Genomic DNA, 72,089 nt, shown 5'->3' with positions numbered 1-72,089 from the left:
AGATTAACCCCTAGTAGTTTATACTAGCAGTCAGCACCGTCTCAAGCACAAACCACATGAAGAGCCAATGAATATAAGTGTTTGATGCCTACGAATTAAGAAAATCCTTCATACTTTTGCTATCAGGAAATTAATAAATGAACCATACAAACGATTGCAAGACATACAAAAGGAAGGAACAGAAAAACCCGGCTGGTTGGTTCAGAGGTACCTAGTACTAGACTCGGTAGGGAGAACTACGGTTCGATCCCCCACAACCTTCAAAAAGGGGATATATAAAGGGGTACCACACTAGTGTACCAGACCCCGTGCTAAGAAAAGGATCAAAGTTACTAACCGGCTACTTCACTAAGTGCATGCGAAGGCAAAAGGCTTAATGTGATTGCGCTAGAATGAAATCGGGTGAAATAGAAACGAGGGACACTAGGTTGAGCTATAATAGCATGATTCGAACTGGCTTGTACAAAGGAGAGATCTACGTCAATGCTTATTTCTTGTGTCGTCACTATATCTTTAGTGTTTTACTTGAGTATCTGCCATCTTAACAAAGTACCTAACAACCACGTACGAATTGGGAATGTATTCGCGTTTAACCAGTGTTTTCAAATTTTATTTGCTTGAGGACAAGCAAAGATTCAAGTTTAGGGGAGTTTGATAACGCGAAAATGAATCGTATATTTGCCTTGATTTACACTCAAAGATCGTACCACTTTCATTTATATTCCGATTATTCCGCAAGTATTCGAGTTATTTTTGCAGGTATTTCAATCTCCATGCATAAATGAGCAAAGTGTAGAAAAGGAAGAAAAAGAAGAAGAAAAGGAAGAGAAAACAAAAACTGTTGATGTGACGACCGTCACAAGGCGTATGACGACCGACACGCCCAGCCTGTGACGACCGTCATAGGCCCATGACGAACGTCACACGGCCAGAATCAACGCCTTGAAGCAGTCAACAGAAGCTTCCAAAACGTGCCTAAATTCCAGGAACATAACCACTTTCCCGTGGATTCCTCACTCAACCGAGTCATCCTTGTTTTTCTCAACTGCTATGACTTACCAGGAGATATAAAAAGGACAGAGGTTGGAAAAGAGGGCACGCGAAATTTCTCTCTCTGCAATTTATTTTTCTACAGCATTCTTAGCTTTCTAGTATTATTTTCCTTCAGCAACATTGTTTCCTTTACCGCAATTCAGTTACCATTCCGTTTACAGTTTCCGTTTTTCCCTTTCCCTTTCCGTTTTTCAGTTAGCCAAAGTAGTAGTTTCCTACACAGCGGAACTACTACAATCTATTTAATTTAGTTTAAGCAATTGTTTCGAAGAAGCAGAATCCTACCGACCTGTGGAGGACTACTCAAGTACTTCAAGATTCGACGTACTCTGTTAATCCAATTGCCAGGTTTTTATTCAATTATTATTATTATTGCTCTGTTATTATTATAATTATGTCTGTTGCACTGTTAATCTGTTTATGCTTGTCTTTGTTTGGTTATTTAACATGTCCGGCTAAACTACCGGTGTCGGTGTGTAACAATTTAATTAGACAGGATTTAATAATAATCGGTGAAAAACTTCTTATCTCAAACAATCTTTTCGGTTGTGTTTTTAATTCAAATTTAATTAACTTTTGTCATAAAAGTGAGAAGCTATTTAATACGATTTTGCCACGAGAGTGGGAAATTAACTAAGGTGAGAACCGACAATCGCGAGAGCGTGAGGGTCGAACTGGATAGTAAAAACTAGGCATTGATTTTAAAAACAGCGAGAGCACTTTAAAAGAAATTAGAACTTATCTATTTTCAAAAAGTATTTTTAACTTCAAGTGGGACAGCGAGAGCGTACATTTTGACTTAAAGGTATAGACCGAATCAACAATCACGAGAGTGTCAGATAAAGCCTTTTAAATAAGTATTTTCTACTGAAAGATATTTGGTATTTAAATTATACACCAATGACTTATCGAATCCCTGACGATTAATGCGTTGCATACTGATATCCTCCTATTAATACTCTCTTAAAACTTAACTTCCCTTAGATTTAATTTTCTTCAACCAATCTTCTAAAAAATCATTCCCTTAGCTAAACATAGTAACGTCAGTAACATTAGTTTGACCATCGGTCCCTGTGGGTTCGATATCTTTTAAAACTAAAATGAATGGATTGTGCACTTGCAGTCAAGTACCCGATTGACTATATTCTATATATAGTCACGAGACGTATCAGAGTACCCTGAAAAGTATTAAAATATTCCCACAAAATGACAAAAATGGTGGCAGATTAGGAAATTCATTTCAGATAGTGGCATTTTGAGAAATATTTTTCACCATAGTGGCATGCAGGTCAAACTCTCCCGATTGGTTACCGCCACCACTTCTTTTGAATCGGTGGACATTACTTTTCCTTTCTAAAACAATCTTCTAGATGTTGATTGATGCGATTGAAAGCAAGACCTTAAAAAAGTAACACTCCCCACATTTAACAATTGCAACCTGCCAACATGTGCCGTAATTTTCTTTAAATGATCAGATACTTAGAATTCACGGCAACTCATTTGAAATAAAAGAGTGTCCTAAAATGAATGGTATAATTCAACTTTCAATGCATCTTTTCTAATTTTATCCTTTAATTATTATTACTTTCATCATTTTCAATATATGATAATGTAAAATGATCAACTGAATCATTCATTATGGGACGGAGGAAGTATAATCCAGTTATGGGTGGCAAAACGGGTCCGGCCCGTTGGGCATATCCGTTTTACTCGTGCTTTGCTGCGGGGCGGATCAAGGATTTAGACTTTCACCTTCTAATGTGTCTGCTCTATCCCGTTCCATTTTCTTCGCGGGGTTTGCTGGCACAGACATTTATGTATTTTTTTTGCATTTTTAGGCTTAAAAGGTGCAGTGTCCGCGGACTTTCCCCGCCCCACTCTCACTTTTTTGCGGGCTTTTGCAGGGCGAGTATAAACGGGGCGGGCATGCCCGTTTACCACTCGTAATTCTAGGTGCAATATCTGGATATGACTTCGTCCAACAAAAGTCAAGCAGTATCGAATCATGGAGATTATTATGTCATTCATTGACATATAACCTTCCATGGTTACAAATACTACGGACTCCGTTAACTAGTCACCCGTGTGGATTGTGGCAGGAGAATAACATGTCAGTAGGGGTGTTTGCAGTGCGGTTTGGACGGTTTTAACGTTAAAAGTCATCCGAACCGCAAGAGAAAAAATGTGTGGTTCAATTTGGTTCTATTGACTTTTAGAAATAAAACAAAATCAAACCAATGTGGTTTGGGTTGGTTCGGTTGATTCAGCTTTTTATAATATTTTTATTGAGCCATATATACACATATAGAGAACAACATAACTTTTTGTTTAATCATTCATACATTACCAAATAACATTAAAATTCATCATATTTGGACAACAACATCACATTCAATATACAAAAATCAGATTAGACAAAAGTGTAATAAAAAACATAAAATAGTAACATAAAATAATATCAAAAACATTATAATGAAATAGAAAAAACAAAAGAAATAAGAGATTGGAGAATATGAAAAAGAAAGAACATAAGAGATGTGATGTTCGAGAAGAAGTGTGGGATAAAAATATAATTGGAAGAGACAACAATCGTATAAAAATGAGAAGATAAAAAAGAAAGAAGAAAAGAGTTGGGATGTTATAGTATAATATGTGAGATATACATGCCAAAGAAGATGAGAAGAAAGCGCAATACTACTACGAGAAACTTGAGAAGGCTAAAACTAAAACCTTAAGTGTGAGTAACTAAAAATTGTTCGTAACCGTAAGGCTGAGACATAATAGATTTGAGTTTTGGGTTGGATGTGAGACAAGTGATGTTTTAGTTATAACATAATACGGTTTGATTCAATTTGGTTCAATTTGAAAAATACAAACAGCAAACCAAACTGAATTGCGCAGTTTTGTTAAAAAATGACCTAAACACATCCAAATCAGATCAGTTTTTTTGAGGTTTCAGTTTGATTTGGTTTGGTTTGCAGTTTTCTATTGGGTCAGTTTGATTTTGAACACCCCTACATGTCAGTGTGATCCAACAACCAAAATGTAATTTTCTTTGTAAGTCATTAACAATTTCTCTCAAATGCCCTAAAGCCAAAGATATTGCATGGTTTTACAAACTATAATGCATCGGCTTTAATATGGCGTCGACCACCGACACAGTGGTCCTGACAACGCCGAGTTCAAAATCATATTGTAGCTCTAATATGACATCAACCACTGGTATAATGGTCCCGATGATGTCGAGCTCAAAATTATATTCATGCCTCAAACTCCAAACTAGTGTCGACCACAGGCACTATGATCCCAATGACACTGAGTCCCAATTGACGTATAAATAAACAATGACAAATAATTATAATAATATTCGTTGCATTATCAATTGCTCAAAATAGAAAATACTTGAAAATCCAACACTTAAAGTGTCTAAATAAATCATAACGTGATAAGAAAATGACATAAAGAATAAACTCCCACTAACCAATTAGATCGAAAGAACTCACAATGTTCATGCTATCAACATGGTTATGAACACAGTGGGCCTAAGTCCCTTGGTTAAGGGATCACCAAGCATAAAATCAGTACCAATGTACTCAATAATAATGTCATTTTTCTTTACAATATCTTTAACTGTTAAATACTTCGATCCCAAATATTTAGAATCGCTAGAAGTTTTATTGTTCTTAAAGTAAAACACACTTGCATTGTTATCATAGTAAAGTTTTACGGGCCTAGCAATGAAATTAACAATACGAAGTTCAGTTACTAAATTTCTCAATCAAACAACATGAGTGGCAGCATCATAACAAACAATAAACTTTGCCATCATAGTAGAGAAGGCGAGCAAAGTTTTCTTTTTACTCTTCCAGAATATTGCACCTCCAGCCAACATAAAAATGTAATTAACTAGTTGCCTTAATAATTCAGCAAAACATAAGCATAAAGGAAAACTGATGAAGTGGTCTTCTACATCATCTTCCATAAAGCACTGCAAACGACTACTCCTCAATCTCGGCCTGAGGATAATCTGCATGTAGATTCACATTGCAAAACGTAGGTACATAGGGGTGAGAATACATTATATAATTTAAATGATATAATAATAGTAGAGAACATAATCATAATATATCACATTTACACAATTCATACCCTATCACATAAAATCATAGAACATTATACAACACAAAAAAATACTTATGAAATGCACTCATCCTCTTCTCCAATACTTGTGGCACAAGTTGAGAGAAATTGTAAATATAAAAATTTGCACTTCTGATTTAATATGTTACAAATGTGTGACAACATATATATATAATAATATATATATATATATATATAATATATATATATATATATATTATATATATATAATATATATATATATATATATATATATATATATATATATATATATAATATTATATATATATATATATATATATATATATATATATATATATATATATATATAAAAGTAGTTTTTAAGTTTACATATTTTTAAATTTGTTAGAATTTGAATTTGTGACCTCAAATAAAAACTTAATATGGGATTTTGTCATTTGAAAAGTGGAGATGAATTTTAGAAAAATATTTATTTGGAGATATTGTGTTTTTAAAACTTTAAGTTCAAAATGATTGTTAAATTTTTATTTTTTATAATATTACTTAGAATAAGGATAAATTATTGTAATATGTGTTAGATATTTTGGAAAGATTGAATGGATCCAGGTCTGAATCGTGAATGAAAACACTTTTCTTAAAAGTATTTCAAGCACTCTCTTTGTTGTATTAGAGTTGGAAAGCAAGAATACACAGGATAATTCAGCCTCTTAATCGAGTTTGCACAAGACTGGTGGACAACTCGAATGCAAGGAAGTATGTTTGGAATATTGAAGAGGATGTAAAATTTTGAGTGAGTGATTTTCAAATTCAGAATCATGTATTTATAGGTCATGCATGTGTTATTTCATAAGTTTGCAACTCTTGATGAAACAACACATTTTCGACATATGTTTGTAATGACTCGCTTATAATAATACAATGCACCACTTCATGAAGTGTTGCATATTTTGAATTCGAAATAAGCAACGACCAAAATCCTGGAGCAATAATTAAAATTAATTTGCAACATGTCGGTCGAAGGTCGGCCGCCTGAGCGCCACCTCATTAACGTCGTGAATAGCATAAGTGCTCAAGTGCCACCTACAAGTCGCTACTAGCGCCTCTACGTCCACACCCTCAGACCCGGTGCCGGAGCTAGTATCGATGGTGGCTACATCGACGAGGGATTGTTTGGATGTGACATGTGGTATAATGCTTGGGACCATCACACATGTCCATGTGGCACCTTATCCTCTTTGCCTCCTATGGTGAGTTTAATGTTTCAAATTTTTTATAAATGCTTTTAAAGTTAGCTTCACTTTCCATGTGGGGCTATTTGAAATGCATTTATTATCATTAACTCAATTGTCAATTTTGTCATATTGGAACATAATCATGGCAATTATTGTTCATAATTTCCAACAATCCCCCACTTGTTCTAATAATGACAAAACTAATTCCATAAAGTGAGATATAAAGAGTGTTAATACAGTTAGGTATCTTTCAATTTAAAACTTAACCTTAGTGAGGATAACGCAAAGTTTAATCGGAATATTAGGTAGCAATACTTTTAAACCATTAATCCATATAATTAGACCGGGATTACCTTACACACACTCTTTAAAGATTTTTCCTCTACATATCTCGTTTCGCACTTATTTATGGCCATATGTTATCCTATTTCATGAATTTTTTATGAGAGAAACTCCAACTCTTACTTTGAGACGTCACCATCTTGAAATTCACATAGGTGAAGTTCATGTTGTATCATTTTCCATGAGATACTTTTCCTCGGTTATGAACTTTATTAAGAGGTTTTGAAAACCTCATCCTTCTATTTATAATAGTCAACATTATTACCCAATGCCTGACTTACATCCAAATCAACGACTTGTTGTTACTCGCTGAATCTTGAAGTTAATGTTCTATTAACATAAGATTGGGTTGCAACCGCTGTTGGAACTCTTATTCAAGGAGTTTCAACCTCATGCCTCTCGAGGTTGTTTTTACTAAGTCTCTAACCAGTGACTTAGTAAATGGATCGGCCAAACTATAGCTTGTTCATATACATGTGAGTGAAATGATTCCATCCTTAATCAATTTTATCACGAACAAATGTCTAAGTTCTATATGCCTAGACTTTCCATTATACACTTCGCTGAATGCTCTTGATAAAGTGGCTTGACTATCACAGTGTATCATCGCCTTTGAAACATTTCCTTTAGCCAATAGAACTTCCAACAGAAGATCCCTCAACCACTCTGCTTCTTGACTAGCGGAAGCGAGAGCTACGAACTCTGATTCGATGGTCAAAAGAGTAATGCATGTTTGTTTTTTGCTCTTCCAAGAAATGGTTCCTCCAGCTAGTGTAAATATCCACCCAGTTTTATATTTATGATCTCCAACATTAGATATCCAACTCACATCGGTATATCCTTCTAGTATGGCAGGAAACATACCATAATGAAGGCCAAGATCTTTGGTTTTCAATAAATAACCAAAAATCCTCGTGATTACCTTCAAATGTTCTTTAATTGGATTACTAGTAAATCTACTCATTTTACTAACTGCAAATGATATATCGGGTCTGGTACATTGCATTAAGTATATAAGACACCCTATTGCACTTGCATATTCCAATTGAGTCACTGCTCTTTCATTGTTCTTTAGAAGTTTGACAACATGATCAAATTGAGCGGTTACTTCCTTAAATTTTAGGTCTTTGAAATTATCAAGCATTTTCTCAATATAATGTGTTTGACTAAGTTCATAACCCCCACTATTTCGCTTAACTTTGATCCCTAAAATTATGTCAACAAGTCAAATATCTTTCATCTTGAAAGTGGAAGTTATAAACCTCTTTGTCTCTAAAGTTCCATTCAACTCATTGCTAATTATTAGCATGTCATCAACATAGAGACAAAGAAATATTACAGTGTTTTTGCATACCTTTGTGTATAAACATTTCTCACAAGAATTAGGAATAAATCCATTTGAGAGTATCACATAATAAAATTTTTGATGCCATTGTTTTGGTGCTTGTTTGCACACCTTTAGTTCATTTCCAGGAAGCATGTAGCCTTCTGGTTGTTCCATATAGATATCCTCATCGAGATCTCCATTTAGGAATATTGTTTTAACATCCATCTGATGAACTATAAGATCATTCAAAGAGGCTAAGACAAACAACAATCTAATTGTGGTTGTCCTTGCTACTGGTACATATGTGTCAAAGTAATTTATACCTTCTTTTTGTCTAAATCCTTTTACCACTAATTTGGCCTTATAAGTGTTTAAGGTATCATCATTATGATATTTCCTTTTAAACACCCACTTGCATCCAATGAGCCTCGATCCCTTTTGTGAGTCAACAAATTCCCAAGTGTGGTTTGACACGATTGAATCCATTTCATCTTGGATATCGTCCTTGCAAAAAGAGGAGTCTCTTGAAGTTATTGCCTCCTTGTAAGTTTTAGGATCATACTCTAATTGAAGAATGACCGAAATACTTTGAACAATTATTACAATTTCCTTCAACTAGATAAAAGGAACTATATTAAGGATCAAATTTGTCTGGTCCTAGATTCTTTATTTTCCGGACTCTCTTGCTCATCCTAGGCTCGGGTTGTGATTCAATGATTCGAGAAGTGCCTTCAGGTTGTATTTCTATAATCCTAGGAGAATCTTCTTCACAAGATTCTTTATTTGCGGCAGACTTTGATTCTTTATCCTTGGTGATAAGATTTTCAAAGAATTCTACTTCCCAGGATTCTACAATTACATTAGACTCTAAATTTAAGAGTCTATATGCTTTACTATTTTATACATATCCTACAAATGCACATCTTATCCCTCGAGGACCCAACTTGGTTCTTTTAGGATCCATATTTTTGTAGTAAGCCACACACGCCCACACTTTAAAGTAACTGATATTTGGTGTTCTGCCTTTCCATGCCTCATATGGAGAAATAACGGTTTTCTTTAAAGGAATTCTATTAATTATGTGGCAAGCGGATAGTAAGACCCCACCCCACAAATTGAGGGATAATTCAAAATGCATCAACATGGCATTCATCCTCTCTTGATATGTTGGATTCTTTCTTTCGGCCATGCCATTTTGTTACGGTGTGCGAGGTGCCGAACATTCATGTATTATGCCGTGTTCTTCACAAAATGGATCAAACTCAGTAGAAAATTATTCACCGCCCATATCACTCCTAAGGACTTTTAGACTTCTACTTAATTGATTTTCCACTTTTTCTTTATAAATCTTAAAGGCATTAAAAACATAATATTTATGATTTAAGAGATATACATGTGTGTATCTAAAAGAATCATCGATGAATGTAATAAAATATTTGGTTCCCCCACGGGTTAACATGCCATTAAATTTGCACAAATCTGAATGTACAAGATCAAGTATATTTGTATTTCTTTCAACACTTTTTCTTAATCATCTTTGATTTAACACATAATTCATATTTTGTGAAATCATTTATATTACATAAAATCAACCCAAATTTAATTAGTCTCTTCATAGAACTAATACCAGAATGACTAATCTATTGTGCCATAAAGAAACAGATTCAGGCATGTAAGCTAAATTAAAATTTTCATTAATAATATTGTCGAAAGTACATAGTTTGATCATTCCCTCAACGGAATATCCTTTTCCAACAAATACACTATTACGGGTCAATATAAGTTTGCTTGATTCATAAACAGATTTAATACCCGATTTCCCAATAAATTCCCACTAACAAGATTCCTATTCATGCCAGGGACATGAAGCACATTGACAAGAGTGACTTTTTTTCCGAAAGTGAAATTGAGTTCGACCGATCCGGTTCCAAAAACTTTAGATCGTACTTCATTTCCCATATGTACTTCTTGTCCATCATTTATTTTAGAATACACTTTGAAAGCAGCCTTGTCATAAGAGACATGCACCGTGGCACATGTATCGTACCACCAACCTTGAACTTTGCCTTCGATTGCCATAATTTCGCTCACTATAGCAATTATGTCATCATTTACATGAACTGCATTGATCTCATTTTTTGACTTGGTGTGCCTACAATCTCTAGCATAATATCCAGGTTTTCCATAAATAAAACATCTGTTTTTCGGACCCTTATGACTGCCGGAATACTTGAACTTGTTATGTTCCTTTTTTGGTCCAAGATGACTCTTCATGCCATCATATTTCTTCTTTCCTTTGGTGGTCACGACAATGGCTTTAGAAAGACCCGCAAATTATGATTTCTCCCTCTCATTCGATTCCTCCTTGATTCGAAGATGTTTCCTAAATTTCTCCAAAGAGAAATCCTCAGAACTATGGAACAATTTCTTTCTATAGTTTTCCACGAGGGTGGCAATTTTGTAATGATTGCACTGACTTGAAAAGTCTCAAGGATGCCTATTTTCACGACTTTTATTTTATTCACGAGGACCTGCAACTTGTGCACTTGGGGAAGAATGGGCTTGCAGTCTATAAATTTAAAATCAAAATATTTAGAAATTAAAAACTTCTTCGTACCTTCCTCTTCGGCCTTGAATTTGAACTCAAGTGCTTTCCAAATTTATGTTGCAGACGGATAATCCGTATAGAGGTCGTAGAGACGATCCGACAATGTATTTAGAATATGTCCACGACATAGCAATTCGCCCTCCTTACGTTTCTTGCGCTCCTTCCTGACTTCTTCAGAGTCATTTTCTATTGGTTCAGGAATGAGCGTTAAGTCAGGATCTAAGACATAGTGAACCTTCAAGGCAGTTAGTAGGAATGTCATCTTATCTTGCCCTCTGGTGCAGTTGGTCCCATCAATAGATTGAATCCCAAACATGTGACTGAAATAGATTGAATCCCAAACATGTGATTGAATCCCGAACATGTGATTGATATAGTACCATAAAAAGTACTATATAAGTATGAGATTAAACGTAGTGCACTGTCAGTATAAATTATTTTTACACCGTCATTCAATAAAATTATAACGTTTCACTATGTCATACAAATATTTTAAAATTAAATATGTGATTTAGTGGAATACACGTCTCTGATTGATTGACCGTCTAAAAGTATTTTACACTATTAATGCATTTTTTTTTCTCTATAAATATCATTGTATCACTTTAATAAATCAATCTCTTAGTTTAATTAATACAAAATTTATTACATTTTCTTATATTTTCTCTATTATAGTTTTATAGATTCTTTCTAGAATTTTGAAAGGAAAAATAAACAAACCAACAAACAACACTCACATCGTAATAAAGAAGTTGGAGGATAGGTGTCATACCCCAAAATTTGCCCATTAATATTTCAAGACATTTCAGGGCACTCCGACTCACTTTATGACACTTAAAGGAACAAAGACCCAGCTCGCGAATGACCCAAATTGGCCTACTCGCTACACGCTCACCTAGTGATAATATGAAAGTGGTTTATTTGGAAGCGGAGGAAAAGGGGTGCAAAAAGAAAGAAAACGAACCAAACAGCAAAGCCCAGCCCAAAGCGCAAGACACAAATGTGTGCCTGTGACGGACGTCACAGAGGGCGTGACGAGCGTCACGCAACACAGCCTTGTGACGGGCGTCACAGAAGGCGTGACGAGCGTCACGCAATACACCCCTGTGACGGGCGTCACACATGGTGTGACGAACGTCACACCATTCCCCTACTTTGTAGGCGCAGGTAACGCTTCGGAGACTTGAAGATCCGTTGAGGAATGTTGGGCCCTGCATCCACTATATCCATGCGCACGTTGAAGACTTTTTTTGGGCAGCATGCATGACCTAATGACACTAATATAAATAGCCACCTTGAAAACCTAGAAAGGGGGGCTTTTTTGACACTCCTTTTTCCGTGGCCGTTTTCGCTTTTGCACATTTACTTTTCCAACAGCTTAGGCATTGTGTTTTACAAGACTACTGTTTAACTTACCCCGGGTAACCCTAAAGGAAACCCTGAAGGAAAAGCCGGCGGCCGCAAAGCTACCACCGTCCAATTCAATCCGGCTCGCCAACTCAAGGGTGCAATTCGATTGCAAACAGGTTTGCATTATTATTACAGCTTCATTTTCTCAATTTGCATGCGATATCGCTTTATGTTCTTAACTTGCGTGTGATATCATAATTTAACTCATAAAATATATTTGGGGTTTGCATGTGGACTTAAGTATGCCTGGATACTTTGAATTGTTATAATGGATGCCGCTATTTCTTCGCTCTGTTTGATCCTTGCCCACCTGACCTGTTTTACTATAACTATGCTTTGCTTACCTGATACTATTACTGTTTTGGTGTAATCTTCGATTACACCCCGATTTGGTATTCTAACCCGTTTGCTGAATTTTGCAAAGGTTCATATGTCCCAGGAAAAGATTGCTGTTTAGGTCTTCCACTTTATTTGTGGGATACCCTTGTGGAGACTCACCCTAAGTGGTCTAATTAATTTTAATGTGTTCATTTTAATGTCTTAATTTCAATGTATTAATTTTAATGTATTGATTTTAGTATGGACTTAATTACTTAATTGACTTTAAAATATGACCTTTAAATAAGTGATCTTGGACCTCTTTTTGCGGCCTTACGGTACTACGGTATAAATCGGTCATGTCCCGCGAATATGGGGATACCCTTAGCAAAGACCCTTCGGTTAAATCATCATAAAATAAATCATGGTCCCTCGGATGTTGCCTTCGAAAATACGATTTTGTCCCTCGATGTCCCTTCGGCGTAGCCTACGGTTAAATGATGATAGTCCCTTCGAATGCTAAGGTATCCTCACAACTGTTGCCTTCAATGACCGATCGATGACCCTACGATGACCCTTCAACATCCCAAGGATAAAATTACTTACTTCTCAATAGTAAGGACAGTTTTACCCTCATAAGGATGGGAAATGCCCGGAAAGACCTCGGATAGGTGCAACCTTAATTGCTCATTCATAATAAAAAATACTTTTCCCACCTTACACCTTTCAAACATTCCTTTTTTTTAGAAAATCACCACTTAGCATACATCCGTACTAGGATCATTGCCAAGTTATATTTTTCTAAACCATTTTCAAAAATTAAGAGGGATCACCACTTTGTATACATTCATGCAAGAATCATTACAAAGTTAAATTCTCATTTTCAAAACATCTTTCATACATTTCTCAACCACTTTTTCAAACCTAGAAAACATAAATGATTGAGCAATTAAGAGCCCATGGATAACCATGGATACGAAGGGTGCCTAACACCTTCCCTTCGTATAAAGTACCTCCCGAACCTAAGAATTTAAAATTAAGGTCTTTCCTGTTCTTTTCCACCTTTCCTTATGGGATAAAAGAAAAGTCGGTGGCGACTCTTGCTAACCGCGACATTGCGATTAAAACCACAAAAAGTCCAGTTCACCGTATGACAGAACTGGCGACTCTGCTGGGGACTACAAAGAGAGGTCCATCTTAAAAAAAAAAAAAAATCATTTATGTTTTATTATTCCTTCTTTTAAGGGGGCTTTGAGTGAAAGATCCTACACCCGGATCTAGTGTACCTTAGGTAAGTAGCAATAGATCATCGCGACTATCCGGCGTATACTGGAATGGTTAAAATGATAGCTACGGTTAATGTGACACTTTGGTTGTCCTGATGTTCCTCATGTTACTTGAGGAAAAATTTGGCTTCCGCGTGGTGTCGTCAAAGCATTAACCAGACCTTTAGAACCCTAATTGACTCATCCTAGCCATTAGAAAGTAGTGAGATAACTGACTTCGGTTCCGACTGGGGTTGGTTGAGACTCGATACTACACTCTTTGAGATTGGACTTTAGGGAAGCTTCGGTCAACCACTTGGTGTTGCATTGAAGTGGACTTAAAGGAAGGTCGATGATCTGAGATCCTTCTAGAACCCGGTTACTATTCTAGGACAGGTTGAACCAACCAAACTTCAGTGGGGAGGGTACTTACCTATGGAACTCATGCAAGCCTTAAAACCTAGGAATGATGGTTGTGTGACTTGCTTGTGCTTGTTGTTTACTTAACATCATAACATCATAACATCATAACATCATGGCATTGAACTAACCATTTCGAGGACTTAGGGATTTAACTTTGCTCTATTTTGTAAAAAAAAAAAAAAAAAAAAAAAAAAAAAAAAAAAAAGTTTCGTTTTTTTGGTAGTTTATGCAAAGTTAAATTCCAAAAGTCCTTGAAAACATTTCATACATTGCATAGCATAACATAGCATAACAGGTACTCTAAAGGGATCAGTGTTCTCACGGTTTTCCTCCAAACAGAAAAATGGATCTCGAACAAACTGTCAAAGATCTCCAGACTCAGAATGCTCAGTTCAAGGAGATGATGCTAAGCTTATCCAAAGGGCAGGAGGAACTGAAGGCTCTTTTGGCCGAAAAGAAGAAAGACAAGAAAGCTGTGAGTTTCATCAACCTGGGAAGAAGGCGTAAAGGACAGGCTACGGGAATCAAATTTGGAATCCCGAATGGTCCAGAAGAGGGGGCGGAAATTGATTCAGAGGAGGAGAATCCTGATTTCTCTAACCCTGAGGATGAAGATGAAGAGTATGAAAATGAACAGTACTCTCCAAGAGATGATAAGTACAAACTGCTGGAAGAACGCATGCTAGCCATGGAGGGTCAGAAGACACCTGGTCTGGATTTCGAAAGTCTGGGTCTGGTCTCCGATGTGACCATTCCCCGCAAATTCAAAATCCCCACTTTCACTAAGTATGATGGTGCGTCTTGTCCTCAGATGCATCTAAGGGCCTATGTGAGAAAGATTCAGCCGCATACCACTGATAAGAAACTGTGGATCCACTTCTTCCAAGAGAGCCTGTCTGGCACACAGTTGGAATGGTATTATCAGCTCGAGAGCTCTGACATCCGCACCTGGACTGATTTAGCGACAGCCTTCTACAAGCAGTATCAGTACAATTCTGAATTAGCACCTACTCGGCTACAGTTGCAGAATATGGCCATGGGATCTAAAGAAAGCTTCAAAGAGTATGCTCAGAAATGGAGAGATTTGGCTGGCAGAGTCAAACCCCCTATGACTGATCGAGAGTTAGTGGACATGTTCATGGGTACACTGACTGGCCCATTCTACAGCCATCTACTGGGAAGTTCTTCATCAGGTTTCACTGAACTTATACTGACAGGTGAACGGGTAGAGAGCGGCATTCGAAGTGGAAAGATACAGGCAACTACTTCTGCAAGCACCAAAAAGTCCTATCAGGGAAAGAATGAATCAAATGCTGTGTACTGTGAAAGGAAGCATAACAAGGAGAATCGTGACCATATTGTTGGGGCAGTTACAATTGCCGCCCCGCCAGCTCAAAACTTCCAGCAAAGACCAGACAGACCAAGAAGGCAGTTTACCAAACTCAATATGACTTTAGCACAAGCACTGCAAAGTATGATAAAGGTAAACTTAATCACTCTCAGAGGTCCTCCTGCAAATGTCAACACTACTTCGCCTCGTTATAATCCCAATGCCAGGTGTGCATATCACTCCGATAGCCTCGGACACGATACAAACGATTGTTGGTTGTTGAAGAACAAAATTCAGGATATGATCGACGCTGGGGAAATTGAGTTCGAGCCTCCGGAGACTCCTAATGTCATCACTGCCCCTCTGCCTAATCATGACAAGACTGTCAATGCGGTGGAGGATACTGATAACGGTTGTGACTTGGATAGCTGGATTCTCCCAATAATTGATGATGGACTCAATAATTGGAAGGCTGAAGACACTATCCCGATTTTCTCTAGTCAGGAGTAATTGTTATTGCTATTTTTGTGTTTCAAAGCATTGTGTCTATACCCGGGGCATAATAGCTAATTTTAAGGGTTTGTCATTTTTCATAAGCATATTCATATTCAATAAATCAATGGACTTTTTTGCATTCAAATATTGCGCTCTTTATCTTTCCTGTCATTTTTCAAACAAGCTATGTTTTCTTGCACACATTCACGTAACAATTTGCCGATCCATATCCACTCTGGATCCTGTTGGTAATGACTCTGCTACTGTTCATTATGACTTTGAAAATCCGATCTACCAAGCCGAGGATGGAAGTGAGGAAGATTGTGAAGTCCCTGGAGAACTTGCCAGACTGGTACTACAAGAAGAAAAGACCATACAGCCGCATGAGGAATCAATTGAAATTGTAAATCTGGGTACTGAAATAAACAAGAGAGAAGTCAGAAGTTTCTTGGGGCACTCGAATTACATTGCCCGATTCATTCCACACTTGACTGCTACTTGCAAACCCCTCTTCAAATTGCTAAATAAAAAAATCAAGAGATGGTATGGAGTGATGAATGGCAAAATCAAGAAATATCTCCAAGAACCTCCAATTCTAATGCTACCAGTTGAAGGAAGACCTCTAATCATGTATTTGGCCGTGTTAGAAAATTCAATAAGGTGGGCTGGGGCAACATGACGAGTCTGGTCGAAAAGAGCATGCCATATACTACCTGAGCAAAAAGTTTACCGACTGTGAAACAAGATACTCACTGCTCGAGAGAACTTGCTGTGCTTTGGCCTGGGCTGCTCGCCGACTAAGACAGTATATGTTGAATCATACCACTTTGTTGATTTCTAGGATGGATCCCATCAAATACATGTTCGAGAAGCCTGCCCTCTCCGGAAGAATAGCGAGATGGCAGATGATCTTAACAGAGTATGATATCCAGTACACTACCCAGAAAGCAATCAAAGGAAGCGTGCTGGCTGATCATTTGGCTCATCAAGCGGTGGATGATTACCAATCTATGAATTTTGAGTTCCCAGATGAGGATGTCATGGTTGTTGCTGATAATGAAAAACCTAAACCAGATGAAGGACCCGAATGGGGATCCCGATGGACTATGGTTTTTGATGGATCTGCTAATGCATTGGGCCATGGTGTTGGGGTTGTACTCATTTCTCCTGGAGGTTACCATACGCCTCTCACTGCTAGACTATGTTTTCATTGTACCAACAATATGGCTGAGTATGAAGCGTGTATTTTTGGACTCAAAGCTGCTATAGATTGGCGAATCAAGTTTTTGAGAGTGTACGGAGATTCGGCCTTGGTAATCAGTCAGATCAACGGGGAATGGGATACTAAACATCCACATCTCATCCCTTACCGAGAACGGGTGATGACATTAATCCCATGCTTCGAAGAGATTACATTCGAACACATTCCACGAGAAGAGAATCAGTTGGCGGACGCACTGGCTACCATGGCATCTATGTTCAGAGTCAGATGGGGCAGCGAAGCTCCCATGATTACCATCGGACGGTCAGATGAACCAGCTTACTGTTATGGACTTAACACTGAGAAGGTACAGGAGAAACCTTGGTTCCACGACGTAAGAAGATATTTAGAAGCTCAGGAATACCCTGAAGGGGCATCCATCAAGGACAGAAAATTCCTGAGGAAGTTCTCCGCTAAATTCTTTCTGAGTAACGGAGTGTTATACAAACGTAATCATGATTCGACTCTGCTTCGCTGTGTGGATAAAAAGGAAGCAGAAAGGATTATGGAAGACATGCATGACGGTATTTTTGGGACTCATTCTAATGGACATACAATGGCCAAGAAGATTCTGAGATCAGGGTATTATTGGTCTACCATGGAAGCGGATTGCCACCGTCACTCCAGAACCTGTCACGAGTGTCAGATCTATGCGGACAAAGTACATGTGCCTCCTGCTCCATTGAACGTGTTGACAGCTCCTTGGCCATTTGCAATGTGGGGCATCGATATGATCGGAGAGATTAAACCTACGGCTTCCAATGGACATCGCTTCATTCTTGTCGCTATTGATTACTTCACAAAGTGGGTGGAGGAGGCCTCATTCGCTTCTGTCACCAAGAATGTGGTGGCACGGTTCATCAAGAATAGTCTTATTTGTCGATATGGCATCCCTGAAAGAATTATCACTGATAATGGTACTAATTTGAACAACAAGATGATTACTGAACTCTGCACGCAGTTCAAAATTAAGCATCACAACTCTTCTCCGTACCGGCCAAAGATGAATGGCGCCGTAGGAGGCTGCTAACAATATCAAGAATATAACAGTAACATACAAAGACCGGCATGAGATGTTACCGTTTGCCCTTCACGGTTATCGCACTTCAGTACGCACTTCGACAGGGGCAACTCCTTTCTCTTTAGTCTATGGAATGGAAGCCGTTTTACCAGTGGAAGTTCAGATTCCCTCCCTAAGGATCATGAAAGAGGCGGGCTTAGATGAAGATGAATGGATTCAGACTCGACTCGATCAGATAAATCTGATTGATGAGAAGAGACTTGCGGCTGTTTGTCATGGGCAGATATATCAGAAATGCATGACCCAGGCATTTAACAAAAGAGTTAAGAGACAGGTGTATCAAATTGGCGAATTGGTGATCAAGCGTATCATTCTACCCCAAGGTGATCCCAGAGGCAAATGGACTCCCACATACGAAGGACCATTTGTAGTTAAGAAGGTATTCTCTGGTGGAGCCATGATACTTGCTACGATGGATGGCGAAGACTTCCCGCATCCCGTGAACGCGGACATAGTTAAAAAATACTACGCATAGCAGAGACCCGCTAGGTCGATGTACCTAGGCAAAAGTAAGGGCATCCCGGCGAACCAAAAAGGGTTCGGGCAAAAATTAGGGATATATATATAAAAAAAAATGTACACCCGGCAAGTCGAAAACCTGAAAAGGCGGCTTGGGCAAAAAAGGGTATCCCGGTGGACTGAAAACCTGAAAAGGCGGTCCAGGCAAAAATTAAGGATTAAAGCGTATGACTATGTCCCGTTCTCAGTCAACTTTCATCCAAGTTCAAGGGACTGACCAAGCCAATCAATTCTATCCGACAGCAGGGGATGAGATGCTTGAAGACATAATGACAGTAGTAGGCTTGAAATCAATAGGACTTCTTCCACATAGCTTTCTCTTTGTTTTCGACAATTTCCTCTTACCAGGATTTCTGTCTCCTTGTACACAAATTGCCTGTTTATAGGCCTTCTTTCAAAAATCAATACAACCCTCTTTCAAAAAAGACGCTTTTGTTTTTTACTTTTCTGTTTTGGTTGCGTAAATGTCCATTGATTTAATTTGAATTAATATATGCATTTGAATATGATCAATGTTTACCAAAATACATGCATAGAATAGCAATAGCAATTACTACAAGACTTCGGGATCGAGGATAAGGTCTAATCATGCTCCCGATGAGTCCACTACCAATTCTCTTCCCCCAGCAAGCCTGTTCTTCCCCAGAAGAAGTGGGCAGTATTCCCCGGCACAGCCAGCTATCCCCCAACGGAGGTTGACACCATCAGACAGATTGATCCTCTCTTCCATCCCCAGCCAGGCTCTGTTGAATATTTCCGCCATCAGACCAAATCAACAACCCCCTGCCGCGAAAGGGTCATCATTACAAGTATCTCCAATCAGTAGATGGGGATTTATTTTCCCCAGTAGAGTCTCCAAGCAGAACTTCTCATACGCATAACTCATTCCTTACATCATTTCACATCATACGCATGCATACAACATTCGCATTTATTTTCGAAAGCATAAAACATCTCATGCATCATGACATGGCATAAAGCTAACCTTTCGTTGCAGGTTAATTATCCTCCTGATATAGTCAAAGTAAAAGGCTCATCCAGGCAGACGCCTTTATCAATCACAGACAAGATTCAGATACATATTCCAGATGCAATTCACGGGAACATTCATTCAGACAGACACCTCTATCAATTATGTACAAGATCCAGATATGTATCTCAGATACAATTCCCGGGACATTCATTCTGACTACAGTTCAGTATCTTCCTAACGATGGCATCTTTAAGCCCATCCCAGACATTTATTGCAAGTACAACATGTACAGATATTATCAGATACAGCCTAACATACGGTTCATTCTGATTCAGCCCAACATATGATTCCTTCAACTATTTCAAGACGGTCTAATGTACGACCCAATTAAGACCTTTGTCTCCTCAGATGCTACCTAGTGTACGGTACATTTCTGAAGTGTAGTCTAGTGTACGACTACCCCCTTTTTATCATCAGATTCGGCCTAATGGACGGCTCATTCTGCTCTGATACGGTCTAATGTACGACCCAATTAAGACCTTTGTCTCCTCAGATGCTACCTAGTGTACGGTACATTTCTGAAGTGTAGTCTAGTGTACGACTACCCCCTTTTTATCATCAGATTCGGCCTAATGGACGGCTCATTCTGCTCTGATACGGTCTAATGTACGACCCAATTAAGACCTTTGTCTCCTCAGATGCTACCTAGTGTACGGTACATTTCTGAAGTGTAGTCTAGTGTACGACTACCCCCTTTTTATCATCAGATTCGGCCTAATGGACGGCTCATTCTGCTCTGATACGGTCTAATGTACGACCCAATTAAGACCTTTGTCTCCTCAGATGCTACCTAGTGTACGGTACATTTCTGAAGTGTAGTCTAGTGTACGACTACCCCCTTTTTATCATCAGATTCGGCCTAATGGACGGCTCATTCTGCTCTGATACGGTCTAATGTACGACCCAATTAAGACCTTTGTCTCCTCAGATGCTACCTAGTGTACGGTACATTTCTGAAGTGTAGTCTAGTGTACGACTACCCCCTTTTTATCATCAGATTCGGCCTAATGGACGGCTCATTCTGCTCTGATACGGTCTAATGTACGACCCAATTAAGACCTTTGTCTCCTCAGATGCTACCTAGTGTACGGTACATTTCTGAAGTGTAGTCTAGTGTACGACTACCCCCTTTTTATCATCAGATTCAGCCTAATGGACGGCTCATCCTGCAACTCCAATACAGTCTATCATAAGACCCATTTGGATCTTCAACTACTCCCAACACGGTCTAATGTACGACCCAGTTGGACCTTCACTTCTCAGGTACTGCCTAGCATACGGTCCATCCTGATTCATCTCAACACATGACTCCTTCAACTCAGATACGATCTAGCGAACAATCCATTCTGACCTTCAACAACTCAGATACGATCTAGCGTACGATCCATTCTGACCTTCAACCACTCAAATACAGTCTAATGTACGACCAAGTTAGACTGTTAAGTCCTCATTCTCCTCAGATACAGTCTAATGTACGACCAAGTTAGACCTTCATTTCCTCAGATGCTACCTTCGGACAGGTACATTTCTGAATGGTAGTCTAGTATACGACTACTCCCTTGCTCAGGTGCTACCTTCGGACAGGTACATTCCTGAATGGTAGTCTGGTATACGGCTACTCCCTTGCTCAGGTGCTACCTTCGGACAGGTACGTTCCTGAATGGTAGTCTGGTATACGACTACTCCCTTGCTCAGGTGCTACCTTCGGACAGGTACATTCCTGAATGGTAGTCTGGTATACGACTACTCCCTTGCTCAGGTGCTACCTCCGGACAGGTACATTCCTGAATGGTAGTCTGGTATACGGCTACTCCCTTGCTCAGGTGCTACCTTCGGACAGGTACATTCCTGAATGGTAGTCTGGTATACGGCTACTCCCTTGCTCAGATGCTACCTTCGGACAGGTACATTTCTGAATGGTAGTCTAGTATACGGCTACTCCCTCTTCAAGCAGATTCAGCCTAACGGACGGCTCATTCTGCAACTCAGAACCGATCTAGCGTACGATCCGTTCTGATCTTTCATCCCCATCAAAGTCATCTGCCTAACGAACAGCTCACTCTGGTATTCAGATACGGTCCAGTGTATGATTCATTCTGATCCCTTATCCCCAGCAGTATAGCATACTCTGACTCCCCGACGAAGTCAACAGCATAATGGAGGGTTCACTATACGGTCTGATGTATGACCCGGTGTGACACCCATGTCTCTAGATATCGTCTAATGTACGACACAATCTGGAAATCTCCTCAGCAAGTTTCTTGGATGGTATCTTTAAGCCCATCTCCACCAAGACTAATTGGCAAGTGCAAAATTTTGGGGCATTCTAGTGTTCAATAATCTTTCACCTCTAGACCACGAGCGGCACATACCATTCTACTCTCTCGGCTCAAGAATATTGAACAGGGGCAGCTGTCATACCCCAAAATTTGCCCATTAATATTTCAAGACATTTCAGGGCACTCCGACTCACTTTATGACACTTAAAGGAACAAAGACCCAGCTCGCGAATGACCCAAATTGGCCTACTCGCTACACGCTCACCTAGTGATAATATGAAAGTGGTTTATTTGGAAGCGGAGGAAAAGGGGTGCAAAAAGAAAGAAAACGAACCAAACAGCAAAGCCCAGCCCAAAGCGCAAGACACAAATGTGTGCCTGTGACGGACGTCACAGAGGGCGTGACGAGCGTCACGCAACACAGCCTTGTGACGGGCGTCACAGAAGGCGTGACGAGCGTCACGCAATACACCCCTGTGACGGGCGTCACACATGGTGTGACGAACGTCACACCATTCCCCTACTTTGTAGGCGCAGGTAACGCTTCGGAGACTTGAAGATCCGTTGAGGAATGTTGGGCCCTGCATCCACTATATCCATGCGCACGTTGAAGACTTTTTTTGGGCAGCATGCATGACCTAATGACACTAATATAAATAGCCACCTTGAAAACCTAGAAAGGGGGGCTTTTTTGACATTCCTTTTTCCGTGGCCGTTTTCGCTTTTGCACATTTACTTTTCCAACAGCTTAGGCATTGTGTTTTACAAGACTACTGTTTAACTTACCCCGGGTAACCCTAAAGGAAACCCTGAAGGAAAAGCCGGCAAAGCCCGCCTCAATCCGGCCGCAAAGCTACCACCGTCCAATTCAATCCGGCTCGCCAACTCAAGGGTGCAATTCGATTGCAAACAGGTTTGCATTATTATTACAGCTTCATTTTCTCAATTTGCATGCGATATCGCTTTATGTTCTTAACTTGCGTGTGATATCATAATTTAACTCATAAATATATTTGGGGTTTGCATGTGGACTTAAGTATGCCTGGATACTTTGAATTGTTATAATGGATGCCGCTATTTCTTCGCTCTGTTTGATCCTTGCCCACCTGACCTGTTTTACTATAACTATGCTTTGCTTACCTGATACTATTACTGTTTTGGTGTAATCTTCGATTACACCCCGATTTGGTATTCTAACCCGTTTGCTGAATTTTGCAAAGGTTCATATGTCCCAGGAAAAGATTGCTGTTTAGGTCTTCCACTTTATTTGTGGGATACCCTTGTGGAGACTCACCCTAAGTGGTCTAATTAATTTTAATGTGTTCATTTTAATGTCTTAATTTCAATGTATTAATTTTAATGTATTGATTTTAGTATGGACTTAATTACTTAATTGACTTTAAAATATGACCTTTAAATAAGTGATCTTGGACCTCTTTTTGCGGCCTTACGGTACTACGGTATAAATCGGTCATGTCCCGCGAATATGGGGATACCCTTAGCAAAGACCCTTCGGTTAAATCATCATAAAATAAATCATGGTCCCTCGGATGTTGCCTTCGAAAATACGATTTTGTCCCTCGATGTCCCTTCGGCGTAGCCTACGGTTAAATGATGATAGTCCCTTCGAATGCTAAGGTATCCTCACAACTGTTGCCTTCAATGACCGATCGATGACCCTACGATGACCCTTCAACATCCCAAGGATAAAATTACTTACTTCTCAATAGTAAGGACAGTTTTACCCTCATAAGGATGGGAAATGCCCGGAAAGACCTCGGATAGGTGCAACCTTAATTGCTCATTCATAATAAAAAATACTTTTCCCACCTTACACCTTTCAAACATTCCTTTTTTTAGAAAATCACCACTTAGCATACATCCGTACTAGGATCATTGCCAAGTTATATTTTTCTAAACCATTTTCAAAATTAAGAGGGATCACCACTTTGTATACATTCATGCAAGAATCATTACAAAGTTAAATTCTCATTTTCAAAACATCTTTCATACATTTCTCAACCACTTTTTCAAACCTAGAAAACATAAATGATTGAGCAATTAAGAGCCCATGGATAACCATGGATACGAAGGGTGCCTAACACCTTCCCTTCGTATAAAGTACCTCCCGAACCTAAGAATTTAAAATTAAGGTCTTTCCTGTTCTTTTCCACCTTTCCTTATGGGATAAAAGAAAAGTCGGTGGCGACTCTTGCTAACCGCGACATTGCGATTAAAACCACAAAAAGTCCAGTTCACCGTATGACAATAGGCTACACCTAAATCAGAAAACCACTCAAATTGTGGAAAGAGAAAAAGTGATGAACCTCAAGCTGAGAGGTAAAGAGAGAACCAGATAAAGAATTTAGAGAAAAATCCAAAAAAAAGAGAAGTGTCTTGAAAGATAGTTGATTAATATAAAAAATATTTAGATATTTATAGATATATAAAATATGAAATTCAATTTCAGTTTTTTCAAAAAAATATATTAAAATATATGTATGCGTACATATGTGTGCACGGATGCGCATAATAATTGCTTCATTCTTCTCTCTTTATTTAAATAAATTGTTATTTTTTTAAAAATTATTATTTGCTAATTTTTAATTATATTCTTTTTTGTATTTAAAGATGAAGCATTATAACATGATTTTTTAATTCATAAAAAAAAAAGCTCTTCATTTTAAAATGTCAATTGTTTTTTCATAAAAGATGACTTAATATAAAAATCAATACCTAAATAGCCAAATTTGATTTCACCCTGAGCCACATTTTTGAATAAACAAAATAACAATAACTATTAAAAATTAAAATTTAAATATTGGTGCCCAACTTAATCAAATCCAAGTGTACTGTTGTTTCCTGTTAAAAGAAAAAAACATTATTCAAATTCTTTGTCTGCATTGATTCTTTCACTAATTGTTCCCTTTTTTTTTAAGAAGAATTTTACACTCGCCTAAAATCAAATACACAGTAAATTAAATAATTCTACTGAAATTTATAATTATACGTAAAACATTGAATTACTTAATTTCCAATTTCATCCTAATACATAAACAGAATAAACCAAAATGCTATATTTATAAATTAATTTTTTAAATTGTTTCACAAATTCTATATGTGGTGAAAATAAGATCCAATTTAAAAAGTAAAATAGAAACTGACATGTTGCTAAAAAAACAAAAAGAAGATGGAAACATCTATAACTATGAAGTAGATACGTGAGCCGTGACGAAATCGTGTGTGTCATTTTGCTCATTCGTCTTCTTCTCGAAGAAAAAAACAAAACAACGAATTCAATAACATTCTTCTTCTTTTCTTTATTTAAACCAACACTTTCATTTAAAATTCGCTAGCGTCTTCATCTATTATTTATTACAGGTTTTTCTTATTCACCCATAATTCTCCATTATTATTATTTATACATAATGTTCTGAACTTCATGTTTTTCATACAGGTTTCGAAATGACTGGACTTTGGAGTGTGTTATGCAGTGAACCTGTTTGTTCAAAGTCTTGCAGTATTTATGATGTTAAGTTTCTCATTGATCCTTCCACATGCATCAACCATTTCTTAATATCTTGCTTTCATGTCTTGCTACTCATCATGCTCCTATTTCTAATGATCATCCACAAGTCGTTATTAAAACCATATCAAGGTCTTATACATAGGGAAAGATATTCTAATTTGCAACTAGTTTCTGCAATAACCAGTGGTGTTCTTGGGTTGGTGCATTTGTTTTTTGGTATTTGGATTTTAGAAGAGAAGTTGAGAAAAAGCCAAACTGCATGGCCTGTTGATTTGTGGTTGCTGGAATTCTTTCAGGGATTAACATGGTTGTTAGTTGGTTTAACATTAAGTCTTAAGTTAAAGCAATTTCCACGAGCATGGTTAAGGGTTTTTTCTATTCTCATGTTCTTGGTTTCTGGTATAAACTGTGCTATGTCTTTGTTTTATGTAATCGGTAGTATACAATTGTCCGTCAAGGTAGCATTAGATATTCTATCTTTTCCAGTGGCAATTTTATTGCTGTTATGCACATATAAGGAATCTAAGTATAGTGACACTGACACAGAAATCGATGAAGGCCTTTACGCACCTTTAAATAGAGAGTCGGATAAAAATGATTCTGTTAGCCATGCGACACTATTTGCAAAAGCTGGATTCTTCAGTAGGATGTCATTTTGGTGGTTGAATTCATTGATGAAGAGAGGTAAAGAGAAAACACTTCAGGACGAAGATGTACCGAAGTTGAGGGAGGAAGATAGAGCAGAAAGTTGTTATTCGCTGTTTCTAGACATATTGAACAAGCAGAAACAGAAGGATCCATCCTCACAACCATCTGTTTTGAAGACAATTGTTTTATGTCATTGGAGAGAAATTTTGATTTCTGGATTCTTTGCACTCCTTAAGGTACTTGCAGTGTCTACTGGACCTATGCTTTTGAATTCCTTTATATTAGTCGCTGAGGGTTATGAGAGTTTCAAATATCAAGGTTTTGTGTTAGCCATAGCACTTTTCTTTATAAAAATTATAGAATCTCTATCACAAAGGCAGTGGTATTTTCGGTCAAGACTCATCGGTCTCAAAGTTAAGTCGCTGCTAACAGCAGCAATCTATAAAAAACAATTCAGGTTGTCCAATTCTGCGAGATCGGCGCACTCTAGTGGTGAGATAATGAATTATGTAACCGTGGATGCTTATAGAATCGGAGAATTTCCTTACTGGTTTCACCAAACATGGACAACAAGCTTCCAACTATGTATCTCGTTGGTTATACTCTTCCGTGCAGTTGGGCTAGCTACAATTGCATCCTTGGTTGTGATAGTTATCACAGTACTTTGCAATACACCACTTGCAAAGTTACAACACAAGTTTCAAAGCAAACTAATGGTTGCACAAGATGAGAGATTGAAGGCTACTTCTGAGGCTCTTGTGAATATGAAGGTACTGAAATTGTATGCATGGGAAACCAGTTTTAAAAACTCTATAGAAGGATTAAGGAATGAGGAACTCAAATGGTTGTCTGCAGTGCAATTGAGAAAGGCATACAACACATTTCTCTTTTGGTCATCACCGGTTTTGGTCTCTGCTGCTACGTTCGGAGCATGTTATTTTCTTAAAGTTCCTTTGCATGCGAATAATGTTTTCACTTTTGTGGCAACTTTACGCCTTGTTCAAGATCCAATCAGAACTATCCCTGATGTTATTGGGGTGGTTATTCAGGCAAAAGTTGCTTTCGCTCGTATTTTAAAATTCCTGGAGGCACCCGAACTGCATAGTGAAAATATTGGGAAGAGGTGTTCAGAAGACAATACAAGAGGTTCAATTTCAATCAAGTCTGCTGAATTTTCATGGGAGAATAATAAAGTATCAAATCCAACATTGAGAAATGTTAATTTGGAAGTAAGACCTGGACAGAAGGTCGCGATTTGTGGTGAGGTTGGCTCAGGCAAATCAACTCTCTTAGCAGCAATTCTCAGAGAAGTTCCTATCACTCAAGGAAAAGTAAGATTTTTACTTTTTCATTTTTTATTGTATAAACTTTGCCATACTTTCATTATTTGAAGCTTTGATGGCATTTCCATTTTCTGCTGGCAGTTTTATAATAGCACTTGGCATATAAATTCAACTTTGACTTGAGTACTAATAATAAAAGGTATTTGATTATCTTTTCTGGAATACAGATTGATGTTTATGGGAAGTTTGCATATGTTTCTCAAACAGCATGGATACAAACAGGTTCAATAAGGGATAATATATTGTTTGGATCACCTATGGATGTTCAAAAATATCAGAAAACTCTTCATAGGTCTTCACTAGTGAAAGATCTTGAGCTGTTTCCTCATGGTGATCTCACTGAAATAGGAGAGAGAGGGGTTAACTTAAGTGGTGGTCAGAAGCAACGAATTCAACTTGCTCGTGCTCTTTATCAGAATGCTGATATATATCTCTTGGACGATCCATTCAGTGCTGTTGACGCACAAACTGCCACAAATTTGTTTAATGTAATGATAACATCACTTCTTCACATACTGTGTTCATAATGCAGCGCGCTTGCGCACACACACACACACACTTTAAATACTGTAGTTGGTTTTGCTTATGACACTATTAACTGGACAGGAATACATCATGGAAGGACTTGCTGGGAAGACAGTTTTGCTTGTGACTCATCAAGTTGACTTCCTTCCAGCATTTGATTTTGTTTTGGTAATTTTATACATCATTGAAGAAATTGTTATGTTTATGTCATTGTTCTAACTGAAAATTAGAACATTATTTCATAATCTTTGACTAACTGAGAATTATGCATGGACGCAACGATTTTGCGGTACAGTTGATGTCAGATGGAAAAATCCTACAAGCTGCTTCGTATCACCATTTGTTGACCTCAAGCAAAGATTTTCAGGAACTTGTGAATGCTCACAAAGAGACTGCTGGTTCTGACCGGCTTGTGGATGTTACTTCTGAAAGAAATTCAAGTTCTGCCAAAGAGATAAGAAAAACATATGTGGAGAAGGAAAAGCAATTCGAAGCACCAGAAGGAGATCAATTGATTAAACAAGAAGAGAGAGAAACTGGAGACCAGGGGCTTAAACCTTACTTAACATACCTGAGTCAGAACAATGGATACATATACTTCTCCGTGGCTTCTATTTCTCATCTTATATTTTTGATTGGTCAAATATTGCAAAACTCGTGGATGGCTGCTAATGTTGACAATCCTAAAGTCAGCACTTTGAGACTGATTCTAGTTTACTTGTTGATTGGAGTTAGTTCAACAGTGTTCTTATTGATGAGAAGTCTTTTTACAGTTGCTTTGGGCCTTCACTCTTCAAAGTCTTTATTTTTACAGCTACTGAACTCCCTTTTTCGTGCACCTATGACGTTTTATGATTCCACACCTTTGGGACGGATACTTAGTAGAGTAAGAATATTAAACAGTCCTTTCTCTTTCCATTTTTCCATCTAAGTTAACGCAATGAATGGGAAATACTTATGCTTTGACTATTACTTCTTTGTTTAGGTCTCTTCTGATCTCAGCATTGTTGATCTCGATGTTCCATTTGGTCTTCTTTTCGCCGTGGGAGCTACTAGCAATTGTTATGCTAGTCTAACTGTTTTAGCAGTAGTTACTTGGCAAGTCTTGTTTGTCTCCATACCGATGCTCTATTTTGCACTGCGGTTGCAGGTAATGAACAAATTCTTTGAATTAAATTGCAGTGATGATTTGGAGTTCTGTTTTTACATTAATATGTTATAATTATCTTTCCTAAATTTAAAATGGGCTCGTTGAAATTTTTTTGTTCTCTCCATACAGAGATACTACTTTGCTTCAGCAAAAGAACTGATGCGGATGAATGGCACAACAAAATCCTTTGTAGCTAACCATCTTGCTGAATCAGTTGCTGGAGCTGTGACAATAAGGGCTTTTGAAGAGGAAGATCGTTTTTTCGCAAAGAACCTTGATCTAATCGATATCAATGCTACTCCCTTCTTTCATAGTTTTGCTGCAAATGAGTGGTTGATTCAACGGTTAGAAACAGGCAGTGCTGTTGTTCTTGCATCTGCCGCACTGTGTATAGCCGTACTTCCACCTGGAACATTTTCCTCTGGTGAGACTTCTTCTATTTGTGCCTTTACGATTTCCCTTTTATTGTTTCCTTAACCATAGTTGTGTCTTATGCAAGTAGTATAATTTAAACATATGATGTTATTTCAGGATTTATTGGCATGGCTCTCTCTTATGGCCTTTCACTTAATGCTTCCTTAGTATTTTCAATTCAAAATCAATGCAATATAGCAAATTACATAATATCAGTGGAGAGGCTAAATCAGTATATGCATGTACCAAGTGAGGCTCCTGAAGTAATAGAAGGAAATCGCCCTCCGGTGAATTGGCCAGTTGTTGGTAGAGTAGAAATAAAGGAACTCAAGGTATTTGTTATTATTTTGAAACTCATTTGCATAATGTTCTCTTCAAAATGTGAGCTTAAACTGAAACACATGATTTGTTTCATGATATCGGAACAGATACGGTACAGGCATGATGCACCACTAGTACTCCGCGGAATCACATGCACATTTGAAGGAGGACACAAAATTGGTATAGTTGGTCGCACAGGAAGCGGCAAGACCACTCTTATTGGTGCTTTATTTCGTCTAGTCGAGCCAGCAGGTGGGAAAATCATTGTTGATGGCATTGACATTTGTTCTATTGGACTTCATGATTTGAGGTCGCGCTTTGGTATTATACCTCAGGATCCTACTCTTTTTAATGGAACAGTCAGATACAATTTGGATCCATTATTTCAACACTCTGATCAAGAGATATGGGAGGTAGTATTATTACCTGCTAAGTTACTTTTTCAGCATTTAATTAATAACAACATGGAGTTTTTTCTTCCTGTTTATTTAATCATCTCTATTTTCAAGTTCCAATAATTAATGTGGACTAATTGTGATTTCTTTACAAAGGTTCTTGGCAAGTGTCAGTTGCAAGAGGCTGTCCAAGAGAAAGAAGGTGGTTTAGACTCATCAGGTGCATTTTCATGTTTTATTAACACAACTTTGCAGTGATCAATTCCTGTCTAGTGTTCAGATTGGATAGGTTTATTTGAACTTAACTGCTATCATAAAAACTTGTGATAATGTCTGGAAGAGCTCATGAAAATAGCTTATTGGAATGTCTACGAAAACAATTAATAGCTTATATGAAAACAGTTTGACTTTATTTTTTCTTTTGTTATAGAAATAGCTCATGCATAAGCACTTTATGATAAGCACTGATGTCATAAATGTTTAATTAAGTTGTTTATCCAAACAGTAGCCGACCCCACTCAGTGGGATAAGGCTCGGTTGTTATTGTTGTTGTTGATGTTGTATCCAAACAGTAGTTCTAGATATCAATGTTTAGTAACAAATTGTTATACAGTTGTTGAAGATGGGGCCAATTGGAGCATGGGACAACGACAATTGTTCTGTTTGGGCCGTGCTTTGCTGAGGAGAAGTCGGATATTGGTGCTCGATGAAGCAACCGCGTCAATTGATAATGCAACTGACTTGATTCTGCAGAAAACTATTAGGACCGAATTTGCAGATTGTACGGTAATCACGGTAGCTCACAGGATACCGACCGTGATGGATTGCACAAAGGTTCTTTCCATCAGTGATGGTAAGTAGCATATTAATTACTCTTGTTGATTGCAATTTTAAAAATTTAGCACATGTTGTGGAGAAAGCATTTGATCCTTTCATTATTTTGTTCTAACAAAATAAAATGTGCAATTAAATTTTCAGGAAAATTAGTAGAGTATGATGAGCCAATGAACTTGATGAAGAGAGAAGGATCTCTGTTTGGGAAGCTTGTCAAAGAATACTGGTCCCATTTTCAATCTGCAGAGTCTCATTAAAGCTGAAAATGTTTCTAGTTTTTTAAGGATTGGCGAAAAGTCAAAAAAGGTAAATAGAAATATGTAACATGTATTGTCAAATACGGACAAATACTGAATCCTGTTGAATTGTAATTCCTTGTGTCGAAGCAGATTGCTCGACAGAAATAAGGAAGTGTCGAATCACCTAAGTGTGTTGAGTTATATTAGTGTCTCGAAGTGTCAAAGCATGTTGCTTCACACAGGATTTCGACTTAGGCCTATTTTTAATAGTGTTAACTATTTTGGTCTTTTATAGTTTTGGGTTTTTCCTTGGGGTGCAAGCTAACCTAAATCTATAAATAGAGGGAGTAACCCTTATTCTTGTAATGAAGTGAATAGAGGATTCATAACATTGTATTCATAGAATTTTGCAATTGCAAAGTGAATAAGAAGTTTTCCACAGGTTGTGGACAGAGAGAAACTCTACAGAATATTCTTCTTCTCCTTCATCATTCTTTATTTTCTTTCTCCATTATTCTTCTCTTTTCATTGTTATTGTGTGGGTGATAACAATTTTATTCATCAGCACTGATTGAAATTCTTCATCAGAGCTCCGGTTTAAGCGATTTGTGGGAAGAAAATCATCATGGCAATGAATCATTCAAACGGTCATTTTCCAGCAAATCTTCCGATTCTCAAGAACAATAATTATGAGAATTGGTGCAAGCAAATAAAAGTTGTGTTCTGTTATCAAGATCTTTGGGATCTTGTGAAGAAAGGAGTAACAACGCTTGCAGAAAACGCGACAGATCAAGAAAAGGTTGTACATAAAGAATTGAAGAAGATTATAAAGCTCTCTTTATAATCCATCAATGTGTTGATGTAGATAACTTTGAAAAGGTTAGTGATGTAGAGTCAGCGAAAGAAGTATGGAAAATTCTGGAGAAGTCGTTTAGAGGTGCGGAGAAGGTGAAAGAGGTGAGGTTACAAACTCACAAAAGGACGTATGAATTGCTTTGGATGGAAGACAATGAAAGCATAACTGATTTCTTCACTAAGGTTACGAAACTGGTGAATCAAATTAAGGTATATGGAGAAGTGTTGACATCAAGATCTGTTGTTGGAAAGATCTTGAGGTCGTTGGCTCCAAAATTCTACCACGTGGTAGTATCCATAAAAGAGTCGAAGGATTTGTCAAAACTGACAAAGGAAGAGCTTCAAGAGACGCTTGAATCTCATGAACAAAGAATGACTGAAAGAGCTGTAGGAAAGTCGAAGAGTGATATGGCTTTGCAGGCGCAATCAGCAAAAGAAAGAAAAGGCAAAGGAAACCGGAATGGCAACAAAGGCAGAGGAGGCTACAACAATTCGACTGGTCGAAATCAGCAAGAAGGAAATTGGTCGAATCAGAGAAAATCCTGGAACTAAGGTAACCAAAGAGGTGGTGCTACAGGTAGAGGAATAGGTGGTGGTCAAAAGTCAGACAAGAGTCACATTCAGTGTTACAATTGTCAGAAGTATGGTCATTATTCTAGTGATTGTACAGAAAAGCAGAAGAATCAAGAAACTTATGCAAAGCTGGCGAAATATGAAGAAGAAGAGACGTTGTTGATGGTTACAACAAGAGATGAAGAGAGATTCAAGGACCAGTGGTACTTGGACTCAGGATGCTCATCACACATGTCTGGAAGGAAATATTGGTTTGTCAACATAAAGTCCTCAATGAAGAACGTGGTGAAATTTACAAATGACAACACTCTAGCAGTTGAAGGTGTTGGTGATGTTCTGATTATGAGGGAAGATGGCAAGAGGTTAGTAATTTCAAATGTGTTATACATACCAGACATGAAAAGCAATTTGCTCAGCATATGGCAGTTAGTCGAAAAAGAACTATAAGGTATCGATCGAAGACAAGATGATGAGAGTTCTCGACTCAAATGAAAGGTTGATCTTGAAGGCTTCAACGTCTCAGAATAGAACCTTCAAGATTGAACTAAATATGATGGAGCATAAGTGCCTTACAACAACAGCCAGTAGAGATGAATGAATATGGAATTATAGACTTGGTCATCTCAATTCAAAGACATAAGAGATTTAAAGAGAAGAAATATGGTTTCAGGATTACCAGAAATCGACATTCTAAACGAAGTGTGTGAAAAATGTGTGCAGGCAAAGCAGCACAAGAACAACTTCAGTGAGGATGCATGAAGCAGGTCGAAGGCAATTCTTGAAGTCATATACTCTGATATATGTGGTCATATCTAGGTGGATTCGATTGGAGGTAACAGGTACTTTGTTACATTCATAAATGATTTCAGTCAAAAACTGTGGACTTACCTGATCAAGAAGAAAAGTGAAGTGATCGATGTATTTGCCAAGTTTAAATCTATGGTCGAAATACAGAACGGTCGAAAGATCAAGATTTTTAGGACTGATGGTGGTGGAGAATATGTGTCGAAAGACATCGACGCATTATGTGTGAAAGAGATGATTGTGCATGAGGTGGTGCCACACTACACTCCACAGCAGAATGGAGTCGCAGAAAAGAAGAATAAAATCATTATGAATATGGTTAGAAGTATGTTGAAAGACAAACATCTACCCAAAGAATTATGGGGAGAAGCTATGTCGACTGCAACATATATCCTGAACAGATGTCCGACGAAGAAGCTAGGAGGAATCACGTCAGAAGAATGTTGGTCTGGTGTCAAGCCTAGCTTGAATCATCTGAAGATGTTTGGATCTATAGCACATAGACATGTGTCAGATCAGCTGAGAAGAAAACTTGATGACAAGTCGAATCAGATGATCCTGATAGGATATCATTTGACTAGAGGATACAAGTTGTTCGACCCAGTAAACAAGCAAGTGGTGATCAGCAGAGACGTGATCATAGATGAGCTTAAGGAATTGGATTGGACTGAGAATGTTAAGAAGGATTCAGTGAGAATCTTATGTGATGAACTAGCTAGTGAAGTCGAAAGAGAAGTTTGACAGGCAGTCAGAGGGGAAGCAGGCCCAAGCAGACCTCAAAGAACAAGACACATGCCTGCATGATTGCAAGAATGTGTGATTATCTCAGATGATGTGGTCAATGAAGAAGGTGAGCTGGTACACTATGCTTTCTACGTAGATGTCAAATCAGTCAATGCAGCTGAGGCATTGAAAGATTCTAAGTGGGTGAAAGCAATGAACGAAGAACTAAAGTCAATCGAAGTCAACAACACTTGGTCACTTGTCGAATTGCCCCAAGACAAGAAGGAAATCGATGTGAAGTGGATATACAAGGTGAAGTTGAATCCCAGATGAGAAGTGACTCGACACAAGGCGAGACTTGTGGCGAAAAGATTTCTTCAGAAAGAAGGAATCGACTTTGACAAAGCTTTTGCACCTGTTGCTAGGATCGAAACAATCAGGTTGGTTGTTGGTCTAGTAAACATGAACAACTGGCAGAAGTGTCAGATGAATGTGAAATATGCATTTCTGAATGGCCCCTTAGAAGAATAAGTTTATGTTGCACAACCAGCTGGATTTGTGAAACAAGGCAAAGAAAGAAATATGTACAGGCTGCATAAAGCCCTGTACGGATTTAAACAAGCTCCAAGAGCTTGGAACAAGAAGATAGATGACTTTCTAAGGGAGAAGGAATTTGTGAAGTGCACAACTGAACATGGAGTATATATAAGAAGAAGTAAGAGTGAATTGCTTATACTATGTCTCTATGTCGATGACTTGCTGATAACAGGTAGCTACAAGAAGGAGATTGAAGACTTCAAAGGTGATCTCAACAAGGAATTCGAAATGTCAGATTTTGGTGACATTTCATATTTCCTTGGCATCGAATTCTACAAGAATGGTAGAGGTTTGATGATGCATCAAAGAAGGTATGCAGGTGAAATACTCAAGAGATTTGAGATGCAAGATTGCAACCCAACTTCGACTCCAACTGAGCCCAGATTACAACTGTAGAAAGATTTAGATGAAGATGATGTGGGCCCAACCCAATATAGAAGACTTATTGGGTCATTTCGATACCTCTGTCACATAAGGCCTGACTTAGCATACAGTGTAGGTATGGTGAGTAGATTCATGCAGAAGCCAAAGGTATCACATCTAGTAGTGGCAAAGAGGATACTAAGGTATCTGAAAGGAACTCTCGACTATGGCATTTTGTTTCCTACAGCTGATGAAGGAAAAGAATGCAAACTAGTGGGATACACCGACTCAAGTTGGTGTAGTGATGTTGAGGATCGAAAATCCACAACTGACTATGTGTTTATGTTAGGTGGTGCACCAGTTGCTTGGAGTTCGAGAAAGGAGCCAATAGTGACATTATCGTCGTGCAAAGCAGAATACATAGTTGCTTCTCTTTGTGCATGTCAAGCAACGTGGATGGTGAATCTGGTTAAAGAGATAACAAGGAAGAATCATGAAGCAATTACCATGAAGATCGATAACATGTCAGCTATCAATCTGGCGAAAAATTCGATAGCACATGATCGAAGCAAGCACATCGAGACGAAATTCCATTATCTTCGAGAGCAGGTATCACATGGGAAGATGAATGTGAAGCAATGCAGAACTGAGAATCAGATTACAGACATCATGACGAAGGGAGTGCAGGTCGAAATTTTCAGAAGACTAAGAGCTATGATGAATGTAGATAACTTAGACACAATGAATTAGGTGGTGTGTTGAATTGTAATTCCTTGTGTCGAAGCAGGTTGCTCGACAAAAGCAAGGAAGTGTCGAATCACCTAAGTGTGTTGAGTTGTATTAGAGTGTCGAAGTGTCGAAGCATGTTGCTTCACACAGGATTTCGACTTAGGCCTATTTTTAGTAGTGTTAACTAATTTAGATTTTTATAGTTTTGGGTTTTGTAATGGGGTGCAAGCTAACCTAAATCTATAAATAGAGGGAGTAACTCTTATTCTTGTAATGAAGTGAATAGAGTATTCATAACATTGTATTCACAGAATTTTGCAATTGCAAAGTGAATAAGAAGTTTTTCACAGGTTGTGGACAGAGAGAAACTTTGCAGAATATTCTTCTTCTCCTTCATCGTTCTTTACTTTCTTTCTCCATTATTCTTCTCTTTTCATTGTTATTGTGTGGGTGATAACAATCTTGTTCATTATGATTGATTGAAATTCTCCATAGATTGTGGTGGATTTCCAACAGATTCTAGGTAGAAAAAAATTATGCAAAAGAATTCAATTATAGGTGAGGTATGGGTAGTTTCACACTGGAAACCTACAGATTTCAGTAGTTAGTTAAAGACCGCCCTTACTAGCATTATTGTGTCCACTTTGTGCATCATTGAATCTCTTCCAAATCATGACTCCGTCATATTTAACAGAACTCTTAATAGCAGGAAGAACTTGAGAGATCAAAACATCAGAAGGAATAAAATCACCATTTTTAGTAGCATCAGCAGGAACACCTAAAAACACTTGATTAGCTTGACTTGAAGTCAATTGATTACAAGCCTTGACGAAATTATTATAAAACTGAACCCAAACATAATCAAATAAACCAGTAGTAATAGCTGAATCCAAATGAGCATCAGGGAAAGCACACTGTGGTGCTGCAGACAAGTAAACTCTCTTTTGTGCCCTAAAACCATTAAGTACTCTTGCAAGTTCATCATAATGTTGATCACCAGCTTCCATATCAAAATCTATTCCATCTAAAACAACATCACCTAATGGTCTTGAAGATGACGTGCCACCCAAGAAATTGTTCCATAGGTAATTTGCAAGTTGTGTGGCTTCTTGGGTTGTATCAAGAAAGTAAGTAACCGCGACACTTCCATAGGAACACTTTGAACTTCACTACTAAACTTTGTGCAGCCATTGATACGTGGATCACGATGACCAACAAGATTTAGTTGTGGATTTTGGCCCTTGCCAAAAGTGGATAGAAATTGGTTTTGTGATTTGTATTGAAAATGTAGATAGATGTATAGCACTTTATAGCTGGTGGAAAGTATGTAAATACAAAGATGGAAGAAGAAATTATGAGAATCGTGTTGTGTACGTTGGGCGAGAAATTGGTTTCATCCATTCATAGGGAAGAAAAGTAAGAAGCATGAAATTCTCAGTCTTAATTACACGTTGCCCTCCTATTTTATCATAAAAATAGTTTTTATATATATATATATATATATATATATAACATTTTGGGACCATCAAGTTTTATGTGCGCCTATTTTTGATTTTCGATTGTATCGTATGGTTTAAAGTTGCATCTAAATACACGCAAACACAACATAACATTTAAAGCTCTGTTCTAATATGTTACAAAGATGTATATCTGGAATATGCACGGAGATCCATCTCCAGACCAATTCGCATGTATAATGACTTCTGAGTGTGAGTGTATAATATGTTTTAAATTATTACAATCTCCTGAATATTTTAAAATTCATTTAGAATTTGATGCGTCTAGAGATGCATATTTGAAATCTATGAACATTTAAATAATTTCCCATGGTGGCTAAAAAACATAAAGGATGTATTAAGAAATCCTCTAATTTTTTTATAATACTAAATGAGTATTAAAAAAACTTGGGTCTCTAAAATCATGGTTTGTAGACCGTTGCACTTCATGACTTAGTCCAGGGTTGGCCCTGCATGTAACCCTTCTATGCTGTATATAAATTTCGTTACATATATTTTAAAAAGTATTGCACGCATAAAATCTAGTGAATTAGGAAAATATTCATGTTTATTTAAAAAGAATCATGAATTATTTCTCATGAAATAAATCATGATCCAGCGATTGAATCACTTAAGTCATCTTACAAAGAAAAACTACTTGTTTATATTAATTAATTTAGAAAGCCTTTCAATTGAATAAAAAGATAACCGAATCAATTCACATTGTTAAAAATTACATGAACATATCTCTATCTTGATCATAATTGATTAAATTTTTATTTAAAATAATTCTTATTCGAAAAATCCATAATTCAATTAAGTGAGAAAGATTCAAATCTAAATTTTATTGATTCAAATCTTTTCCTTATTTTACCTTGTTTTTCAATAATCTTTGAAGTGTAAATCTCATTAGTATAAATATATAAATTAAACATCACTCATCTCATTCATCATGAAACTTGCGTATTCTCTTTTAAATTATTTATCTCAAAATTTCTACTATGCACTTTTTGAAATTCTTATTTTCTGAGATTGATTAGCTTAGAGGATACAATATGACATTGTAAAATGATGTTTCTTCAAAAAATTTAACAAGTTTGCTGAATTTCTAAAGGTAAAATAATACATATCTTTTATCCATTTGAGAGAATACGAAGAAACGAGTTGAAATTGAAGGAATCTCAAATAACATATTGTTAAAGGAGTTTGAGATTGCAAAAGGATTGAAGATCTCGTGCTCAACAAATTTCTAGGTCACAAAGTTAAGGATTTATTGGATGTTGTTCAAGTAGGATAAAACCTAAAAATTTGGTAGCTAATTATGTAGATAAAAGAATCATCTTGTAAAATATTATTGTAATAGAACGTTGAGTGCAACATCAAATAGAAGAGAAAATAGGATGGATATTCAATTGGGACTAGAATAAGATGCATGCAAATACGAAGCAGTTGAACTAATAAAAAATGGTATTGCTTTCTCTCTCTCTCCCTAATCTATTTACATTTATAGTGTGATTTAAACAAAGTGTTGAATATGTTAGAATTAAATTTTAACTTAATTTTTTAAATAGTTTCGAACAAACTTTTTATAACAATATATTGATTAAATACTCAGATTTGTTAATACAAAATCAAAGCAAATATATTATTTGCTTATTCAGTTTTATATATAAGATTTGTTAGTAGTTTAGGTATTGATTGTTTTATATATCATAGATTTCATGAAACATATAAAATTTATTATATCTTAATTATTCTAAGTCTTGTTTCACTTTTTTTCAAAACCCTAATTATCTCTAATCAATTTAAGACCTCAATTCCATTTATATACCGTCTTCATAATAACATCCACTAACTCTACAACTAATATCTATTACTTTACTAATGTAATATTAACTCATAATATAAGTATTCTAATTCTCATTACCTTTATTTATAGTTTATAAAATGTTGTTAATTGTTAAAAGTGTATTTAATAAAATATTTAGGAAATTTCATCTGGCGCCTCAGTGTGTGTTGTTTGTGAAAAGAAAATTTAATTTTACAGCTAACAAGAAACGAACACACAACCTTTTGATCAAAAGTCAAACATGTTACCACTGCACCACAAACCATTTATGTTAATTTGTTTCATCATATATTTAATATATCGTGTATAATTACAATAGATTAATAAATTACTAAAACTTAGTTGAATTTTTTTTCACTTAGTTTTAAAATAATGTATAATTACATTAGATTAATTTGTTTCATCTCTATATATTTGTCTTAATTATTTTCACTTAGAACTTTTATACCTATTTTAAAATTTTAAATTAACTAAAAATATATTTAATTTTATTTTATCATTGTTTTAAAATATATAAGTTAAGAATATTATTTAATATTTGCATTTTAATTTATCACAATTTTTATATTATAACATTAAATATAAAATATAGATAATATCCATTCGACATATCAAATATGAACGTAAATAGTTAAAATATTTATGTTTATTTAAAATTCATTATAATAAAATTAAATAAAATATGTATTTTTTATTTTATAAAAAGAATTATTTAATAAAAAAAGTATTGTATAAAAGAATATTTTAATTTTATAAAAATAAACATTAAATAAAATAATGGATGAAACATAATTAGTTAAAATATTTAATTTTATTTTACACTATGTTTCATCCATTATTTTTCAGCTCTTGGTTGATCAGGATCTGTGCGCGGGCGTGGCGTTATCGTTGAAGAATAAAGATGGTTCATTGTCTATTAAGGATGAAGGAGCTGGATTTGTGCCTTACGTTCTTTGAGCTGACGAAACTTCTTGAAACATGAGTTTCTTCCTGCAATTTCTTGTCACTGATTTCCCATTGGCCTATGCTTCTTTTCCCTTTCTGCTATGGATTCTCTCTTGTGCATCTTGTGTAGTTATGAAAGGGCTTTTGAAGCGTGATTTGTAAGGGGGTTTTTAGAGTTGGATTCTGTAATGTGATGGGAGTTCACAATGGTTGCCAAAGGGAAAGTTCTCTCGGTTGAAGTTTAGTCTTCAATTCTCTGTTAGAATTTTCTTTTAGGCTCCTTCTGTGAATCAATGTTGAATTTGGCTCTGTGAGATTTTGTTATTCGGTTAGGGAGATTATAGTTGGTTGAAGAAGTTCTCGTGAGAGAGTTTTTTCCCTTTTCTAATGACAGTGGTTTGGAGGTTTTTATGGAAGTTGGAGGGTGGAAAACAAAATTCTGTTATGTGAAGGGGTTGGAATGGAGAGTTGAGGAGAGCGATTGATGAAGGGTTGTTACTCCGTTAGCAATTTTCGGTTATTTCTGTTGTGCCATTTTGAAGTTAGTTAGGAGGTTACATTTGACAGTTGGTTAGAGTTTGGTGAAAAAATGGAAAAGTGGTTATCGTCGACATGGTTCTTTTTGAGAGGTTATGTTATCAGTTAGAAGAATGAAATCCATTTGAATGCTGGATTTCTGTCATGTCAGTTATGAAGTGAAACATAATTAGTTAAAATATTTAATTTTATTTTACACTATGTTTCATCCATTATTTTTCATCCATTGTTTTATTTAATGTTTATTTTTATAAAATTAAAATATTCTTTTATACAATACTTTTTTTTATTAAACAAATCTTTTTATAAAATAAAAAATATATATCTTATTTAATTTTATTATAATGCATTTTAAATAAACATAAATATTTTAACTATCTACGTTCATATTTGATATGTCGAATGAATATTATCTATATTTTATATTTAATGTTATAATATAAAATTGCGATAGTACTCTTAAGAAATTAAAATGCAAATATTAAATAATATTCTTAACTTATATATTTTAAAATAATGATAAAATAAAATAAAATATATATTTAGTTAATTTAAAATTTTAAAATAGGTATAAAAGTTCTAAGTGAAAATAATTAAGACACATATATAGAGATGAAACAAATTAATCTAATGTAATTATACATTATTTTAAAACTAAGTGAAAAAAATTTCAACTAAATTTTAGTAATTTATTAATCTATTGTAATTATACATGATATATTAAATATATGATGAAAAAATTAACATGAACGGTCTATGGTGCAGTGGTAACATTTTTAGGGAGTGCGCCAACTCCCCCGGCGCATCATCTCCCAAAGTTGGAAATTTTAGATTTTTTTTTAAAAAGATGGTTATTTTCGTATTTTTTTTGAAAAATCTGGTTATTTAAAAAAACAATCTATTTTTCGAACCTCATTGACTATTAACCATTATAATTATTACTTTTATTAATATAGTCTAACTATATCAATTGCTAATACATTATAGTTATAATTAGTCTTATAGTCAATTAAATTAATTTAATTTAATGTTTCATTTTGATTTCTTAATTAAAAAATATTACATATTAATTCTTTAAGAATTATTTTGTTACACAATCATTGTCATTAATTAACTTTGATTATATGACAATGTCAGGTAAACATAAATTAATAACCTGAATCAATATATATATTAAAAATTTAATATATTTTTTTAAAAATTTGACAGAAAAAAAATCAAACTAACGCAAATATTTTTAAAAGACTAACTTGTATTAAAACTAGTTAAAAAACAAAAATTAAACATTAAATTAAATTAAATAACTAAAATATGAATTAAGGCTACAATATATTACTATTGGCTTATTCAATATTGATTGATTTATAAATAATAAATTAATATTGTGATCACACACAAAAAGTACTGTACGCCCCAAAACTTTTCGCTATGATGTCCTCCAAATTCCCCTTCCCTTCTCAAATAAATAACGTGCGAGAGAAACCGTGTGAACGTGGATAATTTCCGTATACTTCGCACATACTGTATTCCCTCTCAAATCAGCCCCATGATTGGCTAGAAACATAGATCAGTCAAAGGAGAAAAAGAAAACTCAGAGAAATTTAACACGTAATCAATCTCATCACCGAGCTCATATGAACCCGCCCTTATCGTATCCTCTCTCCCCCTTATTAAAATGATGTTAGAAAATTCCTTACTCCCATTTACTCCTAAACCGTACTCTTTCCCTAGTCAATTTCTTTCTCCACCAGGAGAAAAAGTTCCCGGAGACTGTGACGGTGACGGTTACGGTTACGGTTACTCACAATGGCGTCGCCACCTTCATCTCCTCCACCTCCTCCTTCGCCGGCTCCCTCTATTTCTCCTTCTTTATTAGAGTCCACTTTCTCTCATCTCCCTGTCATGTCTATGCGGAAGAAAATCGTCGATAAAGTTCAACAAAATCGCGTCACTCTCATCATCGGCGAGACCGGTTGCGGTAAAACTTCCTCAACTGCTATTTCTTTTTATATTTCATGTTTGAGCAGACTTTTTATGACTGTACTGTACGTTCCCGAAAAAAAATACTGCTGCAAATTTCTAGTTTCGTTATACAATCTCTAGTCCTTTTGTATGTTCTCACATGTGATCGTTGATTTTTCACTCCAAATAAACAGAGCTATGAAATTCGTATTTTCCAAAATTAATTGGTTTGTGGTTTTCTTAAAAGAAAAATACAGTCATTACTGATGGAAACTACTGCTTTGCACTCTTAAACTTCTCATACAAACATGAAATATATATGCACACACTAACAAAAGCAACAACAATTGCAAATCAGAGAAACCAACAAATTGCCAAATCATTAAAGTACTCTTAAAATTTAAGTATGATTTCGCGTGTATATCTTTTTCTTCTCGAAGTTAAATTACAATTTCATGTCTAGTTATTCTTGACTTTGTTTTATTACAAATTCAGGTATGGGACCATATAGCTATTTTTAAATATTGCATTGAAAAATGCTATTCATTGGATTTTCACCATGTATATTTTGATTTTATCAATATAAATATTCCTTATGTGAAATTTTAGACTGGTGGCCTTAACATACACTTATTTAGTAGCTTCCAAATACTATGGATAAAAGATTTCTTTTGCATTTGCGATACAATAAATGCAATTACGAGTAGTTAACATTATTGGATATGATTAGGTTTAACAAAAAGATCAATGAGCGCAATTTGAGTCAGGACATCGAGTTTTTTGACGTCTTTGTGCAATTACGTCTGAGGTTACGTCAGCCATATTCAATCGTGATCCTGCGGAATATTAAATACTGTGATGTGATTGCGGCAGTGTTGTCGATGGCGGATGGCGGAGAGCCAAATTCCCGCCATACCGGCCGCTTTGCGGCGCCGTTGTTATGGCGTAAAATCCCGCAATATCGGCTGCTATTTACCATTGCAGCGAACCCAAAAACCGCCATGTATATCTGCCATAGCGGCCATGGCGCCGCTATTTGATAACAATGGATTGCGGTTTTAAATATTTGATTTGATGTCATGCAAAGGAGTATATTTCCTAACACCTTTGAAATCTAGACATATACATTAAATAAAATAAATAGAAAAAAGTTTTGCATGTGTATAGTAGAGAAATATAAAAAGACAGGATGGTTTTAAAATATGCTTGTAAGCTTTCATTCCTTCACTTAGTAAAATGGGTGTGCACAACTGAAAGGGTTGTTACTTGTTCCTCTCATGCACTTCCGTTCATTTAAATATAGTTATTCATCATATTTCGATGTTGCTGATGTTTTTGTAACCTTTTTGCTCGAAGGGAAAAGTTCACAAATACCTCAGTTTCTTCTAGAAGAAAACATGACACCCATTTTGTGCACACTGCCTAGAAGATTTGCTGTCGTTTCTGTTGCCAAAATGGTTGCGAAAGCTCGTAATTGTCAATTGGGAGAAGAAGTTGGGTATCATATCGGACATTCACGACACTTCTCAGCTAGGTATTTTAAAAACATTCGCATAAACTTGTTCTTTTTTACTTTTTTCTACAATTATGTGATAGTAATTCACTGGTTTTCTTCATCTTATCCTTGGTCCTGTTTCCTCGTTGCTTTTGTAGATGTGAAGTATTGACATTTTATAAAGAAAATTAAATTTTGACTTGAATCTGTTGGAGAGGCCTTGTCTTGACTTATTTTATTAAGAGTAAATTTACTTGAATTGGATAATTTTTATTTTATTTAAAAATGATATTATTATATGTTTGACCAGGATGCCAAGATATTATTATCCATTTATCATTGACCAGGATGCCAAGATATTATTATCCATTTATCATTACTTACATGCATGCTTCACCTTATGACAATAGTATTCTAGTTATTACTACTTGCATAATGTGGTGCTCATTTTTATTTTACTTAAAAATTCCCTTTTAAGGAAGAAGTCTGGCACTCGTTTTTCTTGAATGTAAATTTGTTTCAAGTGAAAGAAATATCCATATGATAAAGGTGTTATTTATTATCCATTTAATATACTAACATACAATATGATAAATTTGTTTCATGTTATAGCATATTATCTATCGACACCTTTCATGGTAATTACAGTTTGACTACATTGTCCTTTATCACAGGGAAGCCATTTTATGGAACATATATGGCACCTATCTTTTTTTGCCTGTTCAGTTCTTATCATCATCATATCTTTTCTTTTCTTACCTGATATTTATATTGTTGTACTGCAGTTCAGAGATTGTTTTTAAAACTGCTGGAGTGTTGTTGGATGAAATGCAAGAGAAGGGTTTGACTGCACTGAACTACAAGGTTATTATTCTTGACGAAGTACATGAAAGATCAGTGGAGTCTGATCTTGTACTAGTTTGTGTAAAGCAGTTTTTGTTAAAGAACAATGACTTAAGGTTAGCATCTTGGTTTTGTTAGTGTTTAGAGGATATTTGGGAGAGTGAATGAGAGTTCTATGTGCATATTTACAAGAAAATAATTTATACATTTAAGGATCAGAAGTGACATACTCTTGTTTGTTTAATTACAGTGATACCATATGTTCCTGCAGTCACTTTGTCTTTCTAATTATCCAAGTAATAAGAAGATCCTTGTCAAGACGTCCATTTATTTTTCTTTCCTGGCTGCTTAGCCGGACTTTCTTGAAATCATAACCCCGCATTTCAATTTAAGAGGCAAGTAGATGTTATGTTGATCAAATATCATGCGTTTGCAGGGTGGTTTTGATGTCTGCTACTGCTGATATTTCAAGATATAGGGACTACTTTAGGGATCTTGGTAGAGGCGAACGAGTTGAAGTGCTTGCCATTCCTAGCTCAAATCAGAACATGGTTTTTCAGCGAAGTGTTTCATATGTTGACCAGGCATGCATATGTACTCTGATAATTTTCTTCTTTTTAATTGAATAATAGCCCAATCCCAGTTGTGTATATCTTGTCTATGGTATACATATTGAGTGGTCTTAAATTATTCTTCACCTTCAGAATTATTTTGGGTTCCGAAACATACGAACATTTGAAACACTCCTGATGCTTATGCTCAGTTATGTTATGTGTAAAAGTCAGCTGTTCTCTGTGTTAAGATTACTCAGTAACTTGGAGGATTGACTTTCTGTTTGAGTTATAATTGATGATCATGTGATAACGGTTATTATGGTTCTATTCTTCTTTTCACAGGTAGCTGAGTCTCTTGGGATAAGTTCTGAAATAATGGATTCAAAATATTCTTCTTGTCTTGACCTTTCCATATCCAATGCTTACATTAAGTCTGAAGTGCACAGGCTTATTCATGAGCTGGTGTTGCATATACATAAGACTGAGCCAGATATTGAGAAAAGCATTTTGGTATTCCTTCCAACCTACTATTCACTGGAGCAGCAATGGCGTCTTCTGAAGCCACTTGAATCAACTTTTAGAGTTCATATCTTACATGGTAGCATTGATACTGAACAAGCTCTCATGACTATGAAGATTTGGAAATCACATCGAAAGGTTTGTATCAGTTATTTCAGCCAGTAGTTTAGTAAATAATCGAAAGTTTTTTAAACTACATAAGTACATGTTTGTACTGCAGTGTCGCTAACTTTTCGTATTGCAAAGACTATACAAAATTAATTAATGAATTTTAACTGGAAATTTTTTCTATTAATGGCAAATTATAGTTTTGCAAATTGAGTCTTCGAATGTTAAATTATATTATTTACTGTAATGAATCCAAATATACAATAGTGTTATGTAATTGAATTTATGTAGAAGATATATTTTCTTTCATATTTGTTCTTTAATATGAAAAACTATAAAAGAAACTATTAAGAAAGATTTCGAGACTAATGAGTTGGACAGAATCATGATTTTTGATAGAACACTATGGCGTAGTTTGATTCATGCAGCTGACCGCAGTTAGTGGGATAAAACTTGGTTGTTGTTGCTGTTGTTTGTATTTTATTTTTAATAGTTTTTTTAGTTACCTTTGTCTGGGTGGAATTTTTTTCAGAAGATTTTTTTCATTAATTTTTGTTTTGCGATATAATTTCTTCTACTAACATTCACAATATATCATGACTGTGGTCGCTGTCTGTCAGGTAATATTGGCTACCAATATTGCTGAGTCTTCTGTGACAATACCTAAAGTGGCTTATGTCATTGATTCATGCCGATCATTACAAGTCTATTGGGATAAATCCCGGAAAAAGGAATGTGCAGCACTTGTTTGGGTTTCCAAGTCTCAGGTACAAATGATCTTATTTCCATATTTTGTTTTGTTTTTACACTTTCCTTAGTTTCATTTGATAATTTTGTAGGCAAATCAACGTAGTGGAAGAACTGGTCGAACTTGTGATGGCCAAGTTTATAGATTGGTTCCTAGATCGTTTTACAATGATCTTGAGGATCATGAGAGTCCAGTTATTCTTAAATTATCATTAAAGCTGCAAATTCTTTCCTTATGTTGTGCTGGATCCAAGGCCATCAATGATCCCAAAGGTAAGTTTAGTTCATCTTGATTTCTTCGCCAAATATATTAGTTCATCTCGATTTTCCAGGAAATTGTTTTTTACCCATTAAAATTGTGAATATTTGTGTACCTACTAAATGTAACTGCAATGTCACTTAATAATTGTGGACATCGATTAACTTGGGAAGAGGCTATAAATTTGACTTGAAATTTATGTCCATGTTTAAAAAAATTTGTTTTTGTGATTTAAGAACCCAACTACCAAAACTCCATGATTGAATAAGGTACAGAAATTGGTGGAATTGTGTGATCAATCAGTTTACAGACTCTACAACTCTACACAAGAGTGTTTATAATCTCTTCAACATTTATAGGTACAGAAATTGGTGGAATTGTGTGATCAATCAGTCTACAACTCTACACAAGTGTATTTATAATCTCTTCAACATTTATAGGTACAGAAATTGGTGGAATTGTGTGATCAATCAGTCTACAGACTCTACAACTCTACACAAAAGTGTTTATAATCTCTTCAACATTTAATACTAACGAAATGATCTAAAGGCTAACAAAAAATAGTAAAAAGCTGTGTTATCCTGTACAAATGAAATGAAATGAAATGGTCTAATTTATAATATGTACGGCATTTAATACGAACGCATACCAATTATGATGATGTTAGCCTGACCGGTGGGTTTGATGGCAGTTCTGTTGCAAAAAGCTCTGGATCCACCTGATCCTCAAATTGTGGAAGATGCATTGGATTTACTTGTTCAGATGCGCGCACTAGTTAAGACACCTCCTAGGAGCCGATATGAACCTACATTTTATGGTCGATTACTTGCTAGTTTTTCTTTATCTTTCGATGCATCTGTTCTAGTCCTCAAGTTTGGAGACATTGGTATGATGCGTGAGGGCATTTTGCTGGGCATATTGATGGATACACAACCTTTACCCATTATTCACCCGTTTGGAGAGGATGAATTGGTAATGTCTATGATTTCAATCAAATGTACTATTTCCAAATGCTCTGATTCTTTGGTAACATTGTGAGGTTCAACTCATCTAACTAAATATATTTTTTTTATTAGTTTGCAAAGTATGTTGATTGCTATTATAGTGACCGGACAATCTTCGCTGGTCGAAAGGAGATGGAATTAATGGCTAACTTTTGCGCATATCAGTTTTGGCAGCACATTTTCAAGGTAAAGATGCTCTATGGCTTTGCTGTTTGTAACTTTGTACTATAAAATACGTTGCCATTATTCAGTATCTGCATTAGAGTGTCTTAGTGAAAGGTGGAAGACTAACTTGTGAAATTGTGCTTATTCATTGAAATTATTTTATATATTGCTCATCAACCAATATTCTTATGGTTGTGATAATTAATTGTGCTTATTCATTGAAATTAAGTAGAGGGCTGCTGCAACATGGGTTTCTGTGATACTTTCATGTGAGAAAAACCCAAAAGAGACTAGGTACTAGAAGCAAGCTGCATCGTGCCTAGGAAAAAGATTTTCCTTTTCAGTCTGTACCGTAGCATTCAGCTTTAGAGGGCTTATGAATTTATGGAGAAAATATTCTTTCATGTGCAGGATAAGTACCGGCTTGAACATTTAAAGGATGTTTTGAAGTCTGATAATGTATATCCCGACACACAGCTGATGCCTAAGCTTGAGGAAGATTGGTGTTCTTTCCATAATCTCTACCAATCATCTCTGCACCAGGTGTCAGAAATTTGTACGTATTGATATGACTTGTCAGAATATGTACACTTTTGGGTTTCTTTTTTCAATTGGAAGTGTATCACATTTTTGTAAATGCAATTTAGTGCACTATTTCTTAAATGTTTGATCTTCTAACAATCTTTATTTTGAATCTGTACAGATAATGATATACTAAATACAATCCATCGGTTCCGGCCAAAATTTTTGAGTTCCTTTCGTGGCCCAATACCCGATTATGATCCTTATGAATTCAGACATATATGCCTGTTCCAAAATCAGCCAGATGGACATTCAGATGTAGTTTCTGTTGATGAGAAGGGCTTTGAACCAACAAGTGAAACAGCGAAATGTGTTGCTGTACCGTATGTTACTTTGAATCACTTGAACAGTTATGAAGTGGCAAAAATGTTTGATTTAATTGTAAAAGAGGTAGTATGCTTTTGAATCTTGCATGCAAAATATTCTTTGTGAATTTTCTTTCTTTCTAATGATTGGGGGGTTTTCTTTTCTTGCATGAAATAGACGAGAGCTCAGTACCTAGGTGATTCTTTTCACCATCAACCAGAAGATGCTAACAGCGGTAATTTCCACGTCAGCGGGGAGGTTTCTCCTTGTGCTTACTTCATTCGTGGATCCTGCAGCAGAGGCAGTTCATGTCCATTTTTGCACACATTTCAGGCTAAGAGACCACAGTGCAAGTTCTTCTTTTCATTGCAGGTGACTTCATCACTAATGATGATACCATTATTAAGATTATGTATATTATTCCAAATTCTTTGTTTGAGTTTGACTACATTATGATGCTACCATTATTAAGATCATGATTACTAATCAATGTTCATTGTAATAGGGTTGCCGAAATGGAGAATTTTGTGTGTTTTCACATGATATGGACCGACCGGCAGTGTTGGCCCGTCAAAGCATCTGCCTGCCAGAAGATAATACAATGAGTTCTGCTTCTCTTCTGAACTTGTTTCCCAAATCCAGTGACAAATCAATTCTGATACTGGATGACACAGATTTGCGTTACTCCTCATGCTTTGCTTGCCACTATGATCCATCCAAAATAATTTCAACTACAAGTGTGTCAGAAATAACCTCTACTGAACCATCTCTTACAGGAGTCAGAATTTTATGGGGTCTAAATCATCCTTACCAAACAATCATAGCCAAAGCAGGGAAGACATTTATTCCTTGGAATGAAGTTCAATGTGTACTGTGGTCTCCTTGCTTTGATAGCTACGGTGAGGATTTGGATGGGAAAAAGAAGGTCTTGCAGAACTTCTTCGAATATCTAGCCATTCGAATTTTGGCTGATGATTTGAAGGAGATGAAAGTTATCATAACCATGAATAATATTAGATTTTCCCAACTTCAGGTGATTGCTTGTGCTCATGATCTCTTACCATTTAATAGTGTTATAAAATAATGTTATTCATCACTTCTGTGACCATGATAGTCACTTTTGATAAATTCCCTAATTGGTCTGTCTTGGGCTATATATTCAGAAGCCAAAGCTTTCTGATAGATATAGCATTGAAAACCAATACTGATATATATATGTTCTCAGAAATTAGATGTCAATGAATATACGCATAAACCTTAACACAGCCATTCATCAAGATGGTAACACTAGTTGTTGAACCTTTCGATCTACACAGGAAAAGGAAAATAAAAGAGAGAAAATCTGGTGAAGAAACCTAACTATATACAGCGCCATAACAAATTTTTGACAGCTGAAATAACTGACCGACTGAAATTAGATGAATAGATTCCACTAACTGAATGCAATGTTGTGGTTTCAGGTTGAGAAGTTGGGAAGAGACTGTTTTTTTATCCTTAAAGAGTCATTTGCTTTTGATGAAATAAGTTTTGGGATACTACATGACTGTGTTAACAATCGGCGGCCAATGGTGGTGTCAAGGTCAATCTCATATGTTTTTAGCCTGCAGCCTCCGACTGACAATCTTTTCAGTGACTATGCTTCTACTTTGGAAAAGCTTCTCCATAAAATTCAAATAAAATAATAGGTAGAAGTCTAGTTCTTTCTTGATAATTACTATGAATTCTACATTAAGTTTTTATTAGTTTCTGTTTTGATGTACAAATATCAAATGACAGAAGTGGCAAATACTTCAAATTAAGATGCAGTGGCACTTCATTAGTTCTTTATATCTGTTGTGGCAAATCACAATCACATAGCACATTTGTTGCTCTCTCATCTCTCTTTCGTCCATGCATCCACCTTATTTACCAACTTATGGGTGAATTGGTTTTTAGAAATAAACTTTTACTATTTTCGGATATTTTCTTTGAGTAATTAATTGCATTTTTCAGCTTTCTCATTAGGGAAGGTTCAGTTGCATTCTTCCTTTTTTTTATGGTTGAATTCAAACTCTCCTCCTCTAAGATGAAAATACTTATTACACGGTAAGGCCATATGTATTTATTTCACTCGACTCTCTATTATAGTATTATTATTATTATTTAGCAAATCTTTTTTAACTTAATATTAAATATTCACATCAAATTAGTCATTAGAATTGTCTAGTGACGAGGGATTTGGGGATGGAATAGCTGCCTCTCCTGTTGCTACCTTTGGTAACTTTAGGCAATATGATAGATGAATGTGTAATTAAAATATATTATTTACTAAGAGTGGAGAAATGGTTTAGAGAGACGTTAGAGAGAAAGGTGTCAAAAACACTAAAATCCAAAGTTAGCCAATCTTTTCCTGGATTTGGGACTTGGGTAGTATGCATGAGGTGCTAGATTCAAATCTTATTGACCCCATCTTAAAAAAAATTAGAGCATAATAAGAATTATTTTAGATAGGAAAGTATACAATTTTATGAATAAATTTTGTATTCAAAATAAAAATATACAATAATTGCTCCTGTTAAAAGTTTATATTATAAATGCGTTATTTTATTTATATCATCCTATTTAACTTAAAATGAATAACCGATGGTTATGAATTTTGGGTACTTCATGTCTTGATCATTAATATGTTATGGGAAAGAGACAAATTAAATTTGTACTTTTACAAAATAAATAAAAAAAAAGAAGAAATGTATTAGCGGAGAGGATTGAGTGACTGTGTGACATTTTGTAACTGTAGTGTATTCGAGAATAATTAATATAATTTATTTGTTGAGAGAAATTTGTTTTTTTATCCAAATAATCCACTTTTTCAAGGAAATTCCCAAAATACCCCTAGTTTCAATTTTTTTTCCAAAATACCCCACTTTTAAGAGGAGTCGCCAATTGAATTGGAGACTCCTCTTAAAACTTGAATGGAGGCGCCAATTGGATTGACTAAGCAGGTGCCCTAGCCAATCCAATTGGCGTCTCTGTGTAGGTTTTAAGAGGAGTCGCCAATTCAATTGGAGACTCTTTATAAAATGCATTTTTTTGTGTTTTATGGTATAAGTGAAAGATAAATTTGATATAATACGACTTGATATTAATAAAGTTTGGAGTTTACACAAAGAAACCTAATGGTGATGACCGGGATCACCTAACCGACCTTCGGTCCCACATCCTCTAACTACCCTAACCCTTGGCCCTAATCCACGTTGACGATTCTGCACCAGTGTTTGATCATCTGAGGGGCCAAGAGCGTCACTACCAACTACAGGAGAAGGTCCGTTGAGGTATTCAGACAAGTCAGCATAGTCTTCAGTATGCATTGATGGTGTACCGCCGTAGCTGAGCTCATAACCCATGCCAGAGAAGTTGGGATGTGGTTGACTCATGGATGGGCGACCAGGACGGTTGAAGGGAGACATGTGTGTGAATGATGCGTTGAGGAAAGATTGGAAAGGTTGTTGGGGTGTTTGGTAGAGATAGGGTTGTTGGATGTTTTGGTTTTGTGATGTTTGGGCTTCTTGGCTACGGTAGGAGGAGGGGCAGTTGGTGTTTTGGCTAAGGCGACTTTGGTAGGGTGATGGTGTGGGTGCGAAGCGATGTTGGGTCTCAGGTTGACGGTCAATTTGTTGGTGGTGGTATGGGGTATGCTCTTGGTATTGGGGTTGGGTGAATGACATGTTTTGGTTGTATGTTTGTGTGTTTGTGGAACGGAAAGTTTGACGGATAAGGGGTTGTGAGTAACCGGGCTGAGAATGTTGTTGGGGGTTAGATGTTGATCCTTCTTGTGTGTAACTTGCCTGGCGTGGGTTGTATAGGTACATATCTTCGGCGATGAACTGAAAACCAACCGATCTGTACCAAGTCATATAAGTACGACTTGGTTTTACCTCAGTTGGCATGACTGCGTCAGTTAAGACATGGTCATAACGATGCTTCCACTTGCGACACTCCGATCTTGCGAAGTTTTTTCATGGGTTGAAGTTCCATTGGTCGTTAACTTTACGCAGATGCCATTCTCCTAGGCTAGCTGGGGGATCTGGGATATTCTGGACCATACCGAACTGCAGGTTCACACGATCGGTGTTGTGTATCTCCACAGTTGTGAACCGTATTATCGGTGTGCATGCTGTCCATACGGCTGCGTCTTCAGCGTTGATCTCATGGTCATGATCCAAATTAAGGTATGGACGCCAAATGAACTGAAATGTTAAAGAAGATAAGATTATAATGAATGTAGAAAAAGTTAACAAAATATAACGAAATAATTAAGTTATTTTGCTTACGTCTGTCGGTCGAAGGTGATCCAACAGGTTGCGATACTGAGTAATACAGTGTCTCGGACATCTGTTGTAACTCATACCACGTGCCGACCATCTATACCAAAAAGTTAAAAAAAATAGTTTGAGGTAATAAACTTTAAGGAAGTAAGTAAAGATATAGCAATTTAAACAACTTACTTTTGTGCATATGAAAAAGTGAAAGGGTTGTTATTGACCGGTGCTAGAGACGGTAGTCTTGACCAACCCCATGCTTGTAGCAAAACAGCACATCCCGAAAATGTACATGTGTCTTTGTGGGAGTTTTTGCACAACGAGCTATAGAGATAGGCTAGACAAGCAGATCCCCAATTGTAACTTCCTATTCTATCTACATGTCTAAGTAGAGGTAAGTACATAATATGCATGCTAGAACCACTACCTTCGGGAAATAAAAAGGATCCTATTAACAACATAATGTAACACCTAGTTTTTATTATTCGAGCATCTTCGATAGAATGCTCATCTAAGTATAAACTATTATAATATGACTTTAGGCGTGAGAGTAGTATACCTTGACCTCTAGCATTATCATCTAACAAATCAGTGTCTAAGAGCTCCATGCAAATTGAATTTGCATAGTTGGTCTTACCATTAACAGCCTTGCCTTCAATTGGTAGTCCTAAAAGCATGTAGACGTCTTCTAATGTCACGGTACACTCACCGGTTGGGAACCAAAATATGCGTGTCTCTGGTCTCCATCTTTCGCATAAGGCTAGAATGAATTTGTTATCTATAGACCAAGACAAAATCTTGCTAATATAACCAAAACCGGCGAGTTCAACATAAGGTTGAATCATCGGGTCCATATGGACATATTCGTGGACCCGAGTTCGAAACCTTGATACATCCTATAAAAGAAAGAATAAAACACTTGATTAAGTTGGTATGTCAAAATAAAATGGGGTTGGTGAAGATGAAAGATAAAAAGTTAACAAAAGAAAAAACTTACATATGTTGCGATGTTTGCAACCGTTCCTCTATGTGCTTCGCCCATTGTGAGTAAAGACATTTTGTTGGGGGGTTGGTGTAGATGAAACTAGTAGATGTTGTTGAAGATGAAATTGTAAAAGAAGTGTTGTAGAGGAAGTAGTGAGAGTGATGGTGTCGAAGAAGTGTTGATGGAGTGGATGTATTTATAGGCAAATGGATGGGAGCATGAAAGTTGTGCTTGCATGGTGTCTCCACATGAATTGGCGACCATGTACAACCTTTAAGAGGGGCCGCCATTCAAATTGGCGCCTCCATAGGGACATGCATGCAAGACCTAGGTCTGAATGCTTGGTTTCGAGGTCTGAATGCATGGTGTCTCCACTTGAATTGGCGACCATGTACAATGAATAAGTGGAGGCGTCAATCCATTTGGAGTGTGTGTCTGCATGTCTGACACGTGGCTGTCTTGTCTCCTGCATGTTGAACAAGTCACTTCTTCATAACTTGCATGGTTAACACATCATCTCAGACTATCTTGCATGTCTGACACATCATCTCAGACTAGCTTGCATGTCCGACACGTCATCTCAAACTATCTTGCATGTCTGACACGTCACTCCGAACTAGCTAGCATGTGAGACACTTCACTCATCTATTTAAGTGTCTTACTATCAACATCCAAGACACTTCACTCACATTCATCTGCAGTAAGAAAATAGTTTTCATCTGCACAATGTCATCTTCATCATTATACAATGTCAACGTTCACTACAACGGTGAAACATTCGAGTCTGAGCTACATGGTTTTTATTTTCGAAACACTGATACCATTAGAATCACGATCAAGAGAAATGCAACCTTCTTGCATTTGAAAAAAAGAATACAATCCTTTATAGGATCGGGTATTGTGTCAAAGATCACATATCAAAATCTAATATTTTTTGAGAATGGTCAATGCAAGTATTTCCCTCTTAAGGTACGAGACGATGAAGATGTTGAATACATGTTTGTTAGTCATGAACATTCAGGCTGCAACTGTATCGAGTTGTACATTACTCTTCAGGCTGCAATTTCGAAATTTCCTCTTTTCAACCCTAAACTTCTCCTTCTCCAAAGCTTATTTAATATCACCTCCTAAAAAAATAGAGGCAAACTCAGAGTTGATGAAATAAGCTCTGCTCAACAATTTGATGAACCCACTCTGAAATCCAGAAGGCTAACATTCAACATAAGGAATAAATCACTCATGCCACACAAGTTTGGTAACCTAACATCCTTTCCCTCCCACAACCTTGATTTCCATGAATCTCTAAATTTTCAGGGTGTGGCGGATTTAATTTCTGATAATGGATCTCTATATTCAGACTTGGTTAAATAATTTTTTGCTAACTTCTCTATTGCTTCTGACTATGTTCTAACATCTAGAGCTAAGAACAATGAGATTGTGTTGTCCCTAGAGGATCTTGAAAATTGTCTGAATGTTCCATTTGAAGGACAAAAAATTCTGCATGGCTATGTTCTGGAATGTTCTGAGTATAACGAGATGGACAACTACATTAGCATTTCGAGAATGACCCAGGAAGAAATACTGAGTAAGCAAAATCCATCTTCTTCTCGATTTATCTTTTCTGCGAGTAATTTAACATTTAGTGATAGAATGTTACATTTTATCATTGCTTATATTTTTGTGCCTAAACACTCCAACCATTCTCAAATTGGAGACACTGAGATGCATTTGTTATATTCTATTAAGAAAGGGATTTGTATAAATTGGGCATATACCATTTTGTTCCATATGCAACATCAACAACGATTGAGTGTTGGTCTACCTTATGCAAGGTTGATCACAAAAATTATGATTTTTTATGAAGTTGATCTAAAAAGAGAGCCTTAATAGAAGATGAAAAAGGAGTGTGAGATTAATGTTGTGGCTGCCTTGAAAAACACAAATATATTTCAAGAATTTGATGGAATTTTTAAGTACTTAGACGATAATACCGCACCCGTTCCTCAACAAGCACTCGTTCCTCCACCTGCACCCGTAGGTTGATACACAAATGGATCTATCTATAACAAACTTTTCTCCGTGGAAACCTTCATGGTGAACGAATTTAGGGATCTTCTCTTAGAGATAAATGCTTTCAAGAACTGTCAACCAATGGAAGAGAATGCAGTGGAAGAAATGGGAATGGATGAAAATGACTAAGTTGTCTTTGTTTTAATCATATGCTTGTTTATGTTTCTTTAAGTTTTTATGGAAAAAATGTTATTTACGGTTTAGTTTTAAATTCTTATGGTTTCATACTATGTTGAATTTAAGTCTTCTTCTAGTTTGTTATTCAATTAATGTGATTGCAGATGTGACTTTGTGGTAATGCTATAAGGTTTTATTAGTTGATATCTTATTATATGTGTAAATTTGTTTAGTCTTTTCCCATCCTTTTTGGTAATGAAAAATGGGTAGAAGATTCTATATTGTTGTATGTATATATCTCATCCAATTTGCAGCAAGTATTTAGTTTCCAATTCTCTCAAACATGGATCAAGGGGGAGATGCATTATTCGAGAAAGCAAATTGCGTTCATTTTTCAAAATGTTGTCATCATCAAAAAAAGGGAGAATATGAAGATAAACACTTCTCAAAGAATTGTTTTAATGAAGATAAACCTACAAGCAAATGTGTGTAACAAAAAGCAATGGTTCAAGACTAACAAAGAAGTTCAAGTCAACTTTCATTTGATAAAGATCAAGTCTTGGATTGCATAGTTGGATTGATCATGAGATATTAAGGTATAAGCTCTTAACTTCACTATGATATTGTCAAGTGCTCAAGTCATACATTTCATTCATTCCATAAGTCATTAAATATTTTTCATGCATCACAAAATGACTCCATACTATTTTCTTAAGTTAATTTTTCAACTTTCAGCTAAGGTAACCGATTACCATATTCTTATGTAATCGCTTACATACCTACTGCGTTACATCCTATGGTAAATTTTGATGTGGTATTGGTTACCACTTTTTCATGTAACCGGTTATACTGACTTATTTTTCAATTTTTTTAGCATCGCTTCAGGTGTAACCGGTTATCACTGAAGTAGTGGCAATGTTTCATTCATTTTTTTTGCAGCAAACAAAATGTTTAAAGGTGTAATTTTTCATGGCATTCATTCGTATAATTATACCCTTTTAGAAAGGTGTTAACGCACTATAAAAACATTATATTTTATATTTTCAAACTCACATCTTTTACAAACAATTAAAACACTTTGTCTCTTTATTTTTCAAATCTCTCAAGTGTTCTTGCACATAATTTTTTTGGGTGAAACTCTTGCACACAATTTTCAGTATATTTTCATATAGTTTCATCTATATACATACTTGAGCACTTGTGTTTCATAAAGAGGATTGTTTGCTTAAAAGAGAAAATCAATCAAAGTGATTGATATATTATTCTTTACTTCATAAACTCTTGTAAAATTTAGAATTATGTTTGAATCCTTGTTGTCCAGAATTGTTGGAAGCAAGAGAGTGATTAAGGAAGGATTGTTCTCTTAAGTCACTTGGTGTATATCATAAGGGGATTATCCTTATTAATGTGTTTAGGATCTTGTGTATAGAGGCTAGGGTTGCTTGTACAAAGTTCAAACAAGATAGTAAAATAACCTACTGCGTAAGGGGATTTGAGTACCCTCGCATTGCAAGGGGAACCAGAATACATCGTTGTGTTCTTTATACTTACAAGTGTGAGAGCGGTCACCAATTCTTAAAAATTGGATTATTTTTATTCTTTTATGTATGGAAACTATATAATATGCTCGTAATGACATGTAGTGATGTAAAGACAATTGTATGAAAATGAATTCCAATGAATGCTTAGGGAATTTATCCATGAAGTGAAAAGTGACTTAGTGAATCACTTGATAAATGAAAATGTATCGAAAAATCAAAAATGCAAGTTAGGTTGAATGACTTGCAATACAGGTTATGTAAAAATACAAAATGCGTGCTTGATGCTTTAAATTAAACATATTGATTCAAATACACAAAGCAATTCAAAATTATGCTTTGGATGCAAGTAGGAATTCTATCTTTTTGTAAATCATGATATGCCACGCACATGGTACGATGTAATGACTTAAAAATGAGGGGTGAATAGGTTTAGGAATGTCTAGGATAACAGTCACACGTCTGGTCAACAATGTTGACCTTGTAAAGTCAACCACTTCTTTACTTTTCATTTTCCAAATTCAAAGTACTTCCTTATTTAAGCAAAACATCATCATTAAAGAGTCTTTGACTTAATTTTGGCAAATGAAGATGAAATTATGAAATATATAATGTATGCAGATGAAATGAATGAAACATACATATGCATGATGAATGATATGAATGTTTCTTAAATGCATGCAGATGAATAAAGCCATAAGCCAGGTAAAAAATGAAGGAAAAAAATAGGACAATTTTTGGGGTATGACAATGGTGTGAACCGGTAAGCATAACACTCTAACACACAAGTCAGTTCAAGATTCAAGATGAGTGCAATAAAAGTGGATATCAAAATAGTGTACCTTAAATTTCGCGAGTGATGACTTTTATACATTGGATCATTTGGAATTGATTGACATTGGCTTGGGTCTTGACTTTTGTGTGTGTGGCCAACCCAAAACAAAAGTTTTCACTCTCAAGACATTAAGACAGTTTTAGTGAAAATACAAACTTATAGAAGAGGAGAAAATAGAAAATTAGAAAGAAAGGTTTCACTTTAATATAGAAAAAATTTCTTCCTAAAACCTCTTTTATAGAAAAAAATTCGACTAAAAAGAATCCATAAATCAAATTAAATAATTGAATCGTTTAAAGGTACTAAAAAATGACAATCCTAAACCAGAAAAAAAAAATTTAAAACGACAACCCTAATTCAGAAAAAAAAAAACCGAAACATATATATTATTTAGTCGATTATTAGGTCTTCTAAAAAAAATAAAAAATAAAAAAAATTGACGTGTTACCAAACATTTGGCATGACAAAACACAGCCGTAATCCTTGACTAGTTTGTTTGCTTATATATCAAGCAACTAGCTACTTGTGGGACCTAATCTAACTTTCTACAAAGAATCTCGTGAAACCCAAAATCTCTCTCAACCCAAATCGATCATTCTAGAATCTCATGACTCAATCCATGTCTCACAAACCCTCCATTGACTCATGCGTGTTACACCTCCGTAACTGGAAACCCTTCCATCTTCACCAAAAAACCCCACCCTTAGACACCCCCCACAACAACAACAAACGACCTTGTCTCTCCGACCGAACCACCACTTCTTTTTCCCTCGACCTCTCCAAACTAACCCTCGCCGATGAAGACAGACCAGTTAACAGAACCGGCAGTTACCGTCTCGTCGCGCGCAAGAGACGCCGTCGTGGCTCCAGATCTGTTTCCGGCCGTAGTAGCGATCGGAGTGCTACCAGGCGATGCTGTTCCGTTGGGGCTTCTGCTGCTTATGGAACTTGCTCTGATTTTCCGGTGGCTATGGGGACGGATTCGAGTGGGGAGCTTTTTGGTAATGGGGATGCGAATTGGTCTTCTGATGTGAGTGAAGCTAAAAATTCGAGGGATTGTGGGAGTGGGGAGAAGGAGAAGGAGAATGTGGGTGTTGGGTTTGGGGTCAATGGCTGTTCTGATGCGAATGGGAATGAATCTGGGTATGGGAGTGAACCGGGTTATCGCGGAGATGCTGAATTTGGGTATGGGGATGAGTTTGATGAAGAAGAGGATGATCACAGAGTCTTGTTTTGGGGAAACCAACTCGGAGGAGGTCAATTTTCTACTTTTCTCATCAAATTTTGTTTCTTTTTGCTCTTGATTGCTCCAAAAATTTAATCTTTTTTGCTTATCTTGATTTCTTTTCAGCACATCTTTGTCTACTAGGGTTTACTGGGTCGATGATTTAACATTTGTGTCATGTTTGGATAAACAACTCTTACCATATACTTGCTTGAGTATAAACAACTCTTACCATATACTTGCTTGAGTATAAACAACTCTTACCAACTGCTTTCATGAGTTATAAGTTGTTTTTATAAGCTATTATGAAATGAAAATAAGTTGAAAACGATTTATTGTCATGTCGTAACTTGTTTCTATGAGTTCTCTCTCTCAAACTGTCTCACAAGTGTTTATAGTAGTCAAGTTCAAAGAAGTCAATCCAACTATGAGTTGTTGTGTGTGAAATCAACAACTTGTGTGAAATCCAACTAATTTTCCTTTTGCTGTAATGCAACTTCCTTTTAAGCTTAAGCTGAGTTTCTGGAACAACAACAACAATCACAGTTATTAATAGCGGCCGCTCCAGGCGCTGTCCGGGATTCTCTCCCAGAGTGGCGCATAGTGGCCTGGAGTGGTTTTATGCTTTTAGGGCTTTTTTAGAGTGCAAAAAAAACCTTTTTACCCTTAAAAAATTTTTAAGTTGGAAAATATATTATAGTCGTTTGTGTTTTCTCCTCTCTGATTCGCGTTTTCACCTTTCTCCATCGCGGTTCTTTTGTTCTTTTGTTCGCTGCTTCTTGCGTTTTTTGCTCGCTGCTGTTCTTGCCTTAACTTCTCATCCGCCTCAACTGCTTCAAGCTTCTTCTATTCTTCTTCTCTACTTCTGTTTTCTGCTTTTCTATTTTGTTCTCTATCCTGTTCTTCTGTATTCACTGTTTTTCTATTCATTTTCAGGTTGTTTTTTCTTTCATATCATTTTTTTCCTTTCTTTTAAAATATATTGATTCTGAGATTAATATATGTAGATTATTTATATAATTAGTCCAAAAAGTTATTTAATCTACATTAAATATATAGGTAGATTATTCATATAATTAGTCCAAAAAGTTATCGCCGCTCAGCTCCGTTATCTGGGATTAATAACTCCGAAATCAATATTTGTGGGACTGATATTTACTATTATTTAAGCTCAAAGAGAAGAAACTAGAGGCTGATGTCAGAGAACATGGGACAGTAACATGGAAAAGATTACCTTTGTCTCACAGTCACATCGGAGAACATGGGACGGGAACATGGAAAAGACTACCTTAGCTACCATAATTTTTTTCATTACTGTTATACACCAAACATCTCTTTTTTAGGATACTTTACTCTTCAAATTTGCTGATTACTTATCTCCAAAGCAAACTTTGGCTTAATAATATCTGCTGTTGGGAGGGGAATGCTTGAATTCCATCATGCCTTGTGCTTTAGAGTTTGGTGAAACTTCTGATTGGTGGATAAAAGGATTATTTAACCTATGGACCAACTTGTTGAATTACGTTTCTGTTTTAAACTTTAAAGTTACAACTTGTTGGGAAAACAAATCTTCCTTCTTCAACTGTGTAGTGTCTGAGAGTAAACATCTGGAAAATATTTTGGCTGATCAGTTCAGTCCCCTTTAGAAAAGGCCCCGGTTTTTCTTTAAGTTTGAATGATGTTGATTCTTACTTCCTAAATGCTCAGCCAGATGGTTGGAGAGTGTGCCTAGAAAAACTCTTTGCAGATTTCTTAAGTCTTCTTTGTAGTCTGTTTTTTGAAATATATTCTATCTAGTTAACCAAATGGTCACATAAGATAATATAGGATTAGGAACATAATAGTAATTAGGTGGAAGAATGAAAATAGGGTAGCTTCCGTTCCATTGTATAAATATAGTAGAATCTCATCTTAGGCAGCTTTGACATGTATGGGGAACAAACCATTGAGATTTTGAGGTGAATGTCTTTGTTTCTTTTTCCTTTTCTGGTTGAAATAGGTGAATGTCTATCTTTGATCTTATACATGATAGGGAATCATGGGCCCATGTGACCTATGTATCTGACTCCATCTGGTGAGAAAACATTTCATTGTTCTTTTTGTATTGATCTATGGCATGCCATGAAAACCTAAGAATAATACTTTACTTGATATGAATTGCTGTCATTAGTATTAGAAGCTTTATGTTTCCCTGATAAAACTGCTGCTATCCTTTGCTGTGAATGTCTGTCCTAACAAACCCTAAGAGATCCGCAAAAGTGGATGAGCTGAAAGCGTCTATAGTTTTGTTGTCTTGTCTGTACAATAATATATTCCAAGTCTAATCCTGTAATTGACATTTGTTGCATATAAAGTCTAGTACTGTAGTTGGCATTTTTCAGAGACTAACTCGAACCTTCATTATACCAGGTACAGATTCAAAAATGGAGATGGTTGGGGAAAACACCTTGCTAGATCAAAAATCTCATCATAGATGCCGCCGTAGAAAGAATGATTGTAGAATGATTGATGCGTTAAGGTGATGATTGCACACAATTTTACCCTTCCCTTCAAAAGGAGACTGGGATTGGCTTCTTTTTGTGCATATGAATGAACTATGTCATCTTCGTCCTGACCCATTTGCCAAACCAATATATATCCTTTGTATTTTAGATGCCATGTGATATTTGGTTTGGGATCATTCAAGTTCTTAACCATCTGATCCAGTTGTTTGGGATTTGGTACATGTGTAACACTTTTAATCTCAGTCATTAAAAATTCAAAGAAAAAGATTTGAAACCAAAAATCTAAGTATTACCTTTGATGTTGCTAGCAAACAAAACTATATGATACTCAAGTTTGGATTATGGCACGTGCGTCGTTGGTTTTTAGCTGTTTCTTGCTTGGACATAAAAAATTGTAATTTAAAACTCTATCTGGACTCCAAATATTAACTCTTGACCTGGGCATTTTTTCAGTAGAATCAATGTTTTAAACACCCAAAAAAAAATCAAACCGTAAATAACACGTATTCAAAGGATGAGTTCACTCTAGTCCAACCATTATTAAAAATTGGCAAAGTTAACATCCTTAGTTATTTAAGTTTAACATTTGTTTTTGGTTTTTTTAAATATGTTTTATTCTCTTTTATGCTACCTTATGTTCATTGATATTCTTAACCCGTTAAAAATAGAAAATGCTAACTACACCATTAGGTGTGCATCACATACCTTTGAAAACTCAAATATCTTTCATGTGTTTGGAGGAGCATCTTTAGATGCATTCACCATTACACCATGCTTCGCTTTTTTGAGATTTATCATTTTGAGTATAATATGGTTTGGAAGCCTCCTATGAAGTTCTTTAAAGGTTTTAGGAGCGTGTTAATGGCAAGATAGGATATGTATGGATATGTATATCTGAAAACTCTTTGAATCATTTGTGGCAGTACTATTGTCCTAACATTATAATTTTTTTGATGTCCAAGTTATATTATAGGAAAATTAAAGTGAAATCAAAGCCAAATTAAGTTTATATTAAAGTTAAATGAATGTAAAAAGTTATACATTAATTTAAAAAGTCATGACCATACCTAACATTTGTTCGAAAATACAAAAATTAATAAATCTAAATATAAATTATTGAGGATGTTTAATTTATTGCTTTCTCCTCCTCTGCCTGTATCACATGACACTCCGTAACTCGGTAACTATGCTTTTCACGAGAGCTAATTGGGGTCTGTTAATCCTCAAAGAGTCGCCTCTATGGCCGCTCTACCCATATCAATAACACGTCAGACTATTCACTAATTTTTGAATAAATGGTGTTATGAAGATGCATCTTTGGACATACCTTTTACTTATATGGAGATGCATCTCCGAATTAAATTTTGACATAATAGGGTGCCTCTTCAGCTTGATCTGAAAAATGACTTAAAAATGTGAGTCCAAATATACATCTTTGAACGCTAGGGAAAATTGTGACTTTTCACGATGGTGGGAGAGGGAAAATGTAATTTCTTTAAAAAGTTTGCTTGAGAAAAAAACATGTGTGACCGTTTATTTTTAATATAAACCATAGAAGAAATCAAATATCGATTCACACTTTTTCATATGTAGCATCTCATACTGCTTTCTCAAAGATTGGAAGTACACCTTCTTGACCTTGGCATCTCCACCATAGTATTTTTCTAGCATATCTCATGCTTCTTTCGAAGTTATAACATGAGTTATTTTATCAAACACATTCGCTTAAACGCATTGGTGATGTAAAATAGAGCCTTCTGATCTTTCTTCTTGGCTTTCTTGTATGCTGCCTTCTGAGTATCTGTTGCATTTTTTGTAACCGGTTGAAGCCCCTTTGTTACATACTCAAACACATATTTAACATTGAAGATGACTCACATATGAATGCACCATCTTTCACAATTCTTGCCATCAAGAACTGGAAGATTTACAGAGAAGTTGTTGCCGCCTATTCCGACCATAGCTACAATCACTATTGAATATGAACCAGTCTCGTGATACTATATGTTGGTGTTATCACACCTTACGTATGCGAAAGTTATTTGAGAGAAAGATAAAGAGAGTATTGGAGTGGAAGGGAAGAAAAGAGAGAGAGAGCGATGAATGAAAAAATATGATTGTTATTATGGAAGGGATTATTCAAAATTACATAAGTAGTTAGTATTTATACACATGTAGTAACTAACTAACTAAGTTTGAATTAATACACAACATGCTCCCTTAATTCAAATTTTCACCAAGTGATACACATCAGAAGCTGATACTTCAGAGTCTGCGACTTCAGACTCTAGTCACTCTTCAAAAGTTGCTTCAGACTCCAGGCACTCTTCAGAGGCTAGATGTTCAGAACTAGTTTCCACCTATGACTCCTTCAGAAGATGATGGTTCAGAAGCTAACAAAGCTTCAGAGGCCATGCTGCTCCATCCTCTGACTCCTTTAGAGGTTGTCGCTTCAGAGGCTAGGACGTTCCAGCCTCTGACACCTTCAGAGGATGGTGATAAAATCCATAAAAGCTTCAGAGGCTAGTGATCCGTAAGTCATTTCAACTTCTGAATTAAATGCCATCATTCACATGTCTATCTTCAGCTTAGAGACTTATTCTCCTTTTACACCCTTAGTCAAGATATCAATAATCTGGTCCTTGGTAGGACAATATCTCATTTCCAACCTTCCTTTGTTAACTTGCTCCCTTATGTAATGAAACCTTGTTTCAATATGATTGGATTACAAGATTCTTTGCTAAGTTTATTGCAAATTTGTTGTCAACAATGAGCTTGATTGGTACTTGAGTGTTTACACCAAGTTCAGTCAATACAAATTCAATTCAAGTAGCTTGACAAGCAGCTAAATAACTAGCAATATATTCGGTGTCACAGCTAGACAGAGCCACAATAGGTTGCCTCTTTATAGATCCAAGAGATTAGAGCTCCTTGAAACTTGAAGACAAAACCTGTGGTACTCCTCATATCTAGTATGTCCCCACACCAGTTTAAATAATAAAATCCTATCACATATTCTTTGCTTTTCTTTTTTCCATATGAGAAGAATACACCATGCCTCAAGGTTTCCTTGATGTGTCTTAGTACTCTTTTCCCAACCATTAGATGAGACTTCTTTGGATCATGCATGAATCTGCTCAATACTCCTACAACAAAGTTGATATCTGGTCGACTATTACATATGCACCTCAAGGATATTGTCATCTGCTTGTACAGGGTGGCATTTACCCTTTCTTCATAATTATCTTCTTCCAGCTTCTGACCTGATTCAACAAGAGTCACAACAATATTGTAATTATACATGTTGAATCTTTTCAGCAAGTCAGTAGTATACTTTGTTTGATGCAAGATTATTCCACCTTATTTATATAGAAACTCCATACCAAGGAAGTAGGACAAGTTACCCAGATCTGACATTTCAAATACCGACTTCATTGTACTCTTTAGGTCTTCAATTTCCAGTTGAGGTTCTCCAGTTATCAAGAGGTCATCCACATATAAACACACCGACAATAATATTTCACCTTACTTGTATTTTATATACACACCATACTAAACTTAACATCTTTTAAAACCATGACCGATGAAGAAAACATCAATTCTCCTATTCCAGGCTCTTGATGTCTGTTTCAAATTACACAAATCCTTTTATAGTGTATACACTATATTCTCTTTTCCCTTTACTTCAAAGCCTGAAGGTTGAGACACATATACCTCTTCATCAATAGGACCATTTAGGAAGGTATATTTTACATACATGTGTGACAAAGTCCAACTTCTACTACAACCTAATGCCACTTTAAGTCTTATAGTATCATGTTTTGCTACTGGTGCAAATACCTCAGAGTAATCCATACCTTGTCTATGAAGGAAACCCCTTGCCACAAGTCTAGCTTTGTGTTTCGCTATTGTTCCTTCTAGACTCGGCTTTACCTTGAAAATCCACTTCACATCAATTGCCTTCTTTCTTTTTGGTAGTTGGTCAGTTTCCACGTGCCACATTTTTCAATTGAATTGAGTTCCTCCTTCATTGCATCTTTACACACTTTGTCTTGCATTACATCATGATAATCCAGTGATTCTGCACCTGCTAACATTGTTAAGTGTATTATTTCACCTTCCTCATCCACTGTATTGTCATACACAATTTCATAATCATTCATCCTTGCAGGTATCTGTCTGTTTCTGGTTGGTCTTTCCCTTTGAGTAGAATTCACCGCATCAACTAGAGTCTCAGTTAAGTCTAAATTCACTTCGTCATAATCAAACTGCATTGGAACCACTCTTGTTCTTTCTCCACCTTGGTTCAAATCCCAGGATTCTACTTCTCTGATGATTACATCTCTACTAACCACCAATTTCTCAGTGATGTATTATATAACCTATATGCTCCAGTTGGATGGTAACCAACTAAAATCATAGGCTCATTTTTATCTTCAAGTTTAGTCCTTCTTTCATCTGACACATGTCCATAGCATAAGGATCCAAATACTTTGAGATGAGCGATGCAAGGATTGATTCCTGATCAACATTCTCCTGGAACCTGATTCTTTAAATTCTTGGTAGGACATCTATTTAGAACATAAGCAGCAGTAGACACTACTTCACCCCAGAATTTATGAGGCAATGACTTTTCTTTCAACTTGCTCATAACAATTTCGACCAAGCTTTTATTAGTTCTTTCAACCATACCATTATGTTTAGGTGTGTGGGTGGGGTTACTTCATGCAAGATTCCATTTTCATGGCAAAATTGCTTGAATTCATGGGAATTGTATTCCCCTCCTTCATCTGTCCTGAGTATCTTAATTAGTCTTCCATTTTGTTTTTCAGCCATAACCTTAAACCTTTTGAATATGTTTAAAACTTATCCTTTGGTATTTATTAGGTACACCCACAACATTCTATTGAATTCATCTACAAATAAGATGAAGTACTTGCTTCCTTCATAAGAAAGAGTTTTAAAAGAGCCACAAATGTCAGATGAAACTATATTCAGTACATGTTTCACTCTTATAGACAGTTGCTTCACAAAAGTTAACCTACTTTACTTCCTAAGCATGCATATGTCACATGCTTTATCAGGTGTCAATATCTTAGGCAATCCTTTTACTAAATTCATAGTATTCATCTTGCCTAGACTTCTAAAATTCAGATGTGCATACCTTTTGTGCCAAAGCCAATGTGATTTTGAGGCCTTCAAACTAGCCTTCCAGATTCTATTTATGGTCAAAGTTGTTTTAAGAACACCATTCTCTTCCTTTTGTCATATAGCTTTAGTGAGCCTCCTTCCATGATTACTGAGAATCCTTTCTCTACTAGTTGACCAACACTCAACAGATTACATTGCATACCAGGGACAAATAACACATCTTTTATCAATGATGTTTTGCCTTTCTTTCTTTATATGACAATCTTGTCCATGTCTTCTGCCATTAAGCTTCTACTATCTTCCAGCTTCACACTTGTCTTCTTGTTTAAGTTGAAGTCAGTCAACCACTTACTTGTGTCCAGTCGCGTGGTTAGAACAACCAGGGTCTAAGTACCACACATCAGAGGTTGGAGCCCCTTCAGAGGTAGTTATCATCGGTATCATAAGGTCTAAATCCGAATCATCTTGCACCATGTTATCTTCCTTGCACCGGTCTTTTTCTTTCCATTTCCAATCCAACAATCTGAAGCAAAGTAACCTTAGTTCTCAAAATTGAAGCATTGAATATTTCTCTTTACTTGGAAATTTTTCTTGTTCTGAAAATTGCTAGATCATCCTTCTCCTTTAGAGGATTCAAATCTTTCTTCAAACTTCTTCTTCTCTTTACTAGCTGGTATGCCTTCCCTTTGGTGTTTTCCTTTTCCTTGCTTCCACCTTCTCTTCGTATCATTAGAACCTTCATTTCTTAATTGAGCAAACAAGTCCTGTTCAGAATCTTAATATGTCTCTCTTTGATTCAGTCTCAGTTCTTTGGCTTCTAGAGATCCTTGCAGATCCGTCATCTTTATCGTCTCTAGATCTTTGGTTTCCTCAATTGTTCATACTATCACATCATATTGAAGAGTGAGACTTTAAAGTACCTTATAGACCTTCATTTACTATGTCAGAGTCTCTCTATAACTCTTCATTTGGTTGGTTAAATCTTGAATCCTTGTGAAGAAATCAGATATTGATTCACCCTCTTTCATATGCAGCATCTCATGCTGCTTTCTCAAAGATTTGAAGCACACCTTATTGACCTTGGCATCTTCACCATAGTATTTTTATAGCATATCCCATGCTTCTTTCGAAGTTGCAGCATGAGCTATTTTATCAAACACCTTCGCTTCAACGCATTGGTGAATGTAAAATAGAGCCTTCTGACCTTTCTTCTTAGCTTCCTTGTATGGTGCCTTCTGAGTATCTATTCCATTTTCTACAACCGATTGAAGCCCCTCTATTACATACTCAAACACATCTTTAACATTGAAGATGACTCGCATCTGAGTCCACCATATTTCATAATTCTTTCTTTCAAGAACTAGAAGATTTGCAGGGAAGTTGTTGTTGCCTATTCAAACCATAACTACAATCATTATTAAATATGACTCTGAACTAGTCTCGTGATACCATATGTTGGTGTTATCACACCTTACATATGCGTAAGTTATTTGAGAGAAAGATAGAGAGAGTATTGGAGTGGAGTGGAAGAAAAGAGAGAGCGATGAGTGAAAAAACATGATTATTATTATGGAAGGGATTGTTCAAAATTACATAAGTAGTTAGTATTTATACACATATAGTAACTAACTAACTATCTAAACTTGAATTAATACACACAAAAAATGTATATAGAAAAAAAAGTGAGATGGAAATATTAAAATTAATTTTAAGCTTAAGTTACTTCCTGCTTCTTGAAGTTGTTCATTAAGCATATAACTAAAGGAATTGGAAGTTGGGACACAACATTATAACATTATTAATAATAATTAGACTTAATTCATCATTTGGTCCCTTAACTTAATGTATTGTTTCAATTTAGTCCCTTATTTTAAAAAAGTTACGCTTTAGTCCCTTGAAGCCCTTCCTTAGCCAAACAAGTCCATATTGTTAAATTTTATAGGAAAAACATTAAATGGCTCCTACATGGAAGTTGTAAAATATGAAATGGCTTATTATTTGGGTTTTCTAATGATTAAATAAGTTATTTTAATTTAAATCATGAAAATCATTTCCAACTTTAGAAATATAATTTCTGAACTCTTCAGCTACGAACAAAAGCCCACTTTTCTCTCTGAATCTCTTCAGTTTCGAACCCTAGCTCACTCTTCTGCTCTCTTACACTCTGAAACCTTTAGCGGCAAAGAAGAAGACTTAGAGCGAGGAAGAATACGATACTTGGAGCGATGAAGAAACAAAGAAGACCATTGTTCATTTCCATTTTTTTTCTAAGGTACAATCATCTATTTACTATATTAAAAAGCAAACCTTTTTTGTTTTCTTCATCTTCAAAGATTGATTTCATTATTATTTTGTCCGATTAGGTCATGACTAATATGTTTCAGTGTGTTATCCATCATGGGGGTGTGTTTGTTGAGTTTAATAGATTAAGTTACAAGGGGGTTAGAGGAGGTTTGGGAAGTAGACTCTGATTTCTAAAGTTATTTTGAGGTTTTGGGTGGTTTAAAAGATTTAGGGTATCCAAAAGTGGAGAGTTTGTGGTATTATGATGCAATGCATATTAATGAGCTGGTTTTGTCGAAAGATAATTTTGAAACAAATAGAATGAAAATCATAACACTGATTAATGGGAATGTGCATTTATATGTCATGCATCCAGTTTATATTGAAGAATCAATACTCTCTCTAGAAAATAATATATGACCCAATGAAAAGGATAAAGAATGTGTGGTAAGAGATAATGACAGTTTGGAGGAACTGAATAGTGTAGAAGACGACAATTTAGATGATTTGAATAATGGTGTAAAAGGCAATTTTGATGATTTGGGTACTTTTGAAGATTTGAATAGTCTAAGTTACAAGTTTGGTGAAGGAAGAACCACTAATGTAAAAGATACAAATGTAGTTGACCAAAAATCTTCAGGTGAGGATGTTAATTTGGAGGGGGCCATTGAGGGTATTAACCAAAAATATTCATGCGAGGGTGTTACTTTTAAGGGGACCACTAAGTGTGAGGATGTAATAGTGGATATTACTTTGGAGGGGGGCACTGATTATATGGTATATGATCAAGAAGTTGATGTATTGGATGACATACCTTATCTGGTACGTGTTCAAAAGGATTCAGTAGTCAAGGGATTAATATGTAACCAAGAAGAAGATGAAGGACTTTAATGTAACCAAAACGACAATGGTGGTAGTGAATATGACAATGATTTGAAAATGAATTTTGAAGATTGATAAGAGGATGATATAGGAATTGGTGGAGAGATTGTTGTTGATAATGAGGATGGAAAAGGTAAAGGAAAGGGAAAGGGCAAAGGAAAAGGAAAAGGTAAGGGAAATGGTAATGGTAAAGGTAAAGGGAATGAGAAACATAATGGACAAGCACACATGCAGTAGGGATTATAAGGTTAAATTCCTTAATTCCAAGTGGTTGGGAAAAAGATTCAAAGTAAAGTAAGAGAGAATCCTAATTTGAAGTTGACTGATATAATAGAGAAAACAACACAAAAGTGGAATGTAAGGATCAATAAGACACTTACATACAGAGCAAAGTCACCTGCTGTTGACATTTTTGATGGTTCATTTAGGGAGCAATATACATGAATCCATGATTATGGTCAAGAGCTATTAAGGGAAAACCCTGGATCAACTCTGAAAACTACAAGGCAATCAGTTCAAGATGGAAAGGAAAGTATTGACCATCTTGATATGTCTTTGAATCCATATTTCCAAAGGATTTATACATGTTTCAAAGCTTGCAAATATAGTTTTTTCAAGTGCATACCTATCATAGGATTGAATGGGTGTTTTTTAAAGGGCTATTATGGTGGACAGATACTTGCAGCCATT

At 36.0% G+C, this 72,089-nt stretch overlaps 3 protein-coding genes and 1 pseudogene across 5 annotated transcripts; 3 read left to right on the top strand and 1 right to left on the bottom strand.

Moving 5' to 3' along the window:
* The first annotated feature begins 25,318 nt into the window (after positions 1–25,318).
* On the top strand, positions 25,319–31,966 carry LOC127091194 (ABC transporter C family member 10). Of its 2 annotated transcripts, XM_051029757.1 has the most exons (12): positions 25,319–25,479; positions 25,556–27,606; positions 27,786–28,106; positions 28,225–28,311; positions 28,439–29,029; positions 29,129–29,293; positions 29,423–29,717; positions 29,825–30,039; positions 30,136–30,441; positions 30,580–30,643; positions 31,037–31,276; positions 31,402–31,966. In XM_051029757.1, exons 2-12 carry the CDS (start codon positions 25,564–25,566, stop codon positions 31,512–31,514), a joined length of 4,440 nt encoding a protein of 1,479 aa, XP_050885714.1. In that variant the 5' UTR covers positions 25,319–25,479; positions 25,556–25,563; the 3' UTR covers positions 31,515–31,966. The 2 variants fall into 2 exon arrangements, with proteins under 2 accessions (XP_050885714.1, XP_050885715.1); XM_051029758.1 differs by lacking the exon at positions 25,319–25,479 and having other exon boundaries at positions 25,498–27,606.
* A 4,782-nt stretch (positions 31,967–36,748) lies between these two features.
* On the bottom strand, positions 36,749–37,831 carry LOC127095654 (acidic endochitinase-like; annotated as a pseudogene).
* A 4,826-nt stretch (positions 37,832–42,657) lies between these two features.
* LOC127091193 (DExH-box ATP-dependent RNA helicase DExH8) lies at positions 42,658–51,338 on the top strand. 2 transcript variants are annotated; one of them, XM_051029756.1, is made up of 15 exons: positions 42,658–42,945; positions 44,286–44,463; positions 45,210–45,383; positions 45,704–45,851; positions 46,164–46,478; positions 47,069–47,215; positions 47,288–47,468; positions 48,146–48,426; positions 48,531–48,644; positions 49,035–49,179; positions 49,327–49,595; positions 49,689–49,883; positions 50,017–50,544; positions 50,972–51,196; positions 51,288–51,338. In XM_051029756.1, the coding sequence occupies exons 1-14, from the start codon at positions 42,774–42,776 to the stop codon at positions 51,191–51,193; spliced, it is 3,069 nt and encodes a 1,022-aa protein (XP_050885713.1). In that variant the 5' UTR covers positions 42,658–42,773; the 3' UTR covers positions 51,194–51,196; positions 51,288–51,338. The 2 variants fall into 2 exon arrangements, with proteins under 2 accessions (XP_050885713.1, XP_050885712.1); XM_051029755.1 differs by having other exon boundaries at positions 50,972–51,338.
* An 8,515-nt stretch (positions 51,339–59,853) lies between these two features.
* Positions 59,854–63,425, top strand: LOC127091192 (uncharacterized). The gene is made up of 2 exons (XM_051029754.1): positions 59,854–60,610; positions 62,989–63,425. Exons 1-2 carry the CDS (start codon positions 59,962–59,964, stop codon positions 63,099–63,101), a joined length of 762 nt encoding a protein of 253 aa, XP_050885711.1. The 5' UTR covers positions 59,854–59,961; the 3' UTR covers positions 63,102–63,425.
* Positions 63,426–72,089: the final 8,664 nt, after the last annotated feature.

This window comes from Lathyrus oleraceus, chromosome 6 (genome assembly GCF_024323335.1).
Source record: "Lathyrus oleraceus cultivar Zhongwan6 chromosome 6, CAAS_Psat_ZW6_1.0, whole genome shotgun sequence".
Classification (NCBI taxonomy): Eukaryota; Viridiplantae; Streptophyta; class Magnoliopsida; order Fabales; family Fabaceae; genus Lathyrus; species Lathyrus oleraceus.
Note: the sequence above shows the minus strand (reverse complement) of the source record. Positions and strands in the feature narration are given on the sequence as shown.

Bases quoted from the DNA above. Each gene is read 5' to 3' on its own strand.
- LOC127091194 (XM_051029757.1), top strand. From the start codon at position 25,564: ATGACTGGACTTTGGAGTGTGTTATGCAGTGAACCTGTTTGTTCAAAG. The intron at 29,294-29,422 runs GTAATGAACAAA...CTCTCCATACAG, and splicing joins ATTTTGCACTGCGGTTGCAG to AGATACTACTTTGCTTCAGC. The intron at 29,718-29,824 runs GTGAGACTTCTT...ATGTTATTTCAG, and splicing joins ACCTGGAACATTTTCCTCTG to GATTTATTGGCATGGCTCTC.
- LOC127091193 (XM_051029756.1), top strand. From the start codon at position 42,774: ATGGCGTCGCCACCTTCATCTCCTCCACCTCCTCCTTCGCCGGCTCCC. The intron at 47,216-47,287 runs GTACAAATGATC...ATAATTTTGTAG, and splicing joins TTTGGGTTTCCAAGTCTCAG to GCAAATCAACGTAGTGGAAG. The intron at 49,884-50,016 runs GTGACTTCATCA...TCATTGTAATAG, and splicing joins AGTTCTTCTTTTCATTGCAG to GGTTGCCGAAATGGAGAATT.
- LOC127091192 (XM_051029754.1), top strand. From the start codon at position 59,962: ATGACTCAATCCATGTCTCACAAACCCTCCATTGACTCATGCGTGTTA. The intron at 60,611-62,988 runs GTCAATTTTCTA...TCATTATACCAG, and splicing joins GGGAAACCAACTCGGAGGAG to GTACAGATTCAAAAATGGAG.